This window comes from Zea mays, chromosome 10 (genome assembly GCF_902167145.1).
Source record: "Zea mays cultivar B73 chromosome 10, Zm-B73-REFERENCE-NAM-5.0, whole genome shotgun sequence".
Classification (NCBI taxonomy): Eukaryota; Viridiplantae; Streptophyta; class Magnoliopsida; order Poales; family Poaceae; genus Zea; species Zea mays.
Window position 1 is genome coordinate 98284049 of NC_050105.1, and position 63825 is coordinate 98347873.

Here is a 63825-nt window from a genome sequence, read left to right on the forward strand (position 1 = left end):
TGAATAAGAATTTCCCAGGCTTTCTAGCCTCATGTAAATTGTAAAGCCTGTATAGTTGTTGTAATAAAGAAGTAACCCCCACATCACCTCTGCCTTGTACCAAAATTAAGGAAATAAAAATGTGATGTGTTTCCCTTACCATTACCTACCCTAGGATTTTTAATCTCGGGACGAGATTCTTTTATGGGGGGAAGGATGTAACACCCTTGGTGTTACTATAACTAAAACTTGAGCATGGCATCATAGCATTGGCATTGCATATGTTTGACACACCTAGAGTGCATTCACTAGGCAAAAATTTCAAACAAGTTGTGTTGTTTAAAGTGTTTTGCAAATAGAACCCTGGTTAAAGGACTTAACCCTAAATAGTGGTTAAAGGGGTAAAACTTAACCCAAGTTGAGAAAACCTAAAAGCTTTAGGGTGAAAGTCATAAAATGACCCCAAGAATAAACTTGAATCACTTTTATACCCCTGGGATACCAGAAACCCTAATTGGAACCCTGGAAAACCATAAAACCAAACCCTAGGGGCTTATGTGCAAAAGTGGTGAACCTTTGGACTAAAGTGTAAAAACTACTATGTTTAAACATATAAAGTCATTTGGTTCACAAATGTGTGGGCTTGAAAGCCAAATGTTGAGTTTTGGACTTAAATGCAAAATGGACCTCAATTAGGGTCTATTCTAAGTCTGAAAATCAGAGAATTGGCTCCACTTTGGGGCTTTGTAACCTTCAAAGTATAGGGTTTTTGCCCTAGGTCACCACATAAAGTTTGTAGCTCAATCATAGGGGAACAACTTTGTTTAAGGATTCAAGCCATGTTCTTATAAGAAATGTGGAGAAAATCTCAACCCAAGTTGGACTGTCAGACTGCTAAAGGACTGAAATCAGGCTAACAGTGAGCTAACAGCAACTTCAAGCCTAATTTCGAGTATGATCTAATGGCTTTTAGTGGCAACACCATATTGCAACATGGTATATGGTACATTGCTCTACAATTTTTTTGCAGAGCTTGACATGGGTTGTCATTAGAAATTGAGAGAGAATTGGGCTCCAAAATTGACTGTCAGGCTGTCTGAATGCAACTCTCCCATGGTACAGTGCTCTATTGGTGATTAGACCGCCAGCGCAAGTTCTCACCGCCGACGACCTATCCGCGCCGCGATTTGCGCCGGGGTCGAGGTGATCGGGCGGCAAACATCTCCCCGCGAAGACCTCTTTGCTCCGGATAAGACTGCCGCGGTGGAGGGCACTAGCTCCGGCTGCCACGCGGCCATCCCTCCTTCCGGCCATGTCCGGTCACCGGCGCCGCCCTTCTCTGTTCGGCCACGCCATCATGGATTTGACTGCCTTACGGCCGTGGTTGTAGGCGTGGCATCCTTAGGAGTATTCTCCTTGCGCCGTTGCGTCGGTGAACGCCACGGGTACAGCCACCGTATCCTTCCTCATCTCTGGCCGCCGTGTTGCTCGACCAAATTGAGTGCCACCGACGAAGTCTCTTATAAATTGAGCTCGTGACTAGCTTCGCAATATCATTGCGCACCTCCACACCAAGTATTGCTCCTAGTCGATTCCCTACGAGCTCTAATTTTGCATTCGCCCCAATTCAGTTCAAGCACACCCGAAATCCAACCTCATCGTGGCCAGCGCCCCTCCGGTCAGTAATGATCAAATTACTCTTTGTTTTAGTTAGTATGTGATCTCTTATTGCCCCTGGATGCAACAATTTGGAGTTTTACCGAAGTCCATCACCGGAACGCGCCCTTGCCTTGTAAAACGCCGCTGTGACCCCCCCCCCACCGTCGACCCGCTCCTCGGTTCTTGTTCTGCCCAAACCAAAGTGTGTACGTAGGCCCTGGTGAACCCGTGAACCTTTACCCAGCCTCAATTTGGCCATTCCCGTCGCTGTTTGATCGGAACATGTTCATCCTCTTGTCCATCCGCTCGGTCACCGTGAACTGATTGATTCAGTGTCCCCTAGGTGAAATTGATGGAGGGGAAATGGTCGGGGTGGATCTAATTGTGTCCCTGTAGCTTGGGAGCTCCAGCCGTGGCGTCATCTGGTCGGAATAGGCTCGCCGGAGTGCGGCGAGGACTGTTCCTCGTCGTGGACTTTGCTCCGCGAAAGTATAGAACGTGGAGGTTCTTTTTGTAAACCGTCAGAGACTCACCTCAATAGTGATTGGACCTATTTCGGTTAACCGTTAAGCAGTGGGCCTTTTCGCAAAACAGCCAGCGCGCGCGCGGGCGCGCTTCTGCTTAGGTCTGGGCCGTGTGGGCCAAAGTCAGCCCATTACTGTTAATGCCTTTTTCCTTTTCTTTTTACTTCAGAACCAAATAACTTGTAGAAAATTGTAGAAAAATCCTAAAATTATGAAACCAATTTTCCTAGGCTTCTTATTTTCCCTAGAATTTAATAAAAATAGTTTCATGATTTTTAGGTTAAACAAGGAATTTTGAGGCATTTAAAATAGCTTAAACTAACAGATCTGGATTTTTAGAAAATAGATAATAATCCCAAAATTGCCCAAACTTTTATTGTGAACTTTTCACATTATTTAGAAGCCTTGGGTAGAGTTTGAATTGTTTTGGACTTTGTTTGATCACCAAACCCAAAACCACCCCCCCTACCCTATGAACTCCTTTACCGACTCCGGAAACCCTAAGTTCCCGGAATTCCGTGAAGGAAAGTTGTATTCAAGACCTAGTTAATAAACCTTTATTATCTATGCACTCTCATGAGCATGACATGGCATTCATTCTTATATATATACCTATATGGTTATATTTAGAAAACGAAGAAGAGAGTGAAGTGACTCAAGAGAAGACATCACCACCTTTGGAATCTCAGGCAGAGACTTGGCTCTACTTCGACATCTGTGAGTCCGAGCCTGACTCACCTACTAACAAAGGCAAGCCCCGGTGCATGCAACCCCTTTCCTTGTGTTTTAAATACCTTTCGCACACTTAAGTCTAGTGAAATGTGCATTAGGTTCATAGGAGTTACTTGAAACCCTTTGATGCATTGCTTTCCTTGATATCCATACCTTTATAGATACTTCTGTGAAGTATCAAAATATGATTTACAAAAATGCTTAGCCTTGCTTAGATCTTGTGGTTAGAGGTTGTCCTTAATTTAACTCGAGAAAGGATGGCTTCTACCTGCAAGAATATTTTCATTTGGAGCAATGGTGGGATCTTACTACAAAGTTCCCTGTGATACTCTTTCATCCTAAGGAACAGACACAATCCTAAGGATGGAAGTATGTAAATCGAGACTCGGGTTAGGAACAGGTGATGTTCTACCCAGGTTGATTAAGGATTAACGCGTATGTAGGCTTGTTGATCAAGGACCCTTTAACTGGTCACATGCCTCGTCATGGGTAAGCCTTGCCTCGGGCAGACTAAGGCCGGAATAAGACAACACGAGATGGGCGTGGAGCGGTGGCGAGAGTAGCGTGTACCCTCCGTGGCAAGAGGCTGGACGGTGGTGTATCTGTGCTCTCGGTCTGCGTGAACCTGATCCGGTCTTAAGAACCCCGGTGGCGGGTTGACATATGCAAGGGTTAAGTGCTACATATGTCGTGTGATTGGAGATCCTCAGCTGAGTATAATCGATTCGGATCGCCGTACCTTCGCGGTTATGAAGACTTGGTCACTACCCTGCAACCTAAAGTCAGGATATGAACACTATGGATAAAAAAATGATGTTGTATGGATGAGATGTTGAAATTAGACTAGATGCAAATAGAGTCTATTAATACTTAATATGGCGTTAAAATATTGAAAGTAAGGACTCACTGTAGTAAGCTATTTCTGCAAAAGTATCTAAGTTGATTTTTGCTAAGGCCTCTCCTTGACTCCTACTTATCCAGCATACCCTTGAGAGTCTTTTCCTTAGTCGGGTAAGACTTGCTGAGTAATTCCATACTCAGGGTTTATCCCTTTGTTGTTTTTAGGTGAGGAAGCGACAAAGTTTTGTTGCTTTTGCTCCAAGGTGGTAGCTAATGAAGAAAAACAAGAATGAAGATACGGGAGGACTTGGTCCTCCACATAGGATCTTTTTGTTTGATAATTATTGGGAGGAGGTTTTGCCTCCCTTGATATGTGTACTCAGCACTCGTTTATAGCTCTGGTCTATAATAAGTAACTTGATCTTACTTTCTAAATAAATGTAAGTTCATGTAAAAGCTTCCGCATTTCTTTATCTCCGATGTTCTGTAATGTCTGCAAGACGGGTGAAACGTTCCTGGTAAGGTAAGGAAAGATACCGAGCTTGTCAAGTAGTTCAGGGGCACCTACAGGGTTGTCTGAGGTCCATTGGACAAGGACAACTGTAGGTGGGCCTAATTACTTGGGAGGTTCCGTCACATCCTCGAGCCTCCGCACAGAGCGAGATGACGGTCAAGGACAGACTCGGCTTTTTTCATACGCCCCTGCGTCGCCTTTCCGCAAGGCGGAGGGGGGAAAGCGCCATGTTGCCCTCGGAGGGCGCCGAACATGGTGTCTCTAGTGAGTTGCTAACGGGTGATCCGAGTGGACGCCCGTGCCCCATTCGATAAGGGTCGGCTAGTGGCCCAGAGGCGCGCTCCAAAAGTACCTGCAGGTGATTTGCCGGACTCGGTCCCGTTCGATAGGGTCCGAGGGCTCGATGCCTCCCTCTGATGGGATTCCGTTACAGAATCGCTCCTGCTGGTCTCGGAAATGTCCTAGGGTACCTCGGGAGCGTAGCCCGAGCCTCGACCATGTATCGGACGTACCCAGAGTCATCCCTCGCTCTGCGTGCTCTGAGGCGGCTGTTGAACCCTTCGGGGGCCAGCCTACGAACCCCTGATCAGTAGTGGGCGTGGAGCCCGAGTGGCTTGAGGCGGCTGTCGAACCACTCCGAGGGGCCAGCCTTCGAACCTCTAACCAGTGGTGGGCGCGGAGCCCGAGTTCTTTGAGGCGGTTGTCGAACCCTTCCGAGGGGCCAGCCTTCAAACCTCTGATCAGTAGGGGGCTCGAAGCCCGAGTGCTCTGAGGCGGCTGTTTAACCCTTCCGAGGGGCCAGCCTTCGAACCTCTGATCAGTAGGGGGCTCGGGGCCCGCTTCCTTCGCGGAGAAGGATCCCTTTCGGAGTATCCCCTTTCCCGGTCCCTGTAGCAAGAGAGAGAAAGAGGAAGAGGAAAAGGATACGAAATCGAACGTCGTGGCGCACCTTTTTTGACGCGGTCATTATGGCGGAGGTGAAGCGTCGCCTGCTTCGCCTGCCAAAGGTGCCGCCTGTCCTGCCGCAGAGTTGATGCGACGGGACGAGTGGTTCGCGGGGCAGCCGTTGTGCGTGCGTGAGCCGTTCGAGGAACGGAACACGGGCGCGTCGTCTTCACGCCGTGGGAGAGGGCTCTCTCGCTGTCCCAGGAGGGAACGTGAGACTGCAGACGACTTGACCGCTACTTCCGCCCGTCTACCGCCGCCATTACTGCCGGCCCACTTTTGGCCATATTGACCATCGCGCCTTCTCCCGCGGCTGACTGACCCGTGATCGACGTGCTCGGTTGGCACTGTTGGGCCATGCGCAGGGTTGCCTCAAGTCGCAGCACTGGTTCCGCAGTTGAGAAGGCGCGATACTGGCGCAAGTGGCGGTGCAGTTTCCCGCACGTAGTAACCGGCGCGCTGGTTATATGACGTGTGGGCCTGGGCCTCCACGCTAGATGCGTCGGAGTCGAAAGGGTGCGCCCCCTTGGTGTGGTTGCATGCCGCCTGCATGGTGGTCCGCCTTTTCACCCGCTGGTCTGGGCAAAAGTGTAGGAGTGCTTGTAACCACTGGGCAGTTGTACACTCCGCGCGCGGCGGTTTGGCTCCTTCTGTCCTGGGCCAGCTTGCATGACGTGTGGGACCCAGCCCTCGTGTCTTAGGGGGAGGACCTTGGAGCGTGTTGGTGAAGACTCAACCCGCGACGGCTGAGGACGCAAGTGGGGAGAGTTGCCTTTAAAAGGAGGGTGACCCCCTTGGATGGCAACCATGTCTTCGCACTCCCTTCATGCATCGCACCCTTCCACCTTCCGATCCCCCGGATGGGGAGCGCCCGCGGTTCTTCCATCTTGTCGTCGTTGGAGGAACGCAACTTCGCGGAAGTTGGTACCTTTCAGCCATCGCTCGGCTTCAAGGATTTTCATCAGGCAGCCCGGCTGCATCCCCTCGCCGGTGGTCACCCAAGACGGCGACCACCAGTTCGATGGTGGGGAGAAGCGAGCCGGGTTGCGGCCTCTGCCCCTCCCTCAGCTTCAAGGATGTTCATCATCAGTGCTGGGGAGGGGAGTGCGCCGAGTTGGGGCCCGTCTCCGCGCGGGCAGCGGCCCACTCCTTCCCTCAGTGATCGAGGAGAAGGGCGTTCGCCGTCCGTGGTGCTGGCAGCTGCCGCGTGTCTGGCTCTCCGGCCTAGGCGGCTTTGGCGCTGCTTCCGGTGCCACCTCCCACCGAGGCAGCCGGAAGAGGTTTCTCCGCCGACGAGATAGTCGGCGCCACCCGCGGACTGACCTCCGACTCCACGGCCTTGGTAGCTTGTCCTCGCCCCTCGAGTGGGGTCGTGGGCGAGGGCCTTGCCGCAGCAGCGTCTGCCCTGAGGTCATCGCTGCTGCTGTTTGGCCGCCCGGAGCGGAGGTCGTTGTCGCTGCTGCCAGAGAAGGCGGCTGTGAGCCACCTGGGGTTTCATCGCCCCGCAGGCCCTCCAAGGTGGGGGGTTGTTCGTACCTGCGGGGGTGGAACCGGAGTCCCGTTTGTAATGGCACCTTGAGTGTCGGTGTCTGTTCATTGTGGCTGTCGGGGCCTGAACATGTATGTATTTTTGGTGTGAAGCCATGTTTCGTCCTCATTTCGAGCACTAGGACTCGCCTGTCGGCTAGCTGAACCGCTTAACCAAGTGTGAGTTGCCTCGTGCGAAGGTGACGAGTGAGGTATCCGTATCCCGGAGGCGTAGGAGTCCCTCGGCTCGGTCGGCCTTGCCGCCCGAGGCTTCTCTTGCTTAGTTAAAGGAACCCTTGGCCGCTCTGCGATGAGTCGGAGCCGGAGGCAGCGGTGCCAACACAGACAGAGGCAGAGTTGGCTTGGAAAGAGGCTTCGTCGGCCAGAGCCTGGCCGGGCCGTCCACTGGCGGGACCGACACCGGAGTCGGGTTACCGAGGCCATGAGCCGGGCTGACGTCCTCGGGGGACAGCTGGCTGAGGCTACGGAGCGGCCGGTTGAGCCGTCTGCTCGGGTCGGGTTCCTGGAGGAGACCCTAGCGGCGATGGCCTAGGCGTGGTGCCGACAGGTTCCTTCGAGGTAGGGCTGACAATGGGCTATAATTTTTGCACTATAAGATTTAAGGATCGAAACGGGTTAGGATCGGGCTTTATTTCTAGTCATTTTTGAACTATAATTTATTTAGGGCCTTGACATTTTGTGAAGAACTATTTGGATCACGATCCATTACCACCCCTACTTCGAGGTGGAGATCCTCCGACCGTGTTGCCGTCCGAGGCCGGGTCGGATTCCGCCGAAGGTGGAGTCGATGCCGAGGGTGCTGCTGCTCCCCCACTGATGTCTGATCCTGCAGGAACAGTTTATCTTGTAGTGTGCGTATGTTTTTTGCGGCCGCCGAGGCCCAAACATATCGTCGTTGTGTTGTAAAGTTGCGTTTCTTTTCCCCTTGTTTCGAGTATCAGGACTTATTTGTCGGTAACAGAATTGTTTGTCCGAGCGAGAGTTACTTTTCACGGAAGGTGATGAGTGAGGTATCCGTATCCCGGAGGCATAGGAGTCCCTCGGCTCGGTCGGCCTTGCCGCTTACGTGTGCTCTTACTCATCCGTAGGATTCTGTTATCGATATAGTCGAGAAGGCACGAAAAATCGTTTCGGCAGAAAATTTTTCGAGCATTAAGACTTGTTCGGTCAGCGGAATCGCTTATCCCAGCGTGAGTTACTTATCGCAGAAGGTGATGAGTGAGGTATCCATATCCTGGAGGCGTAGGAGTCCCTCGGCTCGGTCGGCCTTGCCTGCTTACGTGTACTCCGTCGTTTTCAGGATCCCACTTTCGAAGTAATCAAAAAGCACGAAAGATGTTCTGGCAGAAAGACTTTTTCCGAGGAAAATTTCGACGTAGAGGGGGTTCGCCCCTTCTAGCCCCCGAGGGAGGGTCGGGCTTTGCCGAGGCAAGGCTGACCCTTCCTTGATGGTTAGACTTTGTATGTAAGCGAGGTATATGAACGACTTGAAAAACATCTTAAGGGTAGAAGCGACGTAGCTGTCGGATGTTCCAAGCGTTGCTGTAGACCTCGCCTTGACTGTTGGCCAGCTTGTATGTTCTGGGCTTCAAAATCTTGGCGATAATGAATGGCCCTTCCCAGGGAGGAGTGAGCTTGTGACGCCCTCGGGCGTCTTGTCGTAGCCGAAGCACCAAGTCGCCCACCTGGAGGTCTCGGGACCGAACCCCTCGGGCGTGGTAGCGTCGCAGGGACTGCTGATACCGCGCTGAGTGTAGTAAGGCCATGTCCCGAGCCTCTTCCAGCTGGTCCAGTGAGTCTTCTCGGTTGGTTCGATTGCTTTGGCCGTCGTACGCCCTCGTCCTCGGGGAACCGTATTCTAAGTCTGTGGGCAAGATGGCCTCGGCCCCATAGACTAGAAAGAACGGCATGAAGCCTGTGGCTCGGCTCGGCGTTGTCCTCAGACTCCAGACCACCGAGGGGAGTTCCTTCATCCATTGCCTGCCGAACTTGTTGAGGTCGTTGTAGATTCGTGGCTTGAGTCCTTGCAGAATCATGCTGATGGCACGCTCTACTTGCCCATTCGTCATGGGGTGAGCTACGGCGGCCCAGTCCACCCGGATGTGGTGATCCTCGTAGAAGTCCAGGAACTTTCTGCCGGTGAACTGGGTGCTGTTGTCGGTGATGATGGAGTTCGGGACCCCAAAGCGATGGATGATGTTGGTGAAGAACGCCACCGCCTGTTCGGACCTGATGCTGTTTAGGGGTCGGACCTCGATCCACTTGGAGAATTTGCCGATAACGACCAGCAGGTGCGTGTAGCCCCTGGGTGCCTTCTGCAAGGGACCGACGAGGTCCAGACCCCACACAGCAAACGGCCAGGTGATGAGTATTGTCTGCAGAGCCTGAGCGGGCAGGTGGGTCTGCCTCGCGTAGAATTGACACCCTTGGCAGGTGCGTACAATCCTAGTGGCATCGGCCACCGCGATTGGCCAGTAAAAACCCTGTCGGAAGGCATTCCCAACGAGGGCTCGAGGTGCTGCGTGGTGACCGCAAGCCCCTAAGTGTATTTCTTGTAATAACTCCTGACCTTCGGCGATGGATATGCATCGCTGGAGGATGCCTGAGGGGCTACGGTGGTAGAGCTCCTTCCCGTCCTCCAGCAAGACGAATGACTTGGCGCACCGCGCCAGTCGCCAAGCTTCGGCTCGGTCGAGGGGCAGCTCTCCTTGGTGGAGATATTGCAGGTACGGGGTCTGCCAGTCTCGATTAGGCAGGACCCCATTCCGCTCTTCCTCGACGCGCAGTGCCTCACCCTCGGGGGTCGAGGGTGCCTCGGGGTGAGCCGAGGGCGCCTCGGGCTGAGCCGAGGGCGCCTCAGGCAGGGCCGAAACCTTCTCGGGCTCGGGCATGTCGTCGGTCTTGACTGAGGGTTGATGTAGGTCTCGGGAGAAGACATCTGGGGGAACCGTTGTCCGCCCCGAGGCTATCTTAGCCAGCTCATCTGCAGTCTCGTTGTATCGTCGGGCGATGTGGTTGAGCTCGAGCCCGTAGAACTTGTCCTCCAGGCGCCGAACCTCATCGCAGTAGGCTTCCATCTTCGGGTCGCGACAATGGGAGTTCTTCATGACTTGGTCGATGACAAGCTGCGAGTCGCCACGAGCGTCGAGGCGTCGAACCCCTAGCTCTATGGCGATGCGCAACCCGTTAACCAGAGCCTCGTACTCGGCCACATTGTTGGACGCCGGGAAATGGAGGCACAGCACGTAGCGGAGGTGCTTCCCGAGGGGTGAGATGAAGAGCAGGCCCGTGCCGCTCCTGTTTTCATCAGCGACCCGTCGAAAAACATGGTCCAAAGTTCTGGCTAGATCAGAGCTGCTGGAAGCTGGGTGTCGACCCATTCAGCCACAAAGTCCGCCAAGACTTGGGACTTGATGGCCTTTCGAGGGGCGAACGAGATTGTCTCGCCCATGATCTCCACCGCCCACTTTGCAATCCTACCCGAGGCCTCTCAGCACTGGATGATCTCCCCTAGGGGGAAGGATGACACCACAGTCACCGGATGAGACTCGAAATAGTGTCGCAACTTTCGTCGCGTCAGAATTACCGCGTATAGTAGCTTCTGAATTTGTGGGTAGCGGATTTTTGTCTCGGACAATACTTCACTGATGAAGTAGACCGGCCTCTGGACGGGCAATGCATGCCCCTCTTCTCTTCTCTCGACCACGATCGCTGCGCTGACCACCTGAGTGGTAGCGGCGACGTAGATCAAGAGGGCTTCTCCGATAGCGGGGGGCACCAAGATGGGCGCGCTGGTAAGGAGCGCCTTTAGGTTCCCGAGGGCTTCCTCAGCCTCGGGGGTCCAAGTGAAGCGCTCGGTCTTCCTCAAGAGGCAGTACAGAGGTAGGCCTCTTTCGCCGAGGCGCGAGATGAAACGGCTCAGGGCCGCAAGACATCCCATGACCCTCTGTACTCCTTTCAAGTCCTTGATGGGGCCCATGTTGGTGATGGCCGCGATTTTCTCCGGGTTGGCCTCGATGCCCCGCTCGGAGACGATGAACCCCAGGAGCATGCCCCGGGGGACTCCGAAGACACACTTCTCGGGATTGAGTTTTACGCCTTTCACCTTGAGACACCGGAATGTCGTTTCAAGGTCGGAGAGGAGGTCGGAGGCTTTCCTCGTCTTGACTACGATGTCATCGACGTAAGCCTCGACCGTTCGACCAATGTGTTCTCCGAACACGTGGTTCATGCACCTTTGGTATGTTGCACCCGCATTCCTCAAACCGAATGGCATAGTAACGTAGCAGTACATGCCAAAGGGTGTGATGAAAGAAGTCGCGAGCTGGTCGGACTCTTTCATCCTGATTTGGTGATACCCTGAGTAGGCATCGAGGAAAGACAGGGTTTCGCACCCAGCACTGGAATCCACGATTTGATCGATGCGAGGCAAAGGGTAGGGAACCTTCGGACATGCTTTGTTTAGACCAGTGTAGTCTACACACATCCGCCATTTCCCTCCTTTCTTTCTCACAAGCACAGGGTTGGCAAGCCATTCGGGATGGAATACCTCTTTGATGAACCCTGCATCCATCAGCTTGTGGATCTCCTCGCCTATGGCTCTGCGCTTTTCTTCGTCGAGTCAGCGCAGAGGCTGCTTCACGGGTCGGGCTCCAGCTCGGATATCCAGCGAGTGCTCGGCGACATCCCTCAGTATGCCAGGCATGTTCGAGGGACTCCACGCAAAAACTTCAGCGTTCGCGCGGAGAAAGTCGACGAGCACTGCTTCCTATTTGGGCTTGAGCTCGGAGCCGATCTGTATCTGCTTGGAGGCGTCGTTGCTGGGATCGAGAGGGACAGACTTGACCATCTCAGCTGGCTCGAAGTTGCCGGCGTGGCGCTTCGCATCTGGCGCCTCCTTGGAGAGGCTCCCCAGGTCGGCGATGAGGGCCTCGGATTCGGCGAGGGCCTCGGCGTAATCCACGCACTCCACGTCGCATTCGTACGCGTGTCGGTACATGGAGCCGACGGTGATGACCCCGTTGGGGCCCGACATCTTGAGCTTGAGGTAGGTGTAGTTGGGGACGGCCATGAACTTGGCGTAGCATGGCCTACCCAGCACTGCGTGGTAGGTTCCTCGGAACCCGACCACCTCGAACGTGAGGGTTTCCTTTCGGAAGTTGGAGGGAGTCCCGAAGCAGACGGGCAGATCGAGTTGCCCAAGGGGTTGGACGCGTTTCCCGGGGATGATCCCGTGAAAAGGCGCCGCGCCGGCCCGGATCGAGGACAGATCGATCTGCAGGAGCCTGAGGGTCTCGACGTAGATGATGTTGAGGCTGCTGCCTCCGTCCATGAGGACCTTGGTGAGCCTGACGTTGCCGATGACGGGGTCGACAATGAGCGGGTACTTCCCTTGGCTCGGCACGCGGTCGGGGTGGTCGCCCTAGTCGAAGGTGATGGGCTTGTCGGACCAGTCTAGGTAGACTGGCGCCGCCACCTTTACCGAGTAGGCCTCCCGGCGCTCTTGCTTGTGGTGCTGAGCCGAGGCGTTCGCCACATGCCCACCATATATCATGAAGCAGTCGTGGACCTCGGGGAACTCCTCTGCCTTGTGATCCTCCTTCTTGTCGTTGTTGTGGGCTCGACCACCTTCCGCCGGTGGCCCGACCTTGTAGAAGTAGCGCCGAAGCATGATGCATTCCTCAAGGGTGTGCTTGACGGGACCTTATGATAGGGGCATGACTCCTTGAGCACCATGTCGAACAGGTTGGCGCCTCCGGGAGGCTTCCGAGGGTTCCTATGCTCGGCGGCGGCGACAAGGTCCGCGTCGGCGGCGTCGCGCTTCGCTTGCGACTTCTTCTTGCCCTTCTTCCTCGCGCCGTGCTGAGCGGACGCCTCGGGGACGTCTTCCGGCTGGTGCCCCTGAGGCTGCTTGTCCTTCCGGAAGATGGCCTCGACTGCCTCCTTCCCACAGGCGAACTTGGTGGCGATGTCCATCAGCTTGCTCGCCCTGGTGGGAGTCTTGCGACCTAGCTTGCTCACCAGGTCGCGGCAAGTGGTGCCAGCGAGGAACGCGTCGATGACATCCGAGTCGGTGATGTTGGGCAGCTCGGTGCGCTGCTTCGAAAATCGCCAGATGTAGTCCTGGAGGGATTCTCCTGGCTGCTAGCGGCAGCTTCGGAGATCCCAGGAGTTCCCAGGGCGCACGTATGTGCCCTGGAAGTTGCCGGCGAAGGCTTTGACCAGGTCGTCCTAGTTGGAGATCTGCGCAGGAGGCAGATGCTCCAGCCAGGCTCGGGCAGCGTCGGAGAGGAACAGGGGAAGGTTGCGGATGATGAGGTTGTCATCGTCCGTCCCGCCCAGCTGGCAGGCCAACCGGTAGTCCGCGAGCCACAATTCCGGCTTTGACTCCCCCGAGTACTTGGTGATAGTAGTCGGGGTTCGGAACCGGGTCGAGAACGGCGCCCGTCGTATGGCCCGGCTGAAAGCTCGCGGACCGGGTGGTTCGAGCGAGGGGCTCCGATCCTTCTCGCTGTCGTAGCGTCCCCCACGCCTGGGGTGGTAGCCTCGGCGCACCTTCTCATCGAGGTGGGCTCGATGGTCGCGGCGGTGGTGCTCGTTGCCGAGGCGACCCGGGGCCGCAGGCGCTGAGTTCCGCGTTCGCCCGGTGTGGACCGAGGCTTCCCGCATGAACCGGGGAGTCGCGGCGCGATGCTCCGGGGGGTACTCCTGCCTTCGGGAGGCAGAGCTTTTGGCCTATCGGACCGCGACATCTTCCAGGAGATTCTTGAGCTCTCCCTGGATACGCTGCCCCTCGGTGGTGGATGGTTCCGGCTTCGCTCGGAGTAGTATCGCTGCTGCAGCTAGGTTCTGGCCGACCCCACTGGAAGCCGGAGGCAGCCTTGCCCTGGCATCGTCGGCGATGCGGTGCTGGACGTCCTGGGCTAGGTGACGCGCTTCTCCGGCCGGTGCTCGGCCTGCCCACTCCTACCCGATATTTTGCCGAAGCTGCACAAGTTGTCCTGCTTCCTCGTCGAGCCTGGCCTGTACCTCGCGGATTTGCTCGAGTTGTGCGTCTTGACCCCCCGCAGGGACTGGGACCACAGCTAGCTCCTGAAGGATGTCAACGCGAGGCGCAGGCCTAGGGGGATCACCGTCCTCCGGCATACCAAGATGGTTGCCTTCGTCGAGACCCCCTAGATCGACGTGGAAGCATTCATGACTTGGGCCACAGTCCTCGTTGCCGAGGCTGTGGCTGCTATCGGAGCAATCGGAGAGGCAGTAGTCACATGCGGTCATGAAGTCCCGCATGGCACTGGGGTTATTGAGCCCGGAGAAATCCCAACCAGAGTCGGGCTCGTCATCTTCCTCGGAACCCAGAGGCCCGTAGGTCGAGACGGCCGTCAGCTGGTCCCAGGGTGACCGCATATGATACCCTGGAGGGTTTGGACACGCCTTTACGAAAGCGTCTACCGAAGCGGGGTCGCTTGGTGGGTCGCAGCTAGATCTAAAAGGCATGGAACGGGAAACGGATGGTACCTCTAGATCGACGGGAGGTGACGAAGTCGCGTCAAGGGCGATCTGCACCGTTGTCTCAGGTACGAGGCTAACGCCCAGCATGTCCTTCGCGAGCGTGCTGGCGTCGTCCGTCTGCTTGGAGTTGGCGTGTCACGGGGAAACGGCGCTCGTCTTCGTCTCAGACGCGAGGTCAACGCCCGACGTGTCCCCCGCTGGGGCGCCGGCGCTGTCGACTCGCTCGACAGCCGACGAGGTGCCGCCCCCTGCTTGGCCATGCCTGCCCCGCCTCCTCCTCCGTCGGTGGGGAAGGTGACGGGACAGACCCGGATGTTGCCCTTCCGCCACGAGGGGAAGACGTCGTCGATTCCGCCGCCGGCGGGCGGGCTGACGGCCACCATTGTCGTTGTCGCGCGGCGGAGGAAGGAGTATCATGTCGTAGCTGCCGTCGAGGGACATGAACTCCAGACTCCCGAAACGAAGCATCGTCCCGGGTTGAAGAGGTTGCTGGAGACTACCCATCTGGAGCTTGACGGGAAGCTGTTTGTCAACACGCAGCAGGCCCCTACCTGGCGCGCCAACTGTCGGCGTTTCGACCCCGGGGGGTCCCTGGACCGACGAGTAAATTGTCGCCATGTGTCCCAGCCCAGATGGGTTGGCGCGAGACGGAGCACGAAGGGGGGAGAAAACAGCAAAGGGGAAACCTGCGGCCTTCGTGTTGTCCCGCGCCCAGGTCGGGTGCGCTTGCAGTAGGGGGGTTACAAGCGTCCGCGTGGGGGAGAGAGAGAGAGCCTTGTGCATCGGCCCATTCTCCCGTGCGGCCAACCTTCCTGTACGAGAGCCCTGGACCTTCCTTTTATAGGCGTAAGGAGAGGGCCCAGGTGTACAATGGGGGTGTAGCAGTATGCTAACGTGTCTAGCAGAGAGGAGCTAGAGCCCTAAGTACATGCCGTCGTGGCAGCCGGAGAGGTTTTGGCGCCCTGTTCATGTGATGTTGTGGCCGTCGGAGGAGTGCTTGAGCCTTGTGGAAGTACAGCTGTTGGGGCTGTCGGATCCTTGCTGATGTCTCCTTGCTTCCATAAGGGGCTGAGAGCCGCCGTCGTCATGGAGCACGCGAGGTGCCATCATTATTGTTTGCCGGGGCGAGCCAGATGGGACGCCGGTCTTGTTCCCCGTAGCCTGAGCTAGCTAGGGGTAGGGTAATGATGGCCTTCCCTGTGACGTGGCGGGTCCGAGCCCGAGGTCGGGCGAGGCGGAGGCTCCTCCGAGGTCGAGGTCGAGTGTGGGCCCTGGGGTCGGGCGAGGCGGAGTTTGTCTTCCGATGTCGAGGCTGAGTCCGAGCCCTGGGTCGGGCGAGGCGGAGACCAACTTCCGAGGTCGAGGCTGAGTGCGAGCCCTAGGGTCGGGCGAGGCGGAGTCTGTCTTCCGAGGTCGAGGCTAAGTCCGAGCCCTGGGTCGGGCGAGGCGGAGACCGTCTTCCGAGGCCGAGGCTGAGTCCGAGCCCTGGGGTCGGGCGAGGCGGAGTCCGTCTTCCGGGGTCGAGGCTGAGTCTGAGCCCTGGGTCGGGCGAGGCGGAGCTTCCCATGGCGCCCGAGGCTGGACTTAGCTGCTGTCAGCCTCACTCTGTCGAGTGGCACAGCAGTCAGAGCGGGGCAGGCGGTGCTGTTTTCCTGTCAGGTCGGTCAGTGGAGCAGCGAAGTGACTGCGGTCACTTTGGCTCTGTCGACTGAGGAGCGCGCGTCAGGATAAGGTGTCAGTCGATCCTTGCATTAAATGCTCCTGCGATACGGTCGGTTGGCGTGGCGATCTGGCCAAGGTTGCTTCTCCGCGAAGACTGGGCCTTGGGCGAGCCGAAGGTGTGTCCGTCGCTTGAGGGGGCCCTCGGGCGAGACATGAATCCTTCGGGGTCGGCTACCTTTGCCCGAGGCTAGGCTCGGGCGAGGCGAGATCGTGTCCCTTGAGTGGACTGAGCCTTGACCTTAATCGCACCCATCAGGCCTTTGCAGCTTTGTGCTGATGGGGGTTACCAGCTGAGATTAGGAGTCTTGGGGGTACCCCTAATTATGGTCCCCGACAAGATTTATCCCCTTGCTCTAAACACATCAATTTCTTACGCAATTCTCTATGATAAGATGGGGGAACAAATCTATCACGCATAGCTACCTTAAGATCTTCCCAAGTCATAGGTGCTCTACCATCCCCAACTAGACCAGTCCACCAGACAATAGCAAAATCTTTAAATTCACTAGTGGCTTGTCTAACTTGATGTCGTTTAGGTACAAGGTGGGCAGCAAATTTCTGTTCTATCGTCATCTTCCAATCAAGATATCCCTCAGCATCATAATGACCCGAAAAAGATGGTATAGAAAATTTAATCTTAGCATAAGGGTCGTCAGGAGCACGATTGTTATTACCTTGCTAGCGGTGTGGCATACCTTCTATGTTTTGATGAAAACGACGACAGAGGCGCAAATCTCTAGTGGCCGCTTCATCATAATTACCTTCTTCATCAATCACCGCATCATCGGGAAGACGTGGACGAGGAGGTGGTGGTGGCGGTGCTTGTTGTTGCATCTCCAACACAGCAAGTCTGTCGACGATCTGGGACAATCGTCGATCCAGTCTCTCGTAAGTCCTGCCAAGGTCCATGTTAATGAAGGCATCATGCACTGACTTGTGGACCGTCTCCTCCATTTGCTCCTTCAGGAGCTTGTTGTTTGCCTCAAGATCTTGGCGGCTAACACATTCATCGAAGTCTGTAGGGATCCTTGCTTCTTCGTCGTTGCCTGCCATCGAAACACAAAAACAGGAAACAAACGGTGAAGGTTATCCCTAATAATCTCACTACACACTCCTCTCGGGTGGAACACAGGAACACGCGCTAATGTATCTTACCAAGCTCTTACAAGTGTCTGACGAAATACAAGCAAAGAATGGTACAATCGGAGGCTGGTTCGTGATACTTACCAAGAGGTAGTGAAACCGCGATTGCAAGGTCAAATATGCATTGATCAGAAGATATAGTATGTGGAGCTGTAGGACATGCACAATATGTATGTGAATGTGGAACAAAACCGAGTGAAGATTAGTGAAGTTCAATAAGTGTCCAAAGCACAAATCACAATTGCTGGCTAAGACGTGTCCTATCGAAGCACAACAAGACAAAAAGTAACAAACTAGCAGAATGGCAGTTCTGTAAATTGCGCAGATTTTTCAGCACTAGTAGAAATCAAAGGCGCGTTTCCAAAGGAGTACCAGCAAACGAGCTTGAAATATTCTGAATTTTTTATCACTGATCCAAAATCACAATTGATGGAAGTATACAAAATTTCACTTGAAACAGAGTTGTATTGTGGCCTAGAGAAAATCACAAAGGATCTCTAAAATTTCTGAAAACACTTAAACAATTTTTTTCATTATCTTCCCGATTTTTTTGAATTTTTTGACCGAACCAAACAGGTCGTAGGCGAGTTTCGGTCACACCAGAATGGAGTCAGGAATCTGCTGTAAACATTTGAGCTCAAACGGAGCACCGAGCGAAAAATTATGCCCGTTTTATGGAAGGTACCTCAAGTTATGGTTTTCCAGGGCACAAATTGGTAGGAACCGTAGCGGCGGCTATAGAGCACAGGGGCACAAACCTCCCTGGTATAAGAAATAGGTAAGCGCTAGATGATGAAACAAGGAGGAGTTGCAAGGCAATGCGGCTTGCAACATAATCTAGGGCTAGCGTGGCGAGAATTCACACAAGGCGGCTAGCGAGGGCAAATCGAGTAATGTGGTGTCTCGACTTGTAATCTGGGTAAGGTGGATGGGATAGCGGCGGAAACAAATAACAGCGATGGAGTGGTTGAACTACGATTACGACATGACCTAAACCAGCAACAAGACTCGACACGGACACAAATTCAACAAAGCAATATGAAACGAAATTGCAAGGCTAAACAGGGTTATAGGACAGCAGAATTTTTTTGTATGGTAATTATCTAGAGTTATAGGATGAAAAAAACCTAAACTAAACTAGGGTAAGCTTGACGGTAATACCTGAGTCTTTGAATAACACTTGATAGGAACGGGAGTGTCCGATCTTCCGTCAGGTGAAGATAACTATCAATTTGGTGGAGATGTCACACAGACGATCCGGCTTCCAATCAACACGACTAGAACCCCACAATCGCAGCACCACTTCTCCTCTGGTTATCAACCGTGCACTGCGCCATTGACCTCGCCACGAGGGCTAATTCCTGCCTGAGAATCGAAAACACAAGCAAGAACAAGAAAGAACACAATCTAGAATATTGCGGATGAATGATTAAGGTCACAAGTTGGGGTCTCACAAACCGATCGACGGCGGCTGTTCTCGACAAATCTAAACTTAAGCAAAACCCAACCCTAATGTGGCGGCGGCTGCTAAATAAATAGAGTATTAGGGCGTGCGTGACCCCTAGACGCGCCCCTAATGGGCTCCGACGCGATACACGGCCCAACGGCCCAACAGACGGTGTCGCAGCACCAAAACAGAATCTGAACGCTGACTTGTTTCGACGATTCCCGTTGACTCCGGCCGAATTTTAGGGTGGAACTAGTTGGGTTGGTTAGATAATCTCCTTATCTTTCCAACCATATCAAGTTCGTCGCAATCGGAGTCCGGATGCATCTTGGGCGTCCATTTTAGTGCAGACTGGTCCTGGAACCCGAGATGGAGTTCGCAGCCAAGTTGGACTTGATCTCCTTCCTGTTGTGGCGCCCTTGCTGCTCCTCCTCAACACCTAGGCCTTTCCCAAGTCCTTGCTGGTCCTATCCAATGTTTCTAATCATCAAAGCATCCATGGCACCAAGCGTAAGCTCTGAAACACAATTGACTAGGGTAGAACGTACCTGGAGATTTATCTGTTGTGCACGCGATCGTGTTATCGGTCCATTCATTGTATGTATAGAAGTGATGTCCTCATCATCCTCCTCCTCTTGAATTGGAGTCGTCCTCGACTCGATCTCATCTTCGTCACCCATATATTGCTTCAAATCTCAAATGTTAAAGGTGGGACTAACCCGAAAATCTGGAGGCAACTCAGTTGGTAATCCAGGGGGTATCTCAGAGGGGAACACATCCATGTCCTCATCAAATCCACTCGAAGCTCGGTCCAATGAATTTCAAAGTTCTACAGTGCAAGACGCTAACCTCTGAAGCATGAACCTGAGACAGAACACCAAATTTCGAGGAATAATAGCGGAAGAAGACGGTAAAAGATCATTTTTACTGGATCACTCAGAGTTCAGAAGTAGTGACTCGGCAGGCTTATTTCCAAGGCATTTCTTATTAAAATCAAAGACTGCAAGCTGGACCTAGGATCTTTGGGCCGGTTATTTCAAAATCAACCCAAAGATCGGGGGCTTGTGGGGGACGGATATCCCCCGGGTCCACCAGAAGGACAAGATACCTCACGAGGAGCCTGTGGGCCCAATAATCCGCGAGGTCACCCCTTCGTGGGCCTGGGAGGAACGTCCAATAAAGCGGATTGACACAAGGCCGGATCGACGCAGGCCCAGACGACCCGATGAATTTGAGCAGTGATCGCAACAGTGACCCGACCTTCCCACGCAGGGGCCCCGTACATCGGAACTGAGCGAGGATGGGTCGGCTAAATCATAGGAAGATAGACTCAGTCAGTTCACTATTACTTAGGCACCCGTTGTTATCATATCCACATGTAATGCCCCACGGTCGAGTATATAAGGCCTAGGGGCACCCCTTCAAGACGATCTACCTCATTACTTAGCCATCCACCCGGCTCTCTACGTCTCTGATGCTAGAGAACCCCCTTGTAACCCACCGCATAAAGTACTCACGCCAGGACGTAGGGTGTTACGCATCTCAAAGCGGCCCGAACCTGTACACAATTGTCCACTGTTTCTCGTGCATCTAGCACGAACCATCGAGCTACAGTCGGTAACACCGTCCTACTCCAAAAAGCACCTTGAAGGGCCACCCCGGGTGCGTGGTCGGACCCAAAACACCGACAACCTGGTATAATCGGCTCATACTTCTTGCACCTAGCTAAAGGGTATAGTTAATTTAGATTAGTCAATACTGATAAAATAGATTAGACTATGCTCCTATAAGCATGCTTTAAGCTAAATTGGTTCCTTAGACCAACTCGGCCATGCACAACAACCTGACCTACGTGTTGGGTTGCATAACCTACCTAGCCCAACCCAGAAGCAAAACAACAAGCCAAACTCTGCCTAAACTTATTTAGCTCATAACCACCTATTAACTTATTTGGGTTACTACAAATCTTCCTTAACTACATGTTCCTAATTCGGATGACAATTCCAAGACCAAAGACCGAAGACGATCAACCTCGTCAAGGAAGGATATGAGTCATACCAGATCTCCAAAGGAATCAAGATCAATAGTTAGGAATGGAGTCTTCCCTTACCATGATCTCTTACCCCAAACTTTTCTTATCCCCAACCTATCCATCTCTTATCCCACATATTAGGTGGTGAGACAAAAAAACCGATGTTTTCCTAATCTTCGCTAAATAGTATTAAGGAAAAAACTTTCTATTTTGAACCAATTACAAAGCAGGACCATTTGCATCCCTTTTCGTCGAATCTCGAGGATAAGATTCTTTGTAGAGGGGTACAATTTGTAAGACCCTAAAACTCTATTTTTGAGGCCTAGGAAAAACTTATTCCAAAAGATAATAAATAAAAGTAATTTCTAATATAAGATCAACAAATGAATCAAATTAACCTTGGTTTAGTTATGCATTTGGATATATTATCTAAAAAGATCAAGTTAAAATTTTCCCCTTAACAAGAGATTATATATTAAGAAAAAATTTCTCTTAAAACGAATAAATATTCAACTCCGAATTAACTTTTAATTTAACTTCATATCTAGAATAATATTTTCTTAACATAACCAAATTTGTGTATATGAATTCCATATTTGAAAGCATTTGATAAAATAAGATGATAAAATTTTTAATTTAAAGCATTCATGTTGGATCTTTGTTTGTGCATATTTACGTTTTAAACTTCAACTTAGGTTTGAATTCAAATCAAGAATTTAAATAGAAAAGAAGCTGAAAATAAAAAAAGAAAAGAAACCCTACCTTGTTTGGCCCAACCCACTCCTTTTGACCCGTTCCGCTTCTCCATTTCAACTATATGGGCCGAGAGCCGCTAGCCCATCTCTCTGCCCCGGCCTTTCCCCTATTTGGCCGCGTGGCCGCAGACCGGCCCACTATCGCTCTACCCCCGTCGTGGGCTCAACCCCGCCGCACAGCCATTGTGCCATGGGGCCCAGGCGCCAGCCTCGCACGGAGCTTCAATCTCCTTTGCTCGGACCTGCGGCCGCATGTCGACGCCGTAAACAAACTCCACCGATCCCAGGAAGCCGTTGCGATTCGTCATGTGGTGGTTAGGGTTCATACCTCGGTCTTGTTTCCCTTTTCGGGCTAGTTTGGAAACTTAAATCCCCTTCGGGATTGAAGGGGATTGGAGAGGAAATTAGTTCAATTCCACCTTAATCCCCTTCAATCCCGAAGGGGATTTGAGGTTCCCAAAGTAGCCCTTCACGGCATATAAATCCCCAGTCGCATCCCCTTTGTCCTCCATCTGAGCCACAGTGCTTCTCGTCGGGCCAATGAGAGGGAAGAACCCGCCACCAACTCGATTCACACCGCGTCAACAACAGGATCGTCGTGGAGCATCGGGGCAATCTCGGGTGACTGCCGAAGCAAACCATGGCCTCCTCGGGCGAAGCAAACCACTGGGCCATCAAGAATTGCTCGCCGGTGCTGGGGTGGTCGTCACTATGTCGCAAGGAAAAGATGGTCATGTCACCATCGCACCGATCCTGGCAAGAGATGCCTTCCTCGGTCAGGGGCGGACCCAGCGGGTGGTCTATATAGTCCACGGCACACCCTAAGATCACATAAGTGTAGTTAGCATAGTTGTGTAAGTGCTATATTTAAAACTTGGTGGTCAAGGTTCAAATCTTGTTGATCCTTATTTTTTGTTTGTTTTTTTATTTTTTTCTTGGCACACCCTAAACATAGCAGCTGGGTTCGCCACTGTCCTCGGTTCGCGGTTGTCACTGCTTCGTGTTGCACCGAATTGATTTGGGGTTGAAGCACTCGGGGAGCCAGGACGTTGTGTGCCGGCGAGGCCTCGTCGTGGGGGAGTGCACCGTCACCCTGCTGACTGTGAAGAAGAAGGTGTGTTGGCCACGATCTAATAGCGGCGGCTGGGATTAGATCTCGTGTACCCATTCGGTTAGAATAGATCTGGGTCGTAGATCAGAGGATGGGCGAGTGTGGTTTAACGGTGGGAGTTTAAATCACAGACGTCGATCTTTGATCCTACGATGGTCACGGCGTACCGGTTCGCGGGGGCTGGATCTAATCCAGGCCACCAGATTTAGATCAGACAACCGAGATCCATCGATACCCTTTCAGCCGTGCACAAATTACTAAAGAGAGTCCCTGATCTCTTTTAAAAATAACCCGCGGTCCATTGATGTGTAAAGACTAACACGGATCGGTCCTTTTATTTATAAAATAGACCCTGCGCTTCCATTAAATCTAGCCCGCCGTCTATTTTCCAGTTAAATGAAATGAATAAAATCGTTTTTAATTAAAATAATAATAATAATCCATAGATCTTACAATGTTGTTGGGAAGAGAGATAACAGAAGAAGATATTTCAAATTAATGTTTTGTGTGTATATAGATCGCACGAGTAGTGTTTTGACGCTGACGTTAGACAAGAAAAGTTGAGCATATATATATACATACTAACATACATTTACAACAGAGGCTGGGGGACGGATCGATGCATCTTAGATGCCGGCCGCTCGGAGCATCGATCCATCCATCGATACGTGCTAGGTTCGGCCCTGATATATAGCTATATATACTAGCTATATATATTGCAGCTAGCTACGTGTATATAACTATTAAACTATATATCGATCTGGCGGCCACCGCGGAATTGCCGATCATCCATGTTATGCCTGCCTAGGACTATTCGATTTATAATAATAATAAAAAGGAAAGGAAAAAAAATAAACGCGCTCGATTACAACTAGCGGACAGGCCGGATTTGCAGCTGGTAGCCGTCGCCTTGGCGGCCGGCCGGCCGGCCGGCTAGCCAGCATATATGTCTCATGCATGATGCATAAGTATATGAATACCAATAAAATAATCTAGCTAGGGGACCGATGACGACGATGATGCATATATTGCCTCGCTAGCTAGTATATATATGAATCGATGCTGCAAACAATGGACTGATCGATCGACATTAATTCTCTCTATACTTGAATATATGGGCGACAAGGCGACGCTGAGGCTGGCGAGGCAGGAGCTTGAGGATCTCTACCTGGGCGTGCCCGACGACTCCGTCGATCTCACCTTCAGGGACTTCGCCTTCCACCCTGCACCCGCCGCCGCTAAAACTTCCCCGGCGGCAGCCGCCGCCGCCACCACCACCAGCAACTTCTTGCCAAATAATACTGCGGCAATAGCAGATCATGTAAGTGTCGACGGCGACGCGGATGACGAGCGCAAGGCGACGGCGGGCGCCTTGGCCAGATCGTCCACCACCAACATCTTCACCTACAGACCTTTGGAGGATCACGAAGATGTCGCCGCCGGCGGCGGCGGCGGTCTTGCTGCCGCCGTCGGCAGAGGAGGCCTGCTTCAGCTATCGCCAATTCCTGCTTCTCCTCCAACTCCAACGGCGCGCCTCGCCCATAGCGACGACGACGACGAGGACTATGCCGATCATCATCATCATCAGTACCACCACCACCCAGCTGCTGCTGCTAATGCAGGCACCACTAGTAGTAGCAGATCAGGTGCTGCCGGCGGCCGCCCGTCTCGGCGATCACACGTGGCTGATGATGCCGTCGGAGGCCGTGAACGGCACGCGGCTTACAGCAGCAACCACAGGCGGCCGGGCATACCGCACTCCAGCATCTGCGCCCTCTGCAACAACTACGTCTACGTCTTCCGCCATCGTTGTCTGGTACGTGCAAACTGCAAGCCATTCATCCATATTGTCCTTTTCATGATCATATTCAGTTTGAGATCGATAGCGGACATGTCAATTAGGTGTGCGGGCGCGTGTACTGCCGCCGGTGCGTGGGCGCCGGCATGGGCGACATGACGGAGGGCCGCAAGTGCATCGACTGCCTGGGCCGCCGCTACAGCCACAGGTACATCCACCGCGCCGGCGACACCGGCGGCTGCGGCTTCTGCTGCTTCTGGGGGTACTACCCCAACGCCAAGGCCGTCACCGCGCAGGAGCTCATCTGGGCTGAGAAGGGGCCCGCGCCACGCAGGCGCCCGCGACGGCCCAACGGATCCTCCTCCATCTCCGCCTCCTACGGCGGCGACTACAGCAGCACCAACACGGTCGCCTCAGCCTCCATGAGCATGACCATGAACAGCGACAACAGCATAGCGATGAACGGCGGCCAAGGGAGGAACAACGGCATGCCGGCCTCGGCGTCCTCCTCCTTTGTCGCGGCGTTTCCCCATAACCCTCACGCACTTCCTCTCTGATCATGTGCACCCCTACAATTATATGTATGTTTTGTCCACGAAAACTATATACATTCTTGAGCAAACAAAGGCAAGAGCTATTGGTACTCTTGTAGAAACTAGAAATCAGCTCATCGGCTGCTGACATAGTTATTATGAGATAGTGTTGAGCACCATATCTGCCACATGAGAAAGCCGGACGATCCGGCTCTGTAGACGGACGGTTCGGGCCGCGGATGGTCCGCTCTAGTCACGGACGGTCAGCGAGGTGATTAGATCAGGCGAGATTAACCTCTTTTTCGTATGTGTTTATCCATCTAAACTCCTAAATTTTGTTGGGAGACATCTAGAAACGGGTATAGACCTCCTTTATATGTATGGGTACGACTGATTGTAGGCACTAACAGTCGAACCAAATCAATATATATTCCGTTCCTTTACGTTTTGCCCTAGGAGTACTCAATAAGGTAGCTTTCTGTTGAACACAAAAAGTGACATGCGGACTGTCCGCCCTGGGACCGGACGGTGTGTGGTCCGGACTGTCCGCGGTGGTGACGCAGACGGTACGAGCGTGCGTAGAATCAGTTCGGGTTTCGGATTTCTAGTGGGATTTATTAGCAAAACCTACGAGATTAACTCGAGAACCAACTTGTAATGGGTCCAAACGTCCACCCTTTTATATAGATGAAGGGGTACTGCCGATTGAACCCCCACAATCAATCCAATCAAATATACTTATCAATTTTACCTTATTCGCATCGTTCTTCCAATTCCTAGGGGTAGGAGTAATTTAGCCTTAAGTTTAGATCTAGTTTAGTCTTCCACAACAATCTCTCTTCGACTCTACGCCGATTAAAGGAGCACCGGGCGACCTGCTGACCTGGAGCAACGCCTTGAAACTCTCCCCCTCGACGAGATCTCTCTCGGGGTGAGATAAGAATGAGGAAAAGAGAAAGGAGTATATTACTAATACTGAAAAATGGGAGCGATCTAACCGCATGTCCGTAATGATAATGAAAAACATCTATAATGCTGTTAGGGGAGCACTCATTTCTGATGAGAATGCTAAGAAATACTAGGTTTCTATTGAGAAACACTTTAAGGGTTCCTCTAAGATTTATGCTACCACCCTCATGGATGAGCTCATTAACATAAGGTATGATGTGAACGGAAACGTTCGTGACCATATTATGGAGATCGTTAATATTGCTGCCAAACTTAAGGATTTGAAGATGGGTGTGTTCAATGGTTTCGTTGCCCATTTTATTATAAGGTCTCTTCCTCAAGATTATGAAACTTTTAATGTTAACTACAACATTCTTAAGGAGAAGTGCCCCTTGAGCGATTTGATCACCATGTGTGTCCAAGAGCAGGAGAGACTTAAGGCCTAAAGAAAACATGTTGTTAATTATGTAGGCCATGGGATGAACAATGGGCAAGGGAACTATAAGAGCAAGAAGAAAGAGTATGGCCACAACAACCTCAATACAAGGGTCCTAGGGATGGATCTTCTTCCTCTAGAGGCCCTCTGAACCAAGCTAATGGTGATGTGTGCCACTTCTGCAGGAAGAAGGGGCACTTTAAGGAAGATTGTGTTGATTGGCTTAAGTGGCTTGTGAGGAAAAGTAATGATAATGAAATTACTTTTGTTGATGAATTACTTTATGTTGATTTTTCTATGAGTTCATGGTGGATTGATTTAAGTGCCACTGTACATGTTATGAATTCCTTGCAGGGATTCCTTATGTCTCAAAATCTCAAAGAAAAGGGAAGAAGCCTTTAGACTGGCTGATGGCAAGGAGGTTGATGTTGAAGCTATAGGATCAGTTCGATTAGCTTTAGACATTCATTTTGTTATTCAACTTAATAATGTTCTTTATGTACCCTCTTTAAGGACAAAATTGGTTTTTGTTTCGATGTTGGATGTGAGAGCACCTAGAGGGGGGTGAATAGGTGATCCTGTAAAAATTTAAAACTTAAAGCCACAAAACTTGATTAAGAGTTAGCACAATGAAATCAAGTGGCTAAAGGAGAGCTCTTGTGAAACACAATAGACATAGTGAGAACAAGCACAAGAGACACGAGGATTTATCCCGTAGTTCGGCCAAGTATAACACTTGCCTATTCCACGTTGTGGCGTCCCAATGGACGTGAGTTGCACTCAACTCCTCTCAAGTGATCCAATGATCAATTTGAATACCACGGTGTTCTTCTTTCTTTCACTATATCCCGTTTGCGAGGAATCTCCACAACTTGGAGCCTCTCGCCCTTACAAATGATGTTCACAAAGACGCACGGATGTAAGAGAGGGAAAAGCAACACACACAAGTATCAAAAGCAACAGCTCAAACACGAACACTAGTCACAACTTGAGCTCTAAGTTCACACACGAAGTTCTCAACTCAAGAGGAGCTCAAATTGCTATCACAAAGAATCAAACGCGCTAGAATGAAGACTTGGTGCTTAGAGATGATCAAAGAATGCTTGGTGTACTCCTCCATGCGCCTAGGGGTCCCTTTTATAGCCCCAAGGCAGCTAGGAGCCATTGAGAGCAATCCAGGAAGGCAATTCTTGCCTTATGTCGGGTGGCGCACCGGACAGTCCGGTGTGCCACCTGACAGGCACTGTTCACTGTCCGGTGCTGATTTCTTTCCTAATTTGGCGCAGCCGACCGTTGAAGATTTGGAGCCGTTGGCGCACCGGACAGTCCGGTGCCCCCTTCTGACCGTTGGCTCAGCCACGCGTCACGTGCGGATTGCGCGGCCGACTGTTGGCTCACCGGACAGTCCGGTGCACCACCGGACAGTCCGGTGATTTTTAGCAGTACGCCGCCGACGAGACCCGAGAGCGGCCAGTTGACCAGACTCTAGCCTGGCGCACCGGACACTGTCCGGTGCACCCAGACTGCGCAGAGTCTTAGCTGTTCCAGCCAAGTCTTTTTCCTTTTGTCTTTTCTGTGATTCTAGCACTTAGACAAATATGTTAGTACACAAAATACAATGTACTAAGTCTAGAATCATACCTTCTTGATGTTTTGCACTTCATCCACCATTCTGCACACTTTGCACTTAAACCATTTGTGTTGGGCACTTAATCACCAAAATACTTAGAAATGGCCCAAGGGCACATTTCCCTTTCAGTCTCCCCCTTTTTGGTGATTTATGCCAACACAATAAAAAGCAACTAAAAGAAGTGCAACATCAATGCAATATAGAACAAGAATTGTTTTTTATTCAAATTTGGCATATTTGGGTCATTCTTTGCCACCACTTGGTTTGTTTTTGCAAATCAAACTCAATTTCCTATCTCTAAGTCAAATTCACTTGTTGAGGCATAGAGAGAGGTATTCCAAAAGAAATTGATCAAAGATTCAAAAACTCCCCCTTTTCCTATAATCAAACATTCTCGCCACAAGAGACCAACTTTTGACAAAAAGAGACACTTAGAGTATTTTGACAAATCAAAAGTTCTAACTCTACTTTTTCAAAATTTTCAAGTGGTAGCTGATCCATTTCTTGCTTCGGCCCTTAATTTCTCCCCCTTTGGCATCAAGCACCAAAACTGGATCATTTTTGGCCCTTTAACCTCATTGCCTCACCAAAATCGTCAATTAAGAGCAAAAGGCAATAAGAGCAAAGAGATGAACTTGGAGTTAATTACTCTCTCATCGGAGTGCAGTGGAAGTCTTTCATGGTCCAAGTCTACCTTTCCCTTTCAATCCACTTTTGAGACTAAAACATGTAAACTCAACCACAAGGTTAGTCTCAAAGCGTCAAGTTGTAGCATGTCTCCCCCTAAATAAGTGCATCACTTGCACATGGACTTGTGAGGTCCAGGGATCATGTGTAAAACTCGAGCACCATACATAAACAACAAATCTCATAAATGCATAAGGTAACTTGATCAAATGCATAAAACACATGTATGCTATAGATCAATCCAAGTTACGCGAATCTAAGACATTTAGCTTACTACGCAGCCTACAAAAGGTTGACTCATCTAGAGGCTTGGTAAAGATATCGGCTAGCTGGTTCTCGGTGCTAACATAAAACACTTCGATATCTACCTTTTGCTGGTGGTCTCTCAAAAAGTGATGTCGGATGTCTATGTGCTTAGTGCGGCTGTGTTCAACAGGATTATCCGCCATGCGGATTGCACTCTCATTGTCACATAGGAGTGGGACTTTGCTCAGATTGTAGCCAAAGTCCCCGAGGGTTTGCCTCATCCAAAGTAGTTGTGCGCAACACTGTCCTGCGACAACATACTCGGCCTCAGCGGTGGATAGGGCAACGAAAGTTTGTTTCTTATAACTCCACGACACCAGGGACCTTCCTAAGAATTGGCACGTCCCTGATGTACTCTTCCTATCAACCTTACATCCAGCATAATCGGAGTCTGAGTATCCAATCAAGTCAAAGGTAGACCCCTTTGGATACCAGATCCCGAGGCAAGGCGTAGCAACTAAATATCTAAGTATTCGCTTAACGGCCACAAGATGACACTCCCTTGGATTGGATTGAAATCTAGCACACATGCATACGCTAAGCATAATATCTGGTCTACTAGCACATAAGTAAAGCAAGGAACCTATCATAGACCGGTATGCTTTTTGATCAACGGACTTACCTCCTTTGTTGAGGTCGACGTGTCCGTCAGTTCCCATTGGAGTCTTTGTGGGCTTGGCGTCCTTCATCCCAAATCGCTTGATCAAATCTTGCGTGTACTTCGTTTGGGAGATGAAAGTGTCGTCCTTGAGTTGCTTCACTTGGAACCCAAGGAAGTAGTTCAACTCGTCCATCATCGACATCTCAAACTTTTGAGTCATCACCCTGCTAAACTCTTCACAAGACTTTTGGTTAGTAGAACCAAATATTATGTCATCGACATAAATTTGGCACACAAATAAGTCACCATCACAAGTCTTAGTAAATAAAGTTGGATCGACTTTCCCAACCTTGAAAGCATTAGCACTTAAAAAGTCTCTAAGGCATTCATACCATGCTCTTAGGGCTTGCTTAAGTCCATAGAGCGCCTTAGAGAGCTTACATACGTGGTCGGGGTACCGTTCATCCTCAAAGCCAGGGGGTTGCTCTACGTACACCTCCTCCTTGATTGGCCCATTGAGGAAAGCGCTCTTCACATCCATTTGGAACAACCTGAAAGAATGGTGAGCGACATAGGCTCACAATATGCGAATGGACTCTAGCCTAGCCACAGGAGCAAAAGTCTCCTCAAAGTCCAAACCTGCGACTTGGGCATAACCTTTTGCCACTAGTCTAGCCTTGTTCCTTGTCACCACCCCGTGCTCGTCCTGTTTGTTGCGGAACACCCACTTGGTTCCCACAACGTTTTGCTTGGGATGTGGCACCAGTGTCCAAACTTCATTTCTCTTGAAGTTATTGAGCTCTTCCTGCATGGCCAACACCCAGTCCGGATCTAGCAAGGCCTCTTCTACCCTGAAAGGCTCAATAGAAGAGACAAAAGAGTAGTGTTCACAAAAATTAACTAATCTAGAGCGAGTAGTTACTCCCTTGCTTATATCACCCAAAATCTGGTCGACGGGATGATTCCTTTGAATCGTCGCTCGGACTTGAGTTGGAGGAGCTTGAGGTGCTTCTTCCTCCATAACATGATCATCTTGTGCTCCCCCTTGATCACACGCCTCTTGATGAACCTGTTCATCAGTTTGAGTTGGGGGATGCACCATTGTTGAGGAAGAAGGTTGATCTTGCTCCTTTTGTTCCTGTGGTCGCACATCTCCAATCACCATGGTGCGTATGGCGGCCGTTGGAACATCTTCTTCATCTACATCATCAAGATCAACTTGCTCTCTTAGAGAGCCATTAGTCTCATCAAATACAACGTCGCTAGAGACTTCAACCAAACCCGATGATTTGTTGAAGACTCTATACGCCTTTGTATTTGAGTCATAACCTAACAAAAACCCTTCTACAGCTTTGGGAGCAAATTTAGAATTCCTACCTTTCTTCACTAGAATGTAGCATTTACTCCCAAATACACGAAAATATGAAACGTTGGGTTTGTTACCGGTTAGGAGTTCGTACGACATTTTCTTGAGGAGGCGATGAAGGTAGACCCGGTTTATGGCATGGCAAGCCGTGTTCACCGCTTCCGACCAAAGCCGCTCGGGCGTCTTGAACTCTCCAAGCATCGTCCTAGCCATGTCTATGAGCGTCCTGTTCTTCCTCTCTACCACACCATTTTGCTGAGGTGTGTAGGTAGCGGAGAACTCGTGCTTGATTCCTTCCTCCTCAAGGTACTCCTCCACTTGAAGGTTCTTGAACTCGGACCCGTTGTTGCTCCTTATCTTCTTCACCTTGAGCTCAAATTCATTTTGAGCTCTCCTTAGAAAGCGTTTAAGGGTCCCTTGGGTTTCTGTTTTATCCTGCAAGAAGAATACCCAAGTGAAGAGGGAAAAATCATCAACTATAACAAGACCATACTTACTTCCCCCGATGCTGAGGTAGGCGACGGGTCCGAATAGGTCCATATGCAGCAACTCCAGGGGTCTTGATGTGGTCATCACGTTCTTGCTGTGATGAGCATTTCCCACTTGTTTACCTGCTTGACAAGCTGCAGAGGGTCTATCTTTTTCGAAAGTCACATTTGTTAGACCTAACACATGTTCTCCCTTTAGAAGTTTGTGAAGGTTCTTCATCCCTACATGTGCTAGACGGCGATGCCACAGCCAGCCCATGCTAGTCTTAGCAATTAAGCATGCATCTAGACCGGCCTCCTCTTTTGCAAAATCAACTAAATAAAGTTTGCCGTCTAGTACACCCTTAAAAGCTAATGAACCATCACTCCTTCTAAAGACAGACACATCTACATTTGTGAATAAGCAATTATAACTCATATTACAAAGTTGACTCACGGACAACAAGTTATACCCGAGCGATTCAACTAAAAACACATTAGAGATGGAATGCTCGGATGAAATAGCTATTTTTCCTAGTCCTTTAACCTTGCCTTGATTCCCGTCACCGAATATGATTGAATCTTGGGAATCTTTGTTCTTGACGTAGGAGGTGAACATCTTCTTCTCCCCCGTCATGTGGTTTGTGCATCCGCTGTCGATAATCCAGCTTGAGCCCCCGGATGCATAAACCTACAAGGCAATTTAAGCTTGGGTTTTAGGTACCCAACTCTTGTTGGGTCCTACAAGGTTAGTAACAATACCCTTAGGGACCCAAATGCAAGTTTTATCTCCTTTGCATTTTGCCCCTAATTTCTTAGCAATTACTTTCTTATTCTTCCTATAAATTGTAAACGAAGCATTGCAAGCATGGTAAATTGTGGAAGGTTCATTACTTGCTTTCCTAGATACATGAACAACATTTCTCCTAGGTATATCTCTACCATACACAGAGGAAGAACTTGAAGCAAACATGGCATTTGAATCATAAGCATTACAACTCCTATCATGATGAACATTTCTAGAAAATTTCCTATCATAAATAAATGCATGATTCTTTTGAGCACTATTAGCCATAGGGGCCTTCCCTTTCTCCTTTGTGAAAGTGGGAGCCCTTTGGCTTGTTAAGTTCTTGGCTTCCCTTTTAAAGCCAAGCCCATCCTTAATTGAGGGGTGTCTACCAATAGTGTAGGCATCCCTTGCAAATTTTAGTTTGTCAAATTCATTCTTGCTAGTCTTAAGTTGGGCATTAAGACTAGCCACTTCATCATTTAATTTGGAAATGGAAATTAAGTGTTCACTACAATCATCAACATTAAAATCCTTACACCTATTGTAAATCACAACATGTTCTATACAAGAGCTTGATTTATAAGTTATTTCTAACTTAGTATTTAAATCATCATTAATACTCTTTAAGCTAGAAATAGATTCATGGCATGTAGATAATTCACATGAAAGCATTTCATTTCTTTTAACCTCTAAAGCAAGAGAATTTTGCGCACTAACAAATTTATCATGCTCTTCATATAGAAGATCCTCTTGCTTATCTAACAATATATTCTTCTCATTCAAAGCATCAATTAATTCATTGATCTTATCAATTTTAGTTCTATCTAAACCTTTGAATAAGCTTGCGTAGTCTACTTCATCATCACTAGACTCATCATCACTTGAAGAAGCATATGTAACAGTACTTCGAGTATTTACCTTCTTCTCCTTTGCCATGAGGCATTTGTGATGCTCGTTGGGGAAGAGAGACGATTTGTTGAAGGCTGTGGCGGCGAGTCCTTCGTCGTCGGAGTCGGACGAAGAACAATCCGAGTCCCATTCTTTTCCAAGGTGTGCCTCGCCCTTAACCTTCTTGTAAACCTTCTTGTTCTCTCTCTTCCTATTCTTTCCTTGTTCCTGGTCACTATCATTGTCGGGACAGTTAGCAATAAAGTGACCAATCTTACCACACTTGAAGCAGGAGCGCTTTCCCTTCGTCTTGCTCTTGTTGGGATGCTCCTTGCGACCTTTGAGCGCCGTCTTGAAGCGCTTGATGATGAGGGCCATTTCATTCTCATTTAGCCCGACCGCCTCAACTTGCGCCACCTTGCTAGGTAGCTTCTACCTGTTACTTGTTGCTTTGAGAGCAACGGTTTGAGGCTCGTGGATCGGTATTGGGCCATTCAACGCCTCATCAACATATCTTGCCTCCTTGATCATCATTCGCCCACTTACGAACTTTCTGAGTATTTCCTCGGGCGTCATCTTGATGTACCTAGGATTCTCACGAATAGAGTTTACAAGATGAGGATCAAGGACAGTGAAGGACCTTAGCATAAGTCGGACGACGTCGTGGTCCGTCCATCTCGTGCTCCCATAGCTCCTTATCTTGTTGACTAGAGTCTTGAGCCTATTGTGCGTTTGAGTTGGCTCCTGTCCCCTGATCATCGCGAACCTTCCTAGTTCGCCTTCCACCAACTCCATCTTGGTGAGCATGGTGGCGTCATTCCCCTCATGCGAGATCTTGAGGGTGTCCCAAATCTGCTTGGCGTTGTCCAAGCCGCTCACCTTATTGTACTCTTCCCTGCACAAGGATGCTAAAAGAACAGTAGTAGCTTGCACATTTTTATGGATTTGTTCATTGATAAACATGGAGTTATCCGAACTATCAAATCGCATTCCATTTTCTACTATCTCCCATATACTTGGATGAAGAGAGAACAAGTGGTTACGCATTTTGTGACTCCAAAATCCGTAGTCCTCTCTATCAAATTGTGGAGGTTTACCAAGTGGAATGGAAAGCAAATGAGCATTGGAATTATGCGGAATACGAGAATAATTGAAAGAAAAGTTCGAATTAATCGTTTTCTTTTTCTCCTCGTATTCGTCGTCCTTTTGAGAAGAGGAAGATTCGTCGCTGTCGTAGTAGACAATCTTCTTGATGCGCCTCTTCTTCTTTCCATCCTTCTTCTTTTGACTCGAGCCGGAGTCATTGGCTTTGTCGTCCCTTGGCTCGTTGAAGATGGACTCCTTCTCATTGTCGTTGACCACCATCCCCTTTCCCTTAGGATCCATCTCTTCGGGCGATTAGTCCCTTTCTTGAAGAGAACGGCTCTGATACCAATTGAGAGCACCTAGAGGGGGGGTGAATAGGTGATCCTATAAAAACTTAAAACTTAAAGCCACAAAACTTGATTAAGAGTTAGCACAATGAAATCAAGTGGCTAAAGGAGAGCTCTTGTGAAACACAATAGACACAGTGAGAACAAGCACAAGAGACACGAGGATTTATCCCGTGGTTTGGCCAAGTATAACACTTGCCTATTCCATGTTGCGGCGTCCCAATGGACGAGAGTTGCACTCAACTCCTCTCAAGTGATCCAATGATCAACTTGAATACCACGGTGTTCTTCTTTCTTTCACTATATCCCGTTTGTGAGGAATCTCCACAACTTGGAGCCTCTCGCCCTTACAAATGATGATCACAAAGAAGCACGGATGTAAGAGAGGGAAAAGCAACACACACAAGTATCAAAAGCAACAGCTCAAACACGCACACTAGTCACAACTTGAGCTCTAAGTTCACACACGGAGTTCTCAACTCAAGAGGAGCTCAAATTGCTATCACAAAGAATCAAACGCGCTAGAATGAAGACTTGGTGCTTAGAGATGATCAAAGAATGCTTGGTGTACTCCTCCATGCGCCTAGGGGTCCCTTTTATAGCCCCAAGGCAGCTAGGAGCCATTGAGAGCAATCTAGGAAGGCAATTCTTGCCTTCTGTCGGGTGGCGCACCGGACAGTCCGGTGTGCCACCGGACAGGCACTGTTCACTGTCCGGTGCTGATTGCTTTCCTAATTTGGCGCAGCCGACCGTTGAAGATTTGGAGCCGTTGGCGCACCGGACAGTCCGGTGCCCCCTTCTGACCGTTGGCTCGGCCACGCGTCACGTGCCGATTGCGCGGCCGACCGTTGGCTCACCGGACAGTCCGGTGCACCACCGGACAGTCCGGTGATTTTTAGCAGTACGCCGCCGACGAGACCCGAGAGCGGCCAGTTGACCAGACCCAAGTCTTTTTCCTTTTGTCTTTTCTGTGATTCTAGCACTTAGACAAATATGTTAGTACACAAAATACAATGTACTAAGTCTAGAATCATACCTTCTTGATGTTTTGCACTTCATCCACCATTCTGCACACTTTGCACTTAAACCATTTGTGTTGGGCACTTAATCACCAAAATACTTAGAAATGGCCCAAGGGCACATTTCCCTTTCAGGATGATGATGGTTATCATTGTGATTTTGGAGTTGGCAAATATTTAATTAAGTTTAAATGTAATAATTGGTCATGCCTTCTGACATGACAAGCTTTATATGATATCTCTACATGATTCTATTATGGCTATGAATGTATGTGATGTGACCCCCTTCCGACATGACTTCTCATTTCTTTACACATTTAGATTTCTTGCATTCCATGGCCAAGCATCTTGTTGTCATCAAGTTTACCATCTCTTGGTTTAGTTTCCATCTTGCTTACTCTAGAATGTATGGAACTAGATTGTGTAGGATGGTGTATTTCATTACATAGTATGTTTCTTAAGTGAGCTTATCATATATTTGATAGGTTAAGGATTTCAATTTCAATTTTTTTGTTAAGCCCAATTCACCCCCTACTTGGCGTACGATCCTTACAACCCAAAAACTATTTGTACACCAACACAATTAAAAGAGTAGCATTTTTTAACTCCAAAGCACCCAACTACTCACATTGAAGATGCAATGGTGATTTCAAGTCTAAGGATTAAGTAGGCATACCACTCAAGATCTCTTTGAAGACACATGTTAATGTAATAACCCTAATAACGTCTCATAGTAGGTCAACCAACACCATGTTCTCTAACATTTGTGTATGCATTGTTGACTATATATCTCCATATTTACTATCCATGAAACATAATCATTACCGGTTCATGAGTTAGTCCATGAATCATTAGTTTCCCACATAATGATATAATACTAGGGATCTTTAGAATAATATTATCTATAAAAATAGAGAGCTCCATGACCATGTTAGGTATGTCCTAAGAAATGTGTATAGCAATGATTCATGGAACCGAACAACACATTTTCTAAATAAGACACATTATACAATTATCTCTAGCTCAAACATGAGTCAATTATGCAAGTATATACACCCTCCGATTTTATTTAGATGACGTTTCAGACAAGATTCTTAGTGTAATTTAGCTTAGTTTTCCACCCCCACCGCCAAATATATAAATACGGAGGTAGTATATAATAACCACTACACTCATGTGCATTAATGTTTTAGTTGTGGGAGAGGCTTGATCAATGGCTCAACAACATTCAGATACATATGCACTATGAAAATATTGACATCACCTCTATCAATGATCTCACATATAAGGTCGTAATGTCAAAGTATGTGTTTAGATTTTTGTACAACCAAGGGACCTTCTCTTGTGTAATGGAACCATTATTATCACAATAAAGGTCCAAAGGACATCACACACTAGGAAACACACCCTTCTTATAAACATACTTAACTTTTGATCAAAATAACCTCCTTTTGTGGCTTCCAAAGTTTCAGTATACTCAGGCTCTAAAGTGGAATTGGCCACACCCACTTGCTTAGAACATTTTCAACTTATCTCTCCCCCAATGAGGCATAACACAAAATTGGATTGTTTTAGCCCTTTACTATGGTCTTCCTCATCTTTAGAAAACTAAGAACATTTCCTTAGTCATTCTCATGTACTTTAGAATATCGTTTGCAGCCTGCTACTTGGCCATTCGTAGGGCTTGATTCATACTTCCATGTAACACTTAAGAGTATGTGAGCCGAATGGGCATATACAAAGCATGTCATACATGACAGATTTGATAAGAAAGGCATATGGAATCACACTTATCCTTTGTTTCTCATCAGATACCGATAGACACTGAATCTCACTGTTATTGATAGGCTGGTGTCATATGCATGTCTCGAGAAAGAGGGAGGTAGGTTGGTACACTTACCGTGTGTTTGGTTGGGTGCATGCGCCCGTGCAAAACTCTAGAGATGCAAAAATCAGACAGCTCCGTGTGTTTGGTTGCTTGGACGTGTGTCTGGGCCAGGCCACGCTCGTGCAAAACATTGGCCTCAGCCAGGCCCGTGGGATACGGCCAAAAGGCGCGTTCCACGCGAGCCAGGCTGCGCTCGGCCACTCGCGCTCTCCTCGCGCTCGCGCTCGCCTCGCGCTCTCCTCGCGCTCGCGCTCGCCTCGCGCTAGGGTTTCGCCGCCGCCTCCTCTCCCCTCCCATCTCTCCCTCTCACGTCTCTTCTCCCCCTCGAGCTCCCCCGCGAGCAAGCTCTCGCGTCTCCTCTCCCCCTCGAGCTCTCCGTCGAGGTCCCCCTCCCCCCCCGCGAGCAAGCTTTCGCGTCTCGTCTCCCCCGCGGCGAGCTCTCGCGTCTTCTCTCCCTCGCGTTCGAGCTCTCGCGTCTCCTCCCTCTCGCTGTTGTGACACTCCTTCCAGGTAATCTGTTCTTTTGATTTGTAGTAGTATTGGTAGTTCTTGGCTGAGATCTGATATTTATGCATAAAAATAGTTCTTGGGTGAGATCTGTTCTTCGTCTGATCTGGTATAGTTGTTCGCTGAGATCTGGTAGTTGTTGGCTGAGATATGGTAGTTGTTGGCTAATTTCTCTCCTCTGAGATCTGGTAGTTGTTGGCTGAGATCTGTTCTTCGTCTGATTTGAGCTCTCCCTCTTGCATGCACCCATTTCACCCCTCTCAGATCTGGTATAGTTTGCTAATTTGTTATATAAAAATAGCTTCTGGTGTAGGATTTTGCTGCAAAGTACCATGTTGTTAGTGTTCCTCGGATGATTTTAGGGTTTTGCTACAAAGTACCATGCTTGTGGTGTCGCATGCACCCATTTCGCTTCCATGTCTGGGATCAGATAATTTGTAGACTACCAAAATCATGTCTGGGATCATGTTTACTGTCTAAACAAATCATGTTTGGGATCATGTTTACTGTCTAAATCATGTTTAGATAGCAAATCATGTTTAGACAGTAAAATCATTGCAACTGAGCACATCATGTCTGGGATCAGATGATTTGTTTAGACAGTAAAACATATTTGTAGATCAATGTTTAGACATGTAAGTACCATGTTTAGACAGTAAATCATGTTTAGATAGTAAAATCATTGCAACTGAGCACATCATGTCTGGGATCAGATGATTTGTAGGATCATTGTTTTACTATCTAAACAATGATTATGTTTTACTGTGTAAACATGTTTCTGGTGTTTTTACAATGATTATGCCTGGGAACAGAACAAGTTTTACTGTCTAAACATGATTTGTTATTGTATTGATCTATTTTGAACATTCATATGTATGATCTGGTATTGTTTTTACTGTCTAAACAATGAATATGTTTTACTGTTTAAACATGGTTTTGGTGTTTTTACAATGATTATGTTCTGTTGGATCATATTATTATGTTCTGGTATATATTTGCTACTTTAATTTGTATAAAGAAATAATTTTGAGCTGGTGTGTGATCCTTCAATACCTCTGGGTGGCGCATCTCTTCTATGTCGCAGTCGTGGTTTTAATTTCAATGATGTTGAGCTGAGTTCTATGGTTACTTTTGATTATATTCATACTTAATCTCTGAGCTATCGATCAATGGTATGTGATGTTTTAATGCCTCTGGGTGGCGCATCTCTTGTATGTCGCAGCCGTGGCTCGTGTAAGAATTTGTTATCATATATTTGCAACTAGCACATCACTATGTTAAAACTGTTATGTTCTGAGCTATAGATCAATGTTCTATGATGCTAATATGCCTCTGAGCTATATATCAATGTTCTATGAATTTCCTTTTTAGCAACTAGCACAACACATCTGAGCCAACTTAGACCTCTAATCTTATTTTTTCTATTTTATTACTCTAGCAATGAATACTGCTATTGCACGTCGTCGGCTAATTGCAAAGGCAGTGGTCCTTGTAGCAGTTATGTCAGCCTGGTTGGATGCATGGTTGAGACACCGACTGCATGCTAGGAGGTGTATCACTTATGGCCCAATGCACCAAAGAGACCAAGAGAGGCAAAACAACCTGAGATTCATTTATGAATCCACTGATGTTGAGTGTATTGACTTACTCAGGATGAGAAGAGCCCCTTTTATGCAGTTGTGTGACCTTTTTCGCACTAGGCAACTATTGAGAGATAGCATTCATAGCTCAGTAGAGGAGCAGGTTGCCATGTTTTTACATGTGGTAGGTCATAACCAAAGGTTTAGAGTTATACACATGACCTTTCGAAGGTCTATTGAGACCATTAGCAGATACTTCAAGGAAGTATTGTTTGCTGTTGGTGAACTGAGGAATGAGATGATCTTGCCACCTTCAACTGCTACACCAACCAAAATTAGAGATAGCCACAGATGGTACCCATATTTCAAGGTCAGCCAAATCCAAACACACCACTATTTTTCATGTTGGGTTTGTAGTAACAAATGTTTGCCCCAATGTGTAGGACTGTATTGGTGCCATTGATGGCACTCATGTGCTAGCAAGAGTTCCTAGAAATCAGAGGGCTGCCTTCCTTGGTAGGAAACACACCACAACACAGAACATCTTAGCTGCTGTAGACTTTGATCTAAGGTTTACATATGTTCTTGCTGGCTGGGAGGGATCAGCACATGATGCCCTTATCCTTGCTGATGCCCTTGAGAGAGAAGATGGTCTAAAAGTGCCCCAAGGTAAAAACTAGTTTCCTTGGTATCCCCTAATATTGGTCTACAATGTCCTAATATATGATATATGATGTTAGGTAAATTTTACCTTGTGGATGCTGGTTATGCTGTCAGACCTGGGTTTTTACCCCCTTATCGTGCCACACGGTACCACTTGAGTGAATATGGGGGGAGGAATCCACAGAACCCCAAAGAGCTCTTCAACCTTAGACATTCATCACTAAGGGTGACAATAGAGAGGGCCTTTGGTGCTTTGAAGAACAGATTCAAAATATTATACAACAAACCTTTCCATCCATACAAGACACAAGTAAAGCTAGTCCTAGCCTGTTGTATCCTCCACAACTGGATTCTTCGTCATGGGAATGATGAACATATTCCACTGGAAGAAACATGGGCTGCAAATCAAGTTCATGAGGAAGCTCCCCATGACCTTGTCATGGACAATGCTGCATGGTCTGCTACCAGGGACAATTGGGCTCAACAAATGTGGCAGAATAGGGCCTCACATAGGGGATAATGGTCATTATGTATTGTGCTAAGTTGGCTGAGAACATTGTCTATTAGCAATGATGAACTATCTACAATTTTGAACTCACTTTCTTTGTGCTAAGTTCCTTTATGTGATGTGCTCACTTTCTTTGTGCTAATCTCTATCTCCCCCCTAATCTCTATCTCCCCCTAATCTTTTACTTGTTCCAGCTATGGCTGACATGGTCTCTGAGGTTGCTGGTCAGGGGGCTAGGCCTGCTCTTAGGTGGACTGCTGTAATGTCTGGGTTTGTTCTCCGTCGTTTTGTTGACTTGATAGGAAATGGGGTTAAGACTGACAAGGGTTTTAAGGAAATCCACCTTAACTCTGTTGCTAAAAATGTATCTGAGTTCTGTGGCCAAGAAGTAACAGGCCAACAAGTGTACAATCACCTTCGTAAGTGGAGGTCTAGGTGGGTCAAGGTTTGCAAACTGAAGGACATTAGTGGCGCTCTTTGGGATGAGGATAACTTTGTCATAAGCTTAGAAGAGGGTCATTATGCTGCTTACATCAAGGTTAGGACCAATACCTTCTATTTTTCTAACCTGTTAATGCCACTCTTCCACTTCAAATTCTCTTGTTCTAACTTGAGTTGCTAACTCAATAGGATCACCCAAAAGATGCTGATTACCTCAATAGGCCCATAGAGAACTATATGCCTATGCAAATCATATTTGGAAGTGGGGTTGCCACAGGTAAGTTTGCAATGGGTTCAAATGAGCCTTTGGGCAAGCCAACTGACATTGTTGACATCCTAGATGATGGCATTGAAGTGACCTCAAAGTTTGTTGATTGTTCCAATCTAACTAACAAGGGGAAGACTGTTGACAAGGGTACCCCTGGTGAGTCCAATGATAACAAGCCTAACTTAGGGAAGAGGAAGAGGTTCATGACTGATGAGGATGTTGCTGTGTTCAATGGGATGAAACAAGCTGTTTCAGATGTTGCTGCTGCTGTCCGTGAAAGCATCCATGCTGAAGCAGCACCTGGGATCTACAATGCTGTAATCAACTGTCCTGGGTTCTCTAGGGAGGCTCTCATGTATGCCCTAAACCACATGATGGAGCACAAGGCCACCTCCCTGGTGTTCCTGGACATGACTCCTGATGATCGTGACCTATGGCTCAAGACTTTCCTAGCCAAGCACTACCACAACTGATGTGATCTGATCTGTCTAAGAACAATGATGTATCCCTGAGTTCTATGGGTGTATGGGTTTAGGACATCTATATTGTTTAAGAACAGATTTGGTCCACTTGCTCTATTCCATCTATCCTAGATGCTACTTAAGAACAATGATGTATCCCTGAGTTCTATGGGTTTCCCTGTTTAAGAACAGATATGCTACAGTTTATCTGATGTGTCTCTCCTTTATCCTGATTAAGAACAGATTTGGTACTTGAGAACAATGATGTTTCCCTGTTTGAGAACTGATATGCTACACTTGATCTGATGTGTGTGTCCTTTATGCCAATGATGATAACAAAAGTGAATATTAAGCCTACTCAGTTAGCCAGCCACTAATGACAGTCATTTATGTTGTTTTGCTGTTTTTGGTGTTTAAGAACAGATATGCTACACTTGATCTGGTTTTGGTTTTTGAGAACTGATACTCCTATCTATATACTTTACACTGTCATGTGTGGTTCTGTTCTGTCATCTTGAGCTGTTCTGTCATCTTGAGCTGTTCTGTCATCTTGAGCTGATTACACTATCATCTTGAGCTGATTACACTGTCATCTTGAACTGGTTACAATGATGAACTGTTCTGTCATCTTGAGCTGAACTGAATATCTAGTAGCTGGCTACACTGTCATGTAGGATCAATTTTGATGAGATGAGGCTAATATTAATAACTATTTCAGATTTACACTTGATCTGTTTAGCTGAACTGTATATTCTATTTGCTTGAGCTGTTCTGTTCTCTCATGTGTGGTTCTGTTCTGTCAGGTGTGGTTCTGTTCTGTCATCTTGAGCTGGTTACACTGTCATGTGTGGTTCTGTTCTGTTATCTTGAGCTGTTCTGTCTTCTTGAGTTGTTCTGTCATCTTGAGCTGTCATCTTGATGTTCTGATTACACTTGTTCTGTTCTGTCATCTTGAGTTGTTCTGTCTTCTTGAGCTGTTCTGTCTTCTTGAGTTGTTCTGTCATTTTGAGCTGTCATCTTGATGTTCTGATTACAATAACTGCTGTTTGAGAACTGATATGCTACACTTGATCTGGTTTTGGTGTTTGACAAATGAGAACATATACTCCTCTATCATTTTTGCAAACTGGTTATGTAAAGGATAAGTAATTGTAATTTACAAGTGTTTTAGACTTTGTCTTTTATGCTGTTTAAGAATATATATGGTACACTTGATCTGATGTATCTGTCCTTTATGCCAATGATGATAGCAAAAATGGATATTAAGCCTAATCAGGTAGCCAGTTACTAATATTTGTTGCTTGAGAACAGATATCCTTTATGTTATTTTTGCTGTCCTATATGGTACTTAAGAACAGATATGCTATACTTGATCTGATGTGTCCTATTTGCTGTTTACAAGTCCACATTTGTTGTCCTTTTTGAAGTTCTGATGTTTCTATATAGTAGCTGGCTACACTGTCATGTGGAAAAATTTCGCTGAGCTGAGGCTAATAATAATACTGTTTTCAAGTATGAACTGATGTTTGCTGCTTTTACAAGTCATGACATGGTTTTATTTGAAGTCATGTTTGTTGTCCCATGAACTGAGTTGTAAATTCTGTTAGTAGAAGCAGAAGTAGAAGTAGAAATAGCAGAAGTAGAAGTAGAAATAACAGAAGTAGAAGTAGAACTGCTGCTATTGCTACTGTCCTATGAACTGAGTTGTAAATTCTGTTAGTATGTAACATAGCTAGTGTTTACAACTCAGTTCATCAGTTTATACATGAGTTTTCAGCAACTCAGTTCATCAGATGAAATATGAGTTGTATACGTGTATAAGCTGAAAACTGATGAACTGAGTCGTATGAACATCAGATGAATTGAGTTGTGAACTGAGTTGTAAATTCTGTTAGTATGTAAAAGTAAGAAACATCAGATGAACCGAGTTGTGAACTGGTTTTATTTGAATTTCTGTAAATTGTGTTCATTCTTCTATGAATTAAGTTGTTTTAATCTAAAATTTAAAAACAGCAAACAAAAGTTGGTACTGCGATCAGCCTATACAGGCTATGGTCATCCTGGTTAACCAAACAGAAGCTGTGTTCATGCAACTTATAAAAACAGCAAACCAAACAAGGGCTATGGTCATCCTGGTTAATTGCGATCAAAACAACCAAACAAGAGCTCTCAGCGTACTTGTACCAGCCTATACAGGCTAGGCGCAGCCTGCATCTGAGCTGAGAACCAGGCTCTGCTCATCCAACAACCAAACATACGGCAGATGAATTGAGTTGTGAACTGAGTTGTAAATTCTGTTAGTATGTAAAAGTAAGAAACATCAGATGAACCGAGTTGTGAACTGGTTTTATTTGAATTTCTGTAAATTTTGTTCATTCTTCTATGAATTAAGTTGTTTTAATCTAAAATTTAAAAACAGCAAACAAAAGTTGGTACTGCGATCAGCCTATACAGGCTATGGTCATCCTGGTTAACCAAACAGAAGCTGTGTTCATGCAACTTATAAAAACAGCAAACCAAACAAGGGCTATGGTCATCCTGGTTAATTGCGATCAAAACAACCAAACAAGAGCTCTCAGCGTACTTGTACCAGCCTATACAGGCTAGGCGCAGCCTGCATCTGAGCTGAGAACCAGGCTCTGCTCATCCAACAACCAAACATACGGTTAGTGAGGGTTGGTCATGTGTATCTCGATGGGAGGTTGGCACTCAGAATAAGGATCAGCAAACCTCGAACCATGCCAGAGAGGTTAGGTCGACAGGGTGAATTCAGTTATATCTGGTTGATGTGTATGACTGAGAATATATGAATTAAGTCTGATATATGTGCGGCATCCCTCTTCCTCATCATAAGAAAAAGGAATGTGCTTGTGTACACCACACATAGGATGCATGTGCTAATGGGATGTCCATAGAGAGAGTTCACCTTGGCGGCAAATCATCGAAAAATATTGAGAAAAGCAAAACACCACCGACTATTCAGCGATCGCTCGTGAGGCAGCGAACGAGCGACCGATCGGACAGCAGTATGATTCATAGCAACCGTTGAAATGAGTATCTATACCTACATGTATGGTATGGACCCGAGTCTCAAAATTGACTTCCCCATGCATATGATTCATAGCTACGTCCTACCCACAACCGGAACCGCATGCCATCGTCCGTAATGTGCCTGCCACCGGCTACCACATGTGGTGATCCGCCATTGGACGCTCCCACTCTAGCTGACATTCCTAGCTAGCACTGCGCCGCAACTGTCCAAAGTTCCTAGGCCACCACCAGCGCCTCCACGCCAGGCTGTGTCACTGTGATGAAGCCTGTTGTTGGCGCCTTTGCGTCCTTGCCACCACGCTTGTCGCCGCAGTCCAGCCACACTAGCTTGGTGTCGAGCGGGGAGGACACCGGCCTATCAATAACAATGACATTCAGTGTCTATCGATACCTGATGAGAAACAAAGGATGAGTGTGATTCCATATGCATGCCTTTGTTATTAAATCCATCATGTACGTGTATGACATGCTTTTGTAAAGCCCAAATTCATGCTTTTGTAAAGCCCAAATTCGTATAAGGGAAAATAATAATAATAACAAACAAATAAATAAAATAGTAAATTGAGATATCTCCAATTATACATGAGCTTTGGAATTTTGAAGATTGAATTTTGAAAACAAGAAAGGAATATAATACAACACAAAATAAACATATAAATAAATAAATCCATCACATTGTGAATATGTCCAACTTGAGCTTTAATCTAAGAATAAAGTTTGCCACAAGGGTTGAGTTTAAATTTGAATTAAAGTTGAATTTGGGAATAGAGAAAAGAAGAGAAAAAGAATAAAGAAAAAGAATGTCGCATGGGCTCAATTCCCTGAATCCGGCCCCTTTCCTTGTTCCGCACAGCCCTGGTCGTCACCCGCGTGCTGCTGTCGCGTGGGCCCGCCCCGTCAGCCGCTCCCTCTGCCACGCCATTACACTGAAGTGTGGACCCGCGTGGCAGCACTCATCCCCGTCCTTCGCTTCACCGAGGAAATCTCACCAGAACTCTGTGCGCGAAGCTGGCGGGCGCTGCAGCGGGATTTTTGACCGGCCGTTCCGGGTTCTGTTATCAAGACGCAAGCGCCATCGAATCCCGTGAATTGCGCCTGGGGATAGGACTTCGATTTTGGCCAGGCCTATATATGCAAGAACATCACGCTCCTTCGCCTCGTACATCCGGCCAGGCCACGGCCGAGCAATTTCTCGTCACCATCACACTCCGTGGCGCATCCGCTAATCGCCCAGCCGTGCTGTGGACTCGGGGGAGACTTCTTCGTGGAGCCATGGAACGGCTGCGGGCCTGGCAGGGTGAGGATCACCGGAGTTATTCCAACGCCGCAGATCCACCGCGATAGTTCCAGGCGTCGTATGCCAAAATCTGGTGGGCTCCATCACTCCTGTAGGGGCGCATAGCTTTGGAGCATCACGACATCAATCCGAACGTTTTCGTGGCGGTGGCAAGCTCATACGGTGGCTGGTGCGGCGTGGATTGCTCGCCGTCACGCCAGGGTCGCCGCCGACCGCACCATCACGCGGGCGGAGCCGTCGCCGCATCATACCGAGGTAATAAGCCCACCAACGGATTCGCCTTGACCTCCTCTACGTGTAGCGCTAGGGAATCGGGAATTTAACGTCTGGGCGTGTAGTTGGGGAGCTCCAGCCATGGCGCTCCGCCGCGGTGAGCGCGCCGTCAGGATTTGGGGGTGTTCGGGGAAGGAGAACGACTTCTGGCCGTCCGATCCCTATCGGGTGGCCGAGATTGGATGTCTTGATACCCCCTTTGTGACGTGATCTAGGTCGTCGATCCGTGTGCCAGCGGTTTGGATCGAATTCAACGCGTATTGTTTCGTTGATCGGATGCTGACCCTCGGATTCGAATCGGGTGGTTTGAGTGTTCGTGCGGCCGCGATCTAATCTAGACAGCTGAAATCAGATCGGATGGCTGAGACTTCGTGATACCCCTTCGGCTGTGCAATTACTCAAAAGAGCCCCTGGGTTTTGGTGAAACCAACCCGCAGTCCATTGTGACTGTTTACTGAGTCTTAGGAACTTTTGTGGGAGAGCCCCTGCTCTTTTAGTTATTAATGCGCCCAGTCCCGTGGTTGATAAACATAGAGAATTATTTAGAGGAATTGATTTTTAGTACATAAATAAATCCATAAATTCAATAAATTTATAGAAAATTCATATTAAATTCTTTTGGGTCCATTCCAGTGACATTAATTTTGTATTAATACTGTCTACCAACCAGTAACACTGTTTAGCCATGAAACTTGAATTAAAATTGTTCATTAGGATTAATCTATACTAAACACTAAATAAATTCGAAAATTCATAACTTAATAACCGTAGCTCCGAATTTAGTGATTCTTGTTTCTACGATCTTGTAGCAACATGTAGATCATAATTATACAATTTATCCTTATGTTTGGTGTAATGTTAATTTTGCCTATACACTGTTTGTTTGTAATGCTACGACTAGCGAGAGGACACGTGTCATCTGAAGAGCAAGTTGGTACCTGGAATCTCAAGTGCCAGGCAAGTTGTGCCCTTGACCACTTTTTACCCAATAATGTTCTTTAATATCATTTATTCATGCATAGGTTAATTTTTATGGGACCCAATAGGTTACCCTAGATTGTTTATCTCATTACCTTGTTTACCCCTGAATCACTTGGGTAGTTTGCTATTGCTTTACATGGATTTGGGATAATTATTTATCATATTTATGTTCCAGTTATTTTGTTATTCTATTTATGTTCATGTCAAGATCATTAATGTTAATTGGAACATAGAGCTTAACTTGGAAACACGTGCCACCACAAGGGTTTATGGACGCCCTTGGCTGATTAATTAGGAAAGCTAGTGGAGGACTACCTTACCCGAAAGGGGCAAGGGCAGTAGGGGAGTGGTCAGTGTAGGGAGGTTCTTGGTTGATTTTGCTGCGATGGCGGTCAGGCAAGAACCCTGCATTGGAGCTTCCTATAAACTGTAGCGGGTTTTCTAAAGCTAGTGGAACTTTGTAAAGGCCTCGTTACCCTGCCTCGCCTCCTCGGTAGAGGTGTATGGGAAGTCGCGATCCCTTGGCAGATGGGTAACATGACTTGTGGGTAAAGGGTACCACCTCTGCAGAGTGTAAAACTGGTATACTAGCCAAGCTCACGGTCATGAGCAGCTCTGGACTCTCTGATGATTAATTTATGGAACTAAATTCAATTTGTCATATGCATTGCATTGCAGGTGATGTTGTTACTTTTTTCTACTATTTAATTGGGTTGGTATTTACTTATACTTAGTAACTGCTAATAAAATTTTGACCAACTTTAAAAGCAATGCTCAGCTCTAACCATCCTCTTTGGTAAGCCTTACACTTCACGTGAGCTCCCACCTTTGGCGAGTTCATACACATTATTCCCCACAACTTGTTGAGCGATGAACGTATGTGTTGGGGGCCTTCGGCTTCCGAAGGTCCTCAAAAACATAATTTGACAATGTTTTTCAAGTGAAATGTGTGAACAGGTATCTTCGGAATTGGATTACGAGTATATGAGTATGGTCAAGACGAAGCTTGAGTGGGACGGAAGGCGATTGTGACGAAGGAAAAGATCATCACGAAGCTATGCGCAGATAAGCTTCGGCATGACAGTAGAAAAGGGGAACCGACTTAAAGATGAAAAGCCAAATTAGACTCTGAAGAATTACTGTAGAGTTATTGATAAATGTAAAGGGCATCAATGTAATTTTACACGGGCTGCGTCCCGTGCCTATAAATAGATGAACAGTACTCCCGTACTGTTCACGCTGACTTGGCACTCGCATCGCGCTTGTACCGTTGCCTTTCTTCAGACCGAAGGTATATTTGTAATTTACCATTATTTATACGAGTAAGATGAAATAGAAATAAATCAATAATAATGTTTAAAATAATTATGTTATTCTCTCTATTTCATGCATAAATCTTTTCTTGTCTCTTATTATGATTATGAAGGTATGACCTTCATAACCTTCGTCTGAAATTCATTATATCCAAGGGGAAATAATGTTTCGAAGGACGAAGGGCTTTGATATTTAATATTCTATGTTGCCTTGTTCTTAATTCATAGCATTTGAGAACAAGTCCCCAACATTGGCGCCCACCTCCGGTGAACTCACTTCCATTTCTTGAGCTTTGAATACCTTCGGCAAGCATCACCTTCGTCATGCCGCCGAAAAAAGCTTCAGCAACAGGGGCTGCCACTCTGCAGCCGCTGGACCCCAATCAGGACGTCCTTTCCCTTAGGGCTTGTTCGGTTATTTTCAATCCATATGGATTGGAGGGGATTGATATGGATTGGAGGGGATTTTGACTTACTAGAGATTAAAACCCCCTCAATCCCCCTCAATCCATATGGATTGAGGTAGAACCGAACAAGCCCTTAGGGAGGCCCGAAGCCAGAAGAGGAAGGCCGCTAGTCCAACGCCTCTGGAGGACGACTTGGATCAGGAGATCCAAAACCTGGAGATCCTTCAGCAGCAGGTGCAACGAAAGAAGGAGAAGATGGCTCGTCTAGCTAATCTTCAGAGACAGATAGATGAAGCTTCGGAAGAGGTTCGTCATCTTGTTCAAGATGATCAGAACCGAAGGCCTCCACGCAGAGAGCTTCATCAAGAAGGCTTTTACAATGAGGACGACTGGTATGAAGATTTCCATCATGGAAATTTTGCTTTCGATGATGCTTCTCCTCTCTCAACAGAATTGCAGGCTACACCATGGCCCCAGTCTTACAAGCTACCCCAGCTCCCCATGTACGACGGTCGTACAGACCCGAAGCAATTTTTGATGAGCTATGAAGCAACCATATCTTCGTATGGTGGCAATACTGCAGTCATGGCAAAGTCTTTTGTCATGGCCGTCAAGAGTGTCACTCAGACCTGGTACGCCTCTCTCCGGCCAGGGACAATCACCTCTTGGCAGAAGCTGAAGGATATGTTGATAACCAGCTTCCAAGGATTTCAGACAAAGCCAGTCACCGCTCAGGCTCTCTTCCAGTGTACCCAGGACCATGAAGAATACCTTCAGACGTATGTCTGAAGGTTTCTGCGTCTGAGGGCACAGGCGCCAACAGTGCCCAATGAAATTGTCATTGAGGCCATGATTAAGGGACTTCGGTCGGGACCCTCAGCACAATACTTTGCCAGGAAGCCACCACAAACTTTGGAGAAGCCGCTCCAAAAAATGGACGAGTACATCCGAGCTGACAATGATTTCCGCCAGAGAAGGGAGGAGGCATTCAGGTTCTCTGAGATGACCAGGGGCTTCGGAGGAAGATTTCATCCGAGGCATGTCAGGTCAATTCATAACTCCACTCAAAGTGATGATCGAGGGAACCAACAGCAAAGGCCACAATACTCTTCACAAGCTTTGGGGCAGCAGCAAAGTTCTTTTCGGCCGTCAGCGCCAAGGGGCAGAGGCGCCAGGGGCTTCGGGGGAAGGTTTGGAGATCAGCCAAGAAAAATTTACTGCCTATTTTGTGGTGAAGACAAGGGCCATACCACCAGGATGTGCCACGTTACCATCCAAAAGCAGAAGGAGATAGCAGAAGCAGCAGCGCAACAAAGTCAGCCGAAGCAGGTCATGCATACTGCTTCGTATCATTCGCCTTATATTCCAGAATATGTAGGCAACCACCCTGCAGCTTCTGTCGCTTCGGCAAGCCAACCCCAAGCATCTTGGCAGCAGCCTCCACCGCCACCACCAACACAAAGAGGTCAGCAGCCAGAAGGGAGTCAGCGCAATAACCTTCAGCGGGACTTCAGGGAGGAGTCTGAAGCTCGCACAGTCAATAGCACTGTGCCAGAGTCGAACCACATTTACTGATAAATATCCTACCCCAGCAGTAGCTCTTTCGCATTTTCATATTCACTATTATTTTCTTTTTAATAAGGAACAATTAAGGGTAGTTTTAATGTCTTTTATCGCCTTTCAATTTTCTGTAATAGTTTCGCTTTTTTCTGTAATAGAAATATATCTTCTCCATAGGCCTAAGCTGCTGAAGCATGAAAATTTATGTTGGCAAGGAGGATTTTCAAAGTTATCAAAAATTTGTTCTAAGAGGCACACTGCAATCTATTCGAAGCAGTAAAAAGTCGTTCCTAAGGGAGCGCAGTGTAAGTTTCCTAAGCTTACAGCGAAAAGTCAGCGCTGATTCCGCCGAAAGTAAAAGGCGAAGAAGCTCCTAAGGGAGGCTTACAGCGAAAAATAAACGCTGATTCCGGTGAAAGTAAAAGGCGAAGAAGCTCCTAAGGGAGGCTTACAGCGAAAAATAAACGCTGATTCCGCTGAAAGTAAAAGACGAAGAAGCTCCTAAGGGAGGCTTACAGCGAAAAGTCAACGCTGATATAAAAAGTGTGTGTGCTCTATTGCAGGGATATGTATCTGCGACACAAATATCATTTTGCATAACATAACATCATCACATCATTCTGCATAACATAAGCATCATACAGCATATTGCATGTGGAACAAGAAGGGGATACAGTATTGATCTTCGGAGAATATTTTGGAAAAGAGAAAATCGTGCTAAGGCACAAGATAAATCGAGAAGAAGTGTAGCTTCATTAGAGAGGCAACAAAAAACTTTTCTATAGTTTCGGAGAATATTTCACGAAGCTTGGATATTCTTCATCAGAGAAGTATGCAAATTCTTGTGATATAAGATTTTCTTCACGAAGCATGAAAAGAAGGGAAGGTGTTTTTTCGCCGAAGTCTCAAAAAATGGTATGTATGCAAAATTTCATGCATATTAAAGAATTAAACTATAAATAGATTATATATTACATTCAAAGTTACAATATATTACACACGTTACGTTCCAAATGTTTCTACAATAGCATTTAATCCTCCTTAAGAACTATTTCTGCAGCTTCGTTCAATAACTGGTCGACAACCTTGTCCATAATGGCTTCGGCCATTTTTCTAATTTCATCGTCCCCCTTCGGGTGGGGGCCCGGAGATGCCTCAGCAGGTTCTGAGGCAAGAGAAGATACGGCTATATTACTATTACAAACCGAGAACAAAGTCTGGAATCAAAAATTACAACATAATAAAAATCACTAATTAATACCTATTTGCCCTTCGGGCTCTGTACTTTTCTCGGCAGCCGCCGCTACTTTTCTAGCATCATGGATGCCTTTTTCGCTCTTTTGAATAATTTCTTGCGCCATTTCTCGGCCGCCATTGTCCCAGATATCAGTGAAAAATTTTCCGCCGATCATGCTTGCTTCGGCTGAGGGGTCTTTAATGTCTTCGGAGGACAAGGTAGCTTCGGATTGCACCAGAGATTTTACATGCTCACAACCTTTCTTTTCCAAAACAGTAGCAATTCCTCTAGCACCTGAAAAAGCACATATGTCTCCGCGGCTATTCAGGATTTCTTCGAAGGCCTCAGCTTCGTGACTGATCCATTCCATCGGACCTTCGGGATTGCCTCTTGAAAAATTCTCTTCGCTAGAGAATGCGCCAACGTTGGCGAAGCTGGATTTTATCTTCTTGACGCACTCTATGGATTTAACATAGCATCTTCTCTGGGATGCACGAAGCTCTTTAACATTTATTTCTAAATGATTGGCCCATTGATCACTAAGCTCTCGTTTTGTCTCCTCAAGTATACGTTCTTCTTTAGCTCTGGCTAATTGTTTCTGAAGATCTTTAATTTCGCGTTTTTGGGCTTCAGCTTGAGCTTTGGAGGAAGCTTCGTCTTCCTTTATCTTGTCCACCAATGTAAGCAGAATTTTATCTTTTTCTAGAGCTTCGTTCCTCAGCTTAATAACCTCTGATCGTAGATTATTGAAAGCAATGTCATAGCTCTCGTCTTCGGCATTCTTTTGTGCTCTCAGCGCGTTGCTCAATATTAAGCCATGTATATACAAGAATTAGTATAAGAATAAAAGAATGATTCAAAAATTGTAAATTTTTAAATATACAATTCTCGCACCTTCAGGCTATTGTATGCAAGGCTATCCGCAAGATCCTCCTTCATCATAGCGCATAATCCAGCTTCAAGCTTCGGAAACCCCATACTCCTAGCCATCTGCCGGCAGACAGATAATTCTTTATTGTCAGGGAGGCAGTATAGGAAGTCATCTTCGTCTGTTCCATTGAACACTAATGCTCCCTTCGGATATTTTAATTCTCTAGCATAGTGATTAGCTTCATAAATCTCTTCTTCAGATAGTTTTTTCTCCGAAGCATGCCGTACAATGTAATCGCTCATGTTGGAAGGTGCTTCGGGGGCAGCAGTGTCAATTCCTTCAACCGAAATTGGCTCTGACATTTTTATTTTTTCGGCTTCCAATGCTGCCTTTGTAACCTTTGTTTCTTTGGTTTCCAAAGGTTGTTCCTTGGAGGGCTCTGAAGGCCCAGCTTTAGCTTCAAGTTGTTGCTTCGAAGTTTCAGCAACAAAGGCTTCAGTAGACACTTCACAAGTTCCAATGGTTTTCTTTGGAGTTATGCTCGAAGATTTAATTGTCTCCAAAACATCTAACACATTAACCATCCTTTTTCTTTTCGGGGTCACTGTTGGACCCTTCTGGCTTTTTTCTGACTCAATTTTTGCTGAAGCACTTAAAACTTCTAATGTTTTCGCTTCTTCAATCTTTGCTTCTTCTATCTTTTCTGTTGCTGGTTCTTTGACCAGCTCTTTGATTCCTGGCAGCAGAGTTGATTCTTTAGCTTCGGTGGCCGAAGAGGTCTCACCGGCGAACTCAGGCACTGTGGCCAATTCAATGTAACGTGGCTGGTGTGTGAGAACTTTTACCCTTTTCCTCTTCGGCGCCGGCTCACTAGGAGCGGCTGAAGTAGTTTCCTTCGCAGAGGAAGTGTTCTTTCTTTTTTGACCCCGCACTGGATAGTAGTTGGGGTACACGAACCCAATTGCGTCAAACACTCGGTTCAATCTCTTCTTTTTTCGGCCTCCGAAGGCTGCTGACAATGCAGTATCTTCGGCCTTTGAATATACCCCAAGTAGTTCATCACTTACAGTTTCAATGCTTTTCAGTCAGTCATCATCTGGCTCAACGAATTTATCTCCGAACTTAAAAGTGTACTTCAGCCTGACTAGTCCACCTTCGTCAGCCTCTTTAATGGTCTCCTGCGGCATTTCCCATTTTCCACAAGCGGCCATACTCTGAAGGCAATGTGTTCTTGGACCAAATCCCTCGTCCCAATAAAAGAGCAAACAACTCCGAAGGCTCTCTGGCATTCTTCGGCTGATTCATTCATTTCCACCTTCGGCCTCCGCAGGCCGAAGCGTTGCCAGATGGGACGCATAATGATCTTCTTTATATCTTCTCGTGATTCCAAGTCATTCTTCACATAAAACCATTCCGTCATCCAGTCGCCAGGCCACCTCTTTCGAAAGGTCGGCACTGGGCAGCTTGACCCAGACCTGGAGCCAAAGCTGTAGCAGCCAAAATTGTTGTGATATTGTTCCTTACCCCAGGGTTTTGTCTCGTATAACAATTCGTGTATGTTGCAGAAACTTTTCGCATCAGGTTCCAGGCCTTGGCTTCTCACGGCCCACACGGAGATATTCATCCTTATGATTGCTTCGGGGGTACGTTGGTGAAGGTAGATTTCAAATATCTTCAGCACCTCTACAACAAAGCTGCTTAGGGGAAATCGTAGTCCAGCTTTCAAGAAGCTTCGGAATACTACGACTTCATTTTCCTCAGGAGTTGGACAAGTCTTCTCTCCTTCGTCGGCCCTCACAACGGACAAGTCCCGGAAATATCTTCCCCTCATGTTGACAAGATGATTTTCTTTAATACTTCATTTGCCGAAAACCGCATGGCTTGGTCGCCAAGGTCGATCTTCGGAGTCCTCACCACCACTATCCACATCATAGCTGTCGCTGTCACCAGTATCTTCAGATAAACCTTCCAAAATTTCTTTAGTAATCTTCTCTGTATTAGTCTTCGACATAGATTGAAGAAAACCCAGATGCATTTCCTCAGAAAGACTCAGCTTCGAATCACCAACAACTTTGTTATCTTCAGACATCCTTGCAAACGCTGAGAAAGTGCTCTCAACTCCGAAGCCTTAAAATTTAAAAGGCCGAGCAAAGGTTGTTGCGCGTAGGCTAAAGGTTGGGTGAGTAAAAATAGTTGGCAAGAGAGTGTGTCAAATAACTCGGGATGAGCTCTTATTTATACGCCCAGAACGTTGAAAACTGGAGGGTCCCGCTTGTCAAAGACTGATTGCTATTCTAGCAAGGGGAAGGTGTTTTTTCGGACCTTCAGCTTAAGGCCTTCGTCCATATCGCAATATGAATTTATCAGTACAGCAAATTAATATCGCGAGGGGCTACTGTTGGGGGCCTTCGGCTTCCGAAGGTCCTCAAAAACATGATTTGACAATGTTTTCCAAGTGAAATGTGTGAACAGGTATCTTCGGAATTGGATTACGAGTATATGAGTATGGTCAAGACGAAGCTTGAGTGGGACGGAAGGCGATTGTGACGAAGGAAAAGATCATCACGAAGCTATGCGCAGATAAGCTTCGGCATGACAGTAGAAAAGGGGAACCGACTTAAAGATGAAAAGCCAAATTAGACCCTGAAGAATTACTGTAGAGTTATTGATAAATGTAAAGGGCATCAATGTAATTTTACACGGGCTGCGTCCCGTGCCTATAAATAGATGAACAGTACTCCCGTACTGTTCACGCTGACTTGGCACTCGCATCGCGCTTGTACCCTTGCCTTTCTTCAGACCGAAGGTACATTTGTAATTTACCATTATTTATACGAGTAAGATGAAATAGAAATAAATCAATAATAATGTTTAAAATAATTATGTTATTCTTTCTATTTCGTGCATAAATCTTTTCTTGTCTCTTATTATGATTATGAAGGTATGACCTTCATAACCTTCGTCCGAAATTCATTATATCCAAGGGGAAATAATGTTTCGAAGGACGAAGGGCTTTGATATTTAATATTCTATGTTGCCTTGTTCTTAATTCATAGCATTTGAGAACAAGTCCCCAACAGTATGTGAGCTCACCCTTGTTGTCTCACACCCCCCCACAGGTCAAGAGCAGGTACCGCAGGATGAGGCGCATGGAGGATGTTGCGATGTGTTCGTGAGAGGTCTAGGCCGTCGTCTCCTAGTCAACTTTGGGTTGCTGGACCGTTGTCTCCTTATAATGTAATTATTTATTTATTTTGTATAGAACTCCTATTATATAGTAAATATGTGACATTCGATCCTGTGCCATGATTCATCATATGTGTGAGACTTGGTCCTAGCACACCTGGTGATTATGTTCGCGCCCGGGCTTTGGACTCCTAAAACTTAGGTGTGACAGAAGTGGTATCAGAGGAATGTTGACTATAGGACAAACCTAGATAGAACTGGACAACCATTATCTACTTAACTTTGCTACTCTGATTCTTTTCTAAACTTATCTTAATCTTTCTCATCTATTTCTGCTTACTCTGATTATTCTTATATTTTCTTTCTAAAGACAAATGTGGATTTCACACTTTGATATCCCGTACCTAAAGTGACATTTAGGAATAGGAGACCTAATCTTAGGAACAAAAACAAAACTATTTTTTTATCTATATGCTTGAATGCTTGTTCTTATGATACTTGCCTAATTTGGATCTTTGATTGAGTGTGATGAGTTGTGGAATAATATCCACAATTGCATCTACATATACATACATGAAAAAAACTTATAAAAATAACTAGACAAACTAGATTATCCCTCATTAAAGTATCTAGCCTAACAATAACCATCTCATCTTGAAAGATTCTATCCTACACTCATAGATCCATCTTATCTTAAAAGATACTCCATCACCTTAGTAGATTCATCTTAACTTGAAAAGATTTTTTTGTCATCCTAATAGATCTAACTGAACTCAAAAGATTCTATATTATCCTTATGGATTCATTTTGCCCTAATTAGCATACATATCCCATCCTAAAGTAACAATCATGATCTAATCCAAATTAATGAGATCTTATCTAGTCTGTCGAGTCATACCAATCTAACCTAGACCTGATCTAATGTGATAGATTAGTCTAACCTAACGAAGGCTAACCTTAAGTTGAGCTAATCTAATGTAAGTTGCTTAATGTTGGTACAAAATATGAGGCCATACTCCTAATTCACTTAGGCCTAAATTGGTGACTTAGATCAACTCAGCCATACACAACAACTCGACCTATATAACAGGTTACATAACTTATCCACCCAATCTAGAAGCAAACAATCAAACTACATTCTAACTAATCTCATTCAACTTATAACTACCTACTAAACCAGCTACACTACCTACTAAGTCACTGCCTACAAATCTATCTTAACCTCTTACCCCTAACCTGGTTGAAGACATCAAGACCAGAGAAGAGAAGATCAACATCGACAAGGAAGGATATGAATAGAATCAGAACTTCAGATGAATCAAGATCCGCCATCCAAGATGAAGTCTTTTCTTGCCCTGCCTTTATTGCCTCAACCTATCCTTGCTCTAACCAAATCTTGCCTACTAGATGGCCAGAAATAAAAGATGCTAATGCTTTTCTAATCACATGCTAATCAGTATTAAAGACAAAAAAGACTCTTAAATTTTGAACCTAAAATCTCAGTTGCAAACCATTCTTTCTCATCCCTTTTCTTACTAATCTCGAGGACGAGATTATTTTTAAGGGGGTAGGATTTGTAAAGCCCAAATTCGTATAAGGGAAAATAATAATAATAACAAACAAATAAATAAAATAGTAAATTGAGATATCTCCAATTATACATGAGCTTTGGAATTTTGAAGATTGAATTTTGAAAACAAGAAAGGAATATAATACAACACAAAATAAACATATAAATAAATAAATCCATCACATTGTGAATATGTCCAACTTGAGCTTTAATCTAAGAATAAAGTTTGCCACAAGGGTTGAGTTTAAATTTGAATTAAAGTTGAATTTGGGAATAGAGAAAAGAAGAGAAAAAGAATAAAGAAAAAGAATGCCGCATGGGCTCAATTCCCTGAATCCGGCCCATTTCCTTGTTCCGCACAGCCCTGGTCGTCACCCGCGTGCTGCTGTCGCGTGGGCCCGCCCCGTCAGCCGCTCCCTCTGTCGCGCCATTACGCTGAAGCATGGACCCGCGCGGCAGCACTCATCCCCGTCCTTCGCTTCACTGAGGAAATCTCACCAGAACTCCGTGCGCGAAGCTTGCGGGCGCTGCGGCGGGATTTTCGACCGGCCGTTCCGGGTTCTGTTATCAAGACGCAAGCGCCATCGAATCCCGTGAATTGCGCCTGGGGATAGGACTTCGATTTTGGCCAGGCCTATATATGCAAGAACATCACGCTCCTTCGCCTCGTACATCCGGCCAGGCCACGGCCGAGCAATTTCTCGTCGCCATCACACTCCGTGGCGCATCCGCTAATCGCCCAGCTGTGCTGTGGACTCGGGGGAGACTTCTCCGTGGAGCCATGGAACGGCTGCGGGCCTGGCAGGGTGAGGATCACTGGAGTTATTCCAACGCCGCAGATCTGCCGCGATAGTTCCAGGCGTCGTATGCCAAAATCTGGTGGGCTCCATCACTCCTGTAGGGGCGCATAGCTTTGGAGCATCACGACATCAATCCGAACGTTTTTGTGGCGGTGGCAAGCTCATACGGTAGCTGGTGCGGCGTGGATTGCTCGCCGTCACGCCAGGGTCGCCGCCAACCGCACCATCACGCGGGCGGAGCCGTCGCCGCATCATACCGAGGTAATAAGCCCACCAACGGATTCGCCTTGACCTCCTCTACGCGTAGCGCTAGGGAATCGAGAATTTAACGTCTGGGCGTGTAGTTGGGGAGCTCCAGCCATGGCGCTCCGCCGCGGTGAGCGCGCCGTCAGGATTTGGGGGTGTTCGGGGAAGGAGAACGACTCCTGGCCGTCCGATCCCTATCGGGTGGCCGAGATTGGATGTCTTGATACCCCCTTCGTGACGTGATCTGGGTCGTCGATCCGTGTGCCAGCGGTTTGGATCGAATTCAACGCGTATTGTTTCGTTGATCGGATGCTGACCCTCGGATTCGAATCGGGTGGTTTGAGTGTTCGTGCGGCCGCGATCTAATCTAGACAGCTGAAATCAGATCGGATGGTTGAGACTTCGTGATACCCCTTCGGCTGTGCAATTACTCAAAAGAGCCCCTGGGTTTTGGTGAAACCAACTCGCAGTCCATTGTGACTGTTTACTGAGTCTTAGGAACTTTTGTGGGAGAGCCCCTGCTCTTTTAGTTATTAATGCGCCCAGTCCCGTGGTTGATAAACATAGAGAATTATTTAGAGGTATTGATTTTTAGTACATAAATAAATCCAGAAATTCAATAAATTCATAGAAAATTCATATTAAATTCTTTTGGGTCCATTCTAGTGACATTAATTTTGTATTAATACTGTCTACCAACCAGTAACACTGTTTAGCCATGAAACTTGAATTAAAATTGTTCATTAGGATTAATCTATACTAAACACTAAATAAATTCGAAAATTCATAACTTAATAACCGTAGCTCCGAATTTAGTGATTCTTATTTCTACGATCTTGTAGCAACGTGTAGATCATAATTATACAGTTTATCCTTATGTTTGGTGTAATGTTAATTTTGCCTATACACTGTTTGTTTGTAATGCTACGACTAGCGAGAGGACACGTGTCATCTGAAGAGCAAGTTGGTACCTGGAATCTCAAGTGCCAGGCAAGTTGTGCCCTTGACCACTTTTTACCCAATAATGTTCTTTAATATCATTTATTCATGCATAGGTTAATTTTGATGGGACCCAATAGGTTACCCTAGATTGTTTATCTCATTACCTTGTTTACCCCTGAATCACTTGGGTAGTTTGCTATTGCTTTACATGGATTTGGGATAATTATTTATCATATCTATGTTCCAGTTATTTTGTTATTCTATTTATGTTCATGTTATGATCATTAATGTTAATTGGAACATAGAGCTTAACTTGAGAAACACGTGCCACCACAAGGGTTTATGGACGCCCTTGGCTGATTAATTAGGAAAGCTAGTGGAGGACTACCTTACTCGAAAGGGGCAAGGGCAGTAGGGGAGTGGTCAGTGTAGGGAGGTCCTTGGTTGATTTTGCTGCGATGGCGGTCAGGCAAGAACCCTGCATTGGAGCTTCCTATAAACTGTAGCGGGTTTTCTGAAGCTAGTGGAACTTTGTAAAGGCCTCGTTACCCTGCCTCGCCTCCTCGGTAGAGGTGTATGGGAAGTCGTGATCCCTTGGCAGATGGGTAACATGACTTGTGGGTAAAGGGTACCACCTCTGCAGAGTGTAAAACTGGTATACTAGCCAAGCTCACGGTCATGAGCAGCTCAGGACTCTCTGATGATTAATTTATGGAACTAAATTCAATTTGTCATATGCATTGCATTGCAGGTGATGTTGTTACTTTTTTCTACTATTTAATTGGGTTGGTATTTACTTATACTTAGTAACTGCTAATAAAATTTTGACCAACTTTAAAAGCAATGCTCAGCTCTAACCATCCTCTTTGGTAAGCCTTACACTTCACGTGAGCTCCCACCTTTGGCGAGTTCATACACATTATTCCCCACAACTTGTTGAGCGATGAACGTATGTGAGCTCACTCTTGCTGTCTCACACCCCCCCACAGGTCAAGAGCAGGTACCGCAGGATGAGGTGCATGGAGGATGCTGCGATGTGTTCGTGAGAGGTCTAGGTCGTCGTCTCCCAGTCAACTTTGGGTTGCTGGACCGTTGTCTCCTTATAATGTAATTATTTATTTATTTTGTATAGAACTCCTATTATATAGTAAATATGTGACATTCGATCCTGTGCCATGATTCATCATATGTGTGAGACTTGGTCCTAGCACACCTGGTGATTATGTTCGCGCCCGGGCTTTGGACTCCTAAAACCCGGGTGTGACAGCTTTGTACATGCCCATTCGGCTCACATACTGTTAAGTGTTACATGCAAGTTTAATTTGGATCAAGCCCTGGGAATGGCCAAGTAGGAGGCTACAAAGGATATTCTAAACTACACGAGAATAATGACAAAGTAAATTTTCTTAGTTTTCTAAAGATGAGGAAGATCATAGTAAAGGGTTACAACAATTTGGAGCTTGAGTATACTTAAACTTTGGAAGCCACAAAAGGAGGTTGTTTTGATCAAAAGTTAAGAATGTCAAAGGGAAATGTGCCCTTGGCCATTTCTAGTATATTTTGGTGATTAAGTGCCCAACACATATAAAGTGAGTAATTATATGTCAAATGATGGATGGAGTGCAAATCGACAAAAAGGTATGGTTCTAGACTTAGTACATTGGTTTTTATGTACTAATATATTTGTCTAAGTGCTAGAATCAGGGAAAGAAAAGGATTGGAAAAGAGTTGGTTGTGTACAACCAACTGCTGCTCAGTCTAGGTGCACTGAACTGTCCGGTGGTGCACCGGACAGTGTCCAGTGCGCCAGGCTGGACTCCGGCGAACTGGCCACTCTCGAGAAACTGTGGCGGCGTACGGCTATAATTCACCGGACTGTCCGATGGTGCACCGGACTGTCCGATGAGCCAACGGCCGCCAGCACAACGGTCGGCCACGCAATCCGCGCGCGACACGTGGCCCCAGCCAACGGTCGGCTGGGGACACCGGACTGTCCGGTGTGCACCGGACAGTGTCCGGTGCGCCAACGGCTACAATTCTGCAATGGTCGGCTGTGCCATTTTAGGAAGGAGATCCGCACCGGACAATGAACAGTGGATGTCCGGTGGTGCACCGGACTGTCCGGTGCGCCACCCGACAGAAGGCAAGAATTGCCTTCCAAGAATGCCTCCAACGGCTCCTAGCTGCCTTGGGGCTATAAAAGGGACCCCTAGGCGCTTGGAGGAGTGATCCAAGCATTCATTGATCATTCCTAAGCACCAAGACTTCATTCTCGCGCATTCGATTCTTTGAGATAGTGACTTGAGCTCCATTTGAGTAGAGAACTCTTTGAGTTGTGTTGTGAGCTCAAGTTGTGGCCTGTGTGCGTGATTGTGCTCGTGCTTTGAGTCTTGTGTGTGTTGCTCTTCCCATCCTTACTTATTGTAAGGGCGAGAGGCTCCAAGTTGTGGAGATTCCTCGCAAACGGGAAAGTGTAAAAGAAAGAAAAACACCGTGGTATTCAAGTCGATCATTGGATCACTTGAGAGGGGTTGAGTGTAACCCTCGTCCATTGGGACGCCACAACGTGGAGTAGGCAAGTGTTATATTTGGCCGAACCACAGATTAAATCACCGTGTCTTTTGTGCTTGTTTTCCTTGTGACTATTGTGTTTCAAGAGCTCGGTCCTTTAGCCGCTTGATTCCATTGTGCTAACACTTAAACAAGTTTTGTGGCTATAAGTTTTAAGTTTTCTACAGGATCACCTATTCACCGCCCCCTCCCCTCTAGGTGCTCTCAATTGGTATCGGAGTCGTTCTCTTCACGAAAAGGACTAATCGCCCGAAGAGATGGATCCTAAGGGAAAGGGGATGGTGGTCAACGATAAGGAGAAGGAATCCATCTTCAACGAGCCAAGAGATGATAAGCCCACTGACTCTGGCTCAAGTCACAAGAAGAAGGATGGGAAGAAGAAGAGGTGCATCAAGAAGATAGTCTACTACGATAGCGACGAGTCTTCCTCTTCCCAAAGAGACGACGACGACAAGAAAAAGAAAACGGTTAACTCAAACTTTTCTTTTGACTATTCTCGTATTCCGTCTAACTCCAATGCTCATTTACTTTCGATTCCACTTGGGAAACCTCCGCACTTTGATGGAGAAGACTACTCATTTTGGAGTTACAAAATGCGTAGTCACCTATTCTCTCTCCATCCAAGTATTTGGGAGATCGTTGAAAACAGAATGCTTTTTGATAGTACTAACAATCCCGTTTTCATTAATGAGCAAATCCATAAAAATGCACAAGCTACCACTGTTTTGCTAGCATCCTTGTGCAAGGACGAGTATCACAAGGTGAGCGGCTTGGATAATGCCAAGCAAATTTGGGACACCCTCAAGATTTCTCATGAGGGGAATGGCGCCACCATGATCACCAAGATGGAGTTGGTGGAAGGCGAACTGGGAAGGTTCGCAATGATCAGGGGGAAGAGCCAACCCAAACATACAATAGGCTCATAACCCTGGTCAACAAGATCAGGAGCTATGGAAGCACGAGATGGACGGACCACGACGTCGTCCGACTTATGCTCAGGTCCTTCACTATACTTGATCCACATCTTGTGAACTCTATCCATGAAAATCCTAGGTACACCAAGATGACGCCCGAGGAAATACTTGGAAAGTTTGTAAGCGGGCGTATGATGATCAAGGAAGCAAGGTACGTTGATGAGGCATTGAATGGCCCAATGCCCATCTACGAGCCTCAAACGGTTGCTCTCAAAGCAACAAGTAGCAGGGAGGCACTACCTAGCAAGGTGGCGCAAGTTGAGGCGGCTGGGCTAAATGAGGATGAAATGGCCCTCATTATCAAGCGCTTCAAGACCGCATTGAAGGGACGCAAGGAGTACTCAAACAAGAACAAGGCAAAGGGAAAGTGTTCCTGCTTCAAGTGCGGTAAGACAGGGCATTTTATTGCTCAATGTCCCGATAATGAAAATGACCAGGGAGACGAAAGACATGGGAAGAGAGAGAACAAGAAGGTTTACAAGAAGGCGAAGGGCGAGGCACACCTTGGCAAAGAGTGGGACTCGGATTGTTCTTCGTCCGACTCCGACGACGAAGGACTCGCCGCCTCGGCCTTCAACAAATCGTCGCTCTTCCCCAACGAGCGCCATACTTGCCTAATGGCAAAGGAGAAGAAGGTAAACGCTTAAGAAACTCCTGAGTACTCTACTTATAGTGATGAGGACTCTAGTGATGATGAAGTAGATTACACTAGCTTGTTCAAAGGATTAGATAGAGCTAAAGTAGAAAAGATTAATGAGTTGATTGATGCATTGAACGAAAAAGATAGACTGCTAGAGGGGCAAGAGGACATCTTGTATGAGGAACATGACAAATTTGTTAGTGTTCAAAAGTCTCTTGCCTTAGA

At 47.1% G+C, this 63825-nt stretch overlaps 2 protein-coding genes across 2 annotated transcripts; both read left to right on the forward strand.

Annotated features, from left to right (window-relative positions):
* Positions 1–39557: 39557 nt before the first annotated feature.
* On the forward strand, positions 39558–40589 carry LOC111590270 (protein ALP1-like). Its single transcript, XM_023301185.1, has 3 exons — positions 39558–39710; positions 39784–40009; positions 40081–40589. The coding sequence occupies exons 1-3, from the start codon at positions 39558–39560 to the stop codon at positions 40521–40523; spliced, it is 822 nt and encodes a 273-aa protein (XP_023156953.1). The 3' UTR covers positions 40524–40589.
* A 118-nt stretch (positions 40590–40707) lies between these two features.
* Positions 40708–41826, forward strand: LOC103642655 (uncharacterized). The gene is made up of 2 exons (XM_008665876.4): positions 40708–41049; positions 41142–41826. The coding sequence occupies exons 1-2, from the start codon at positions 40708–40710 to the stop codon at positions 41691–41693; spliced, it is 894 nt and encodes a 297-aa protein (XP_008664098.2). The 3' UTR covers positions 41694–41826.
* The last annotated feature ends 21999 nt before the right edge of the window (positions 41827–63825 follow it).

Bases quoted from the DNA above. Each gene is read 5' to 3' on its own strand.
- LOC111590270 (XM_023301185.1), top strand. From the start codon at position 39,558: ATGACCTTTCGAAGGTCTATTGAGACCATTAGCAGATACTTCAAGGAA. The intron at 39,711-39,783 runs GTCAGCCAAATC...CCCAATGTGTAG, and splicing joins GATGGTACCCATATTTCAAG to GACTGTATTGGTGCCATTGA. The intron at 40,010-40,080 runs GTAAAAACTAGT...ATATGATGTTAG, and splicing joins TGGTCTAAAAGTGCCCCAAG to GTAAATTTTACCTTGTGGAT.
- LOC103642655 (XM_008665876.4), top strand. From the start codon at position 40,708: ATGGCTGACATGGTCTCTGAGGTTGCTGGTCAGGGGGCTAGGCCTGCT. The intron at 41,050-41,141 runs GTTAGGACCAAT...CTAACTCAATAG, and splicing joins ATTATGCTGCTTACATCAAG to GATCACCCAAAAGATGCTGA.